The following is a 60,948-nucleotide window of genomic DNA, read 5'->3' as shown; positions in this document are numbered from 1 at the left end:
ATTGCACGTTCATGAATTGTGGTGATATTCACCGAGGAATGAGGAAATTCTTTTACAAGAGTTATGGACTTATGGCACCACCCACTTCAGACTCACAGGATAGCTTATATATATATAGAGAGAGAGAGAGAGAGAAAGAGAGAGAGAGTCATGTTGATTATACATGGGAAGATTGTTTCTTAGTTGTATGTGTTGCTTTTGTTGATAAAAGTTTCTTCTTCATGAGAAAAAAACAGGTGCATACTTCAGGGGGAGGGCTTGGTTTTTAGCATACTATCGATCGAGCTACCATGGCGACATCTTCTCATACATACGATGTTTTCCTGAGTTTTAGAGATAAAGATACTCGTAATAATTTTACAATTAAATGTTTGAAGAAAAGAGGTATTCACATTTTCATGGATGAGTCAAACCTTAAGAAGGGGATAGCAATTGCTCTGACACTTGCTAAAGCCATTGAAGAGTCAAAATTATCACTCGTTGTGTTCTCAAAAAATTATGCATTTTTTACTTGGTGTCTGAATGAACTTGAAAAGATTGTCGAGTGTATGAATTCAAGGGATCATATTATTAAACCCATTTTTTTGAATATGGATCCATCTGAAGTACGACACCAAAAGGAGAATTTCGGAAAAGCGTTGGCTAAGCATGAACAGAAATTCAACATAGAAAAGGTGCAGGGATGGAGAACAGCTCTAACACAAGTGTTATTCTTTTAAAATCGTCATGTAATAAATTAGAGGAACTTTTTAGCAAACAGATTCAAAGGAAAACTCTATCCATGTACTCTATTTCTACTTGATTTCGAGCTCCAATCTTTAATTAGCCATATCTTTATCATTTTAGGCCCATTTGATATATCATTTTAAGGCTTATGGATCCTTCTCCTAACCATGTAATTTTTAGTCACTAATGATGTGTTTGGTGGAGTGAATTTTAGGGAGGATGGGAAAAAATGAGAGAAAATGAGGAAGGACAACTTTTTGGAGAATGTTTGGTTGGGAGGGGAAGAAGGGATAATGATTGTGGGGCTCGGGTGTCTTCTCCCTAGGCCCACTAAAAAATTTTCACCTCAAAATGGGGAGAAAACTGGATGGGAAAATCTAATGGTTAAATGACAAAAATGCTCATGTGCACTTACACAAGGGTTTCTTCTAGTACGTTGCCCTTTTTTCTTTTTCTTTTTTTTTTAATTTCTTGGGGCCGTGGGCGTGACGATGCTTTGTTTGGTTTGGTTTTTTATTTATTTATTATTATTTTAATAAATTTGGATGATTGCCTTTTTTTTTTGGTTGTTTGTCACTTTTTTTTTTAATTGGACGTTATTTTTTAATAAGGGTATATGAGTAAATTTATGCAATCTCACTTTTTCTATTACTCCACTTTTTCACTTCCAACCAAACAAAAAAGAGATAACAATTTTAAGAAACAGTCATTTCATTAACAAAGAATAGAATACAAACAATTATTAATTTAAGAACCAATCATTTCATTAACAAAGAATAGAATACAAATAACAATACAGCACCTAGCAGCTAATTTCACTCAACCAAGTACAACACCCGCAGAAAACAGAGCCGTAGCACAGCAAATCCAAAATGTTATATGCAGCAAAACAAGACCCACCCTCAACGTATAGAGAATCAGCCGAGACTATCCAGATAATTTACAAAGCACAACTCAAGTCCCACCCTTCAACGCACTGAAGCATTCATCCCCTATTTATAGCATAGCATACGATTCAGAATTGAATACTTGAACATCCTTTTACCATCAATTCTGCCTTTAGCATATCTCATTATGACTCTAATAAGGTGCTCTTCAGTAAATCTCTTAGCATGAAGAACTGCATTTCTTTGGTTCAACAGGTGTGTTGTAGATGCCCACCAAACTAATTTACGAAGTATAGCTCTCAAGCCCTTCCCTTTTAGGTGTATTACAGTCCAATCAACTAAATCCTACCTGCTAAATTTGGGATCAGAGAGTAAACATAAGCTCATGACAGATTCACATACCCTTTTAGTGAACGAGCACTGGAAAAAGAGATGATTTCAATCCTTAGTGCAGGGCATGCAGAAACCACATAAGATGTCTACATTAATTCCCTATTGAATGATTCTGGCTTTTGGTGGAATTCAGTTTAACATGACCATCCAGTCTATGGATGAGTGCCTGGGAATAGCCAAATTAAATCACAGTAGCTTTCACCAATCCACTTTAATCCTTTTTTCTCTAATCTCATTCGATGTTTCAGCACACACAAACTTAGGAGATGAGGACCATAAAGCTTTATCTTCTTACTTTAATTCAACCCGAAATAGTTTACTTTGTATGTCCACTAGATCTTGCAGGTTTTCAAATATAGACTTTATACCTTAGCACAGAAGCAAGCTTAGCTTCAACATGACTAGCAGCATCATAAATGACTATATGATGCTTTATAATTATTCCATTTCATTAATAATCATGGCATAACAATTTCACAGCTAAAACAAATCCTAGAGGCTCTGATACCAGTGTTTAAATTTTAAAATAATTAGTTTACTTAAGTCAAAATAATCGGGTTTTCAAAATAACAGGGTTCTTTTGTTGGGTCTTTTACGGTTAGTAAATATTTTAGAGAGAGAGTCTTAGTGTTTTTATTTTTAGATATGATAGAATTTCACTCTATGACATCTACTTCATGATAATTGTTTTTATCATCAGGCTAAGACACCAGTCGTTTTTTTATATAGGTGAGGTTTAAACCCTAAATCTCGTATTTAACAATAAAAGATTTTATTAATTAAGCTAATTAAATCCCACAAAGAGAATCTTAGTTTATTGTCTCCTTTATCTGTATTTAACGTTGAAGAATAAACTCTCTAAGCAATGGGAGGCCTAATTTTAGGATGTTTATTCCATTATTGCTCCCACTTATAATAACTTTTTCTTTTAAATTTATTTTTTATATTAGAATATATTTGAAATAACTCTTATTAGATATAATGTTTCATACTTTCATTTGAATTCAAGTACATGACGCATGTGGACAGTGGACACTTCATGGTCATGGATTGGGCATGGTCCTGCCCAATTTTTAACAGTACTAATGGTCCTGCCCAATTCTTATTATATATATTAGTTTTTTTTGTTTATTAAACATAATGGTAGTTATTACTAAAATGAAATATTTACAGTGGACTTCATCTATATGGCTTTTAATTCACAAATCTAAAATGATGAGTCGAGTTCACCTTCGTATACGTATGTAAGTTTAATGAGTGAATAACTTAATATTGGCAGGAGTCAATCCAAAGTGATCAAAGAAATTGTTAGAGACATTATGGTTGAAGTAAAGCCTGCATCGGACATAGAAAATCCTGATTGCGTGGTTGGAATTGATACTCACCTCAGCAAGATTGAATCGTTTTCGTTTTCTGATATCAACTCAGAAGAGGTTCAGATGATAGGGATCTATGGGGTTCAGGGAATCGGAAAGTCAGTCCTGGCCTCAGATTTTTATCACAAACATAAAGCTGATTTTGAATATAAAAGCTTAGCAGAGAGCATCAACGACAAGGCAAAAGAAAAATATCAAATAGTCGAAGTACAAAAAGCTATTCTTTCTGAAATCTTGGGAGAAACGGATGTCCCTGTGTACAACGTTGAGAAAGGAGCTAAAATGATGGAGGATGTGCTTTCCTGTAAAAGGGCTCTTTAAGTTCTTGATAATGTCGAAAATGAGCTGCAGTCAGAAAAACTAGCAAGGGGATGTAATTGGTTTGGTCCCGGAAGCAGAATCATTATCACAAGAAGGAAAGAAAGTTTGCTACGTAAACATGAAGTACATTTTACCTATGAGATGAAGGCGATGGATCCAACTGAAGCTCTTCAACTCTTCAGTTTGCATGCTTTTAAAAGAAATGAGCCTCATCAATATAGTAGGGAACTTACAAACGCTATAGTAAGTTACACTAAAGGAATTCCATCAGCTTTGGTGAAATTGGGTAGTGTTTTGTCTTCTAAATATGTGAGTTATCAGCATTGTGAAGTAGATGGAGAAAATAAACAGGTAGGAGAAATGCGCACCCTAGTTCAGAAAAAGCTAAATAAAATGTTCAAGTGCGGACAGTGGGGTGCTGATTCAACTGGAAGACTAGACAAACATTGGAACAAATTTTGAGAAAAGCTATGGACGACATGAGTATACAAGAAATGTGCTCTGAAGTAGAGAGGGAAGATGATGACTCGTTAGAGAAGGAAGAGGAGAGCGAGAACTCATCAGAGTCCGAAGAGGAGAGTGAAGAGGAAAGTAGTGAAGACCAAGCGAAGAGTATGACCAATAAGCCAAGTTCAGATTCTAGGATTGTGGCATCCTCATCCCAAGTCTCTAATGGTTATAACTACGAGCATGGAAAGGAACTTATTCAGCAAAATCCATATGCAACGAATTTTTATGGATTTGGTACCTCAAGCGAATACCACCACAACTACCCAATGACGATTCCTGGATATTATGCTCCCCCCATTCCCACGTATATTCCCCCCATTCCTCCCATCCCTGGCTACTACCCAATGATGACACCTATGAGGCTGGGAACCTCAAATGAATACAACTTCTGCCCAACAGGGGAATCCGGATGCCATTGTCAAGATTGTGCAATGAAATTTTCTCCAGAATTTAGACCTTATTAGAGCCAGAGAACCATTGATTTGATGTAACCAGGTACAATCTATTATACATTCTCTCTCTCTCTCTCTCTCTCTCTCTCTCTCTCTTTATGTGTGGAATGGACAAAACTTAGGTACAGTATTTTATGTGTTGTTCCTTAAATTCTTCTCTTAAAATTTAGCCATGTGATTTTTTTCTCATGTGATGAAAGTGTATTTTTAGTTAAGTACTACTACATGATTGAATTTTAAGAGAGAAATTTAAAAAACAACATCTAAGTACTATACCATTTTGGAATTATAGAAGTGTATTTTTTGTTAAGTACTACCACATGGCTGAATTTTAAGATGAGATTCTAAAGAACAACACCCAAGTATTGTACTTAAATTTTGCCATTTTGAAATTATATATATATGTGTGTGTGTGTGTGTGTGTTTGATGTGATTTATATATTTATTTTTGTTAAGGATCATGAGTTTATTGTGTATTATATAGATAGTGATTCAAGAGGTCCAATTCAAGAACTCATGATCACCGGATGCCCTTGACACCAGGAAGTCAACTAGTTTCTGTGAGACCATATCGTTATCCTTATTTTCAAAAAGCTGAAATTGAAATATTAATTTCAGAGATGTTGGAATCGGGAGTAATTCGGCTAAGCCAGAGTCCTTACTCCTCTCCTGTCATTCTTGTGAAGAAACATGATGGGTCTTGGAGGCTTTGCATTGATTATAGGGCCTTGAATCAAATCACGGTTAAGGATAAATTTCCCATACCAGTGTTTGACGAGTTGCTTGACGAGTTGCATGGAGATTGCTGCTTCTCCAAACTAGACTTGAGATCCGGATACCATCAAATCAGAATGCACCCAGAGGATATCCCAAAAACCGCATTTCATACTCATCAAGGCCACTACGAGTTTCTAGTAATGCCATTCGGTCTCACCAGTGCCCTATCCACATTCCAGTCCCTTATGAATGAAATTTTCAAGAAGTACTTACGAAAGTTCATCTTAGTATTTTTCGATGATATTCTAATTTACAGCAAAAATTAGGATGAGCACTAGATTCATGTCGAGAAGGTACTGTCCATTTTAAGAGATCATAAGTTGTTTGTCAAGAAGGAAAAATGTCAGTTTGGCCAAGAATGTATTCATTACCTTGGTCATGTGATTTCAAGGGAAGGAGTAGCGGTAGACCCAGAGAAGGTGTAGGCCATGTTGAAATGGCCAAAGCCAAAGACACTTAAGGCTCTTAGAGGATTTATGGGGTTAACTGGATACTATAGGAAATTTATTCAAGGCTATGGGAAGATTGCTAGTCCTCTCACATCCATGTTAAAAAAGGATTCATTTGCCTGGAACATGGAGGCGGAGAAGGCTTTCGAACACATCAAACATGCTATGACTCAAGCACCCGTGCTAGCTCTTCCAGATTTCACTCAACCATTCATAGTTGAATGTGATGCATCAGGCACGAGTATTGGAGCGGTACTCATGCAAAATAAGAAACCAACTGCATTTCTAAGTCAGGCTCTACATGGAAAGAATTTGGCATTATCAACTTATGACAAAGAAATGTTGGCCTTGGTGTTAGCAGTGAAGAAGTGGCGACTGTATCTCACGGGGCATTGGTTCATAGTAAGGACAGATCAAAAAAGCTTGAAATATCTTTGGGAGTAAAAAATCAACACAGCAGCACAGCAAAAATGGCTCACAAAATTGATGGGCTATGACTTTGTCATTGCGTGTAAGCATGGAAGTGAAAACGTTGTTGCTAATGCCTTGTCACGTTGTGCAGAAAATGGAGAACTCATAGCATTGTCTTAACCTAAGCCATCATGGTTGGAACCCATTAAGCAGGAGGTCCAATCACAACCACAGTTACAACGGTTAGTCAAGCTATGTGAAGAGGATGAGGTAGTGGGTCCATGGTTATTTCAAGAAGGAATTCTTTTCTTCAAGAACAAGATCTATTTATGGGAGCAATCCCCATTAATAACATCCATAATTGAAGAAATTCATTCCAGCACTCATGAAGGTTATTTGAAAACGTTACAGCGGGTCCGATCGATTTTCTATTGGAAGGGGATGAAGAAACATGTAAAAAAGTTTATTCAGCAGGTTGAAAATCTCTCTCCAGCTGGCCTACATCAATCGTTACCAATTCCCACTCAAGTTTGGTCAGATATTTCCATGGACTTCATTGATGGTCTTCCTATTTCACAAGGTAAGACTACTATTTTTGTGGTTGTGGATAGACTATTAAAGTATGCACATTTTGTACCTATCTATCACCCTTACACTGCAGTTGGTGTGGCATAAGTATTTTTTGAACAAATTTTTAGATTGCATGGCATGCCACAATCTATTGTTTGTGATAGAGATGTAGCTTTTACCGGTGCCTTCTGGAATGAATTATTTTGATTGCAGGGAACTCATTTTAATTTTAGCTCTTCTTATCATCCACAAACTGATGGACAAATTGAGGTTGTCAATCGAACCTTGAAGATGTATCTGCGTTGTTTTACAGGTACAAGACCCAAAGAATGGGTATGATGGATCCCATGGGCTGAGTTTTGCTATAACTCAAGTGTTCATTCGTCAACAAAAATGACCCCGTTCGAAGTAGTCTATGGAAGGAAGCCACCTACCCTGCTGTCATATGTTCTTGGTACAGCAAAGATTGAAGCTGTGGACAAGGAATTGCAAACTCGGGATGAAGTTTTGCAGGAGCTCCGTCAAAATATCAAGGCTGCCCAAGCACGGATGAAGCAGAATGTAGACAAACATCATAGGGAAATGGAGTTCAAGGTTGGTGATTGGGTGTATTTAAGGCTCCAACCTTACAAGCAAAACTCAGTAGCTTTTCGTAAGAATCTCACGCTGTCACCCTGCTATTATGGTCCTTTCAACATCATTGAATGGGTAGGAGCTGTATCTTATAAACTTAAGGTACCTGAAGGTTCAAAAATTCATCCGGTGTTTCATGTTTCAAACCTCAAGGAGAAGTTAGGTGAACAAGATAAAATGAATCCTGAGTTGCCTAACTTGGATGTCACTGACAGTATCAATCCCACTCCACAAGCAATTTTGGATAGGCAAAGGAAAGAAGAGGTTCTGGTACATTGACAAGGGTTATCACCAGTAGATGCCACATAGGAAGAAGTTAAAGGTTTACGCAGCCGATTTTCCAATCTGTCCCTTAAGGACAAGGGAATTCTTTAAGGGGAAGGGACTGTTACGAGCCAGCTTGTTGAAGTGGATTTGGACAACAGCTCAGATCAAATTATGCAGCACAATTGTTACTATCTCTTGGCTACTCTGGATGAGTGTTATTTGCTGCACAAGATTGGTTCTATCTTGTTGAAGTTATCTGATTATTTAGGATTTGTTTAGGAGTTAATAATGGTTATCTTATTTATGTTTATAGGGTTGCTTTTCAAATAATGACTCTGCTTGGGTGTGTCCAACAGAGATAGGAGTTGGAAATAGGATAGGACTTGATGTTATTTTATATTTATCATTAGGAATGCATTGTATGCTCAGTTGGAGGCTCTTTATAGCCTACGTTAATTAATAAGAGATCATTCTGAATATTCCACTAAAACAATCAAGCTTTTGCTTATTAAGGAGGTCTCAGTTATCCCTCGAAGCATAACCAAAAATTTATCCTTCTTCTTTTCTGTTAATTTCCAGAATTTCCTCAATTTAACCATAGTCCCACACGGGAAAAGAGGTGCAACATGCGGCCGAGGCAAGGGTCGTATCATAGGGTTAACCCTAATCTTTATAGCTTGTAAATATATATACACAATAATTTATTAGAGTAAAGATGAATCCTGTAAACATAGGTTATTAGATCAAACTGCATGTTAGTGAGACCAGGGCATATAAAATTTTCTTGTTAACTAGAGCCATCTCTTTGATTCATGTACCCCAAGCAAACATGTTGACCAAGGGGGGATAACAAGTCGGCCAATAAAAGAAAAAAAAAATCACTCCCCTACTTCCCCACATACAATAAATTTTGAATTGTCTATGGGCTTGAGGTGAGACCAGGGCATATAAAATTTTCTTGTTAACTAGAGCCATCTCTTTGATTCATGTACCCCAAGCAAACATGTTGACCAAGGGGGGATAACAAGTCAGCCAATAAAAGAAAAAAAAAAAAAAAAATCACTCCCTTACTTCCCCACATACAATAAATTTTGAATTGTCTATGGGCTTGAACCATGAGTTAGAAATGATTAAATGTTAATTTAGTGAGCCTGGTGCCTTCGTTTGTGCATTACCCATGTTGTCCATTATTGAATATGTTCGTTTGGCCACCTAGAACTTTGAGGTTTTTTTTTTTTTTGATTGAGAGGATAAAAAAAGAAAATTGGGAGTATAAAAAGGTTAGGAAATGGAAATGATTTAAGACTTCCATTACGTGTTTGGTTGGGAGAATAGAATGGTGAAAGGTTGGAAGTAGCAAACAAGAAGAAATAGATAAGAACTGAAAAAAGAAAAAGAAAAAGAGGGCCCTCTTCTTCCTCTTCATTTTCTCTCTGCTTTGGGGAGCTTGGATTTAGGAGGACCTGGGTTAAAAACATGGGACTACCTATTTTCGTCTCCATTGTCTATTGTGTACCAGTATAATGGAAAATGACTCCTTTTTTTTTTTTTTTTTTTTTTTCATTTTCCAACTATGTTTTTTATAAGATTGAATGCAAATGACTTTATCTTGTTTCAATATTCATTTGCTTTTCCCACGTTAAAACTTTATTGGCTTACTGAGCTATGTCTTAGTACTGAGTTTCGTTGTGGTTAATTTCAGGCTTTCAGCTGGATTGGGAGCTTCTGAGGGCATGTTTGGTAACAGATTTTGAGTATTGTTGTTCAATATGATGTGAAAATTGTGATTTAAAACGTGGTATGAAAACATATATTTAAAGTATTCATAATACAAAAAATGTGTTTGACAACATATTTTAAAATGTAAAAAAATATGTTGTTCTCTTAGTATGTGTATGTATTTTTTTTTTATTTTTTTTAAAGTGGTAACTTTTTGACATTACAATTATTTTATTAATATTTATTAGAGGAGAGAGAAGATTCTTGGTTAGCGTGAGAGAGGGAGAGAAAGTTGTAGTTGATGTTAGGTCTACTTAAGTGAGTCCCACATTTTTCCAAATTTTTACAAAAATATCATTTAACAATGTTACTATTGAGGGAGAGTACTATAGGCGTGTAGAAGGAGTGATATCCCAATATTGAGAGGTAACTTCAGTGAGTAGACTTTAGGAAAGTAGATTGAAATTTTTTGCAATTATATAAGACACTGACACACCACCTAGAACTAGAATTAGCGTTTCTTTGCCATTTCATGCAGTTACCAGCGTTGGTCATGACATCACTTTGGAGCTTCTGAAATTTCAAGTGAAACGCCAAGATGCAACATTGTCCAGAGGATACAATATTTTTGACTTTTCGTTGTAAGATTTGTCACAAAGGCATACAATAAACTGATAAAGTAATCATTGTCTAGTACATTTACTCAGGAAACATAAAGGGTGTCTGGTAACATTATTTGTTTTTTTTTGAAAATATGAATTTGTAAAAAAGTATGCGAAAATATTTGTAATGTTATTTAAATACTGAAAACTGTGATTTTTTAATTTAATAGAAAGAGCAATCCAACAATTATCATTAGTGATTTTCATGTTTGTCAAACAAATAGCTAACTGCATGCGCTTGTCTTGCCATTGTCAAGCATTTGCAAACAGAAATGTGTCAGTCTCGGTATTTCAATCCGGCCGCCGGCTTAACCAATTTTGGGGTTAAGGGAAAAACTTTAAATGGGGTCTATTCTCGTCTTATATTTGAAATATTAATTTTAAAAATATTTTTCTTGCTTTTTTTCTTGTATTTTTTTAATACTAGTAACAAATTTATTTTTGAGATTCAATTTCTTTTTTTAAATTTTCTCTCTTTTTTGTAGTTTTTTAATATCTACATGAATATTTTATAGTGGATTTTAATTAGCTCAATTGGTAAGGTCTTTTGTCGTTGAATAAGATATCTAAGTTTCAATTATCACCTATATTTAGAGTTGATTAAAATATTTATTATTAAAAAAAAAGTAGAATAACATATAAAAACATATATAAAAAATACAAAAATAAACTACTTAAAATAAAAGAATCGGATCTATATTAGCATTAAAAAATCTTGGGTGAATGAAAAAAGAGGGAAACAAGAAGAAGGGAAAAGTGATATAGCAAATAAATAAATAAAAAGTCAAACTAATTAAAAAAAAATATAGCAAAGTAACAAAAGTGGGTTAATGTGATATCACGTCAACCCACGATTTATCTAAAGAGCTAGAGTGTTCACACCCGAACTTGCAAATACCATATGTTGGCATATTTAGAATCAAAGCCTCAAAAACTTCCCATTACCCAGACTTGTAAACCCAAAAAAATTTACAAGTCCGCTACAATATTGTCTCAAATATACAAGCGTACTATAGCACAATCTCAAATCCCAAATATTATTTTTATTCCAAATCTTTGCTCTTTCTCTCTCTTCAGTGTCTCCTCTCAGTCTTCTACTCTCCCTCTCCCCACAACAATCCAATCCAAACTCCTCTCTCTCATCACATCTCTCTTTAGCTCACGATTGTCGGTATTTTCTAGCATGGGCTCCGACGTGGGTCATGGGTATGGTGGCCTGAGCTGGGTCGTGGGTTTGGTGGCATGGAGGTGGGTCGCGGCGAGCTGGGTCACGGACTCACCACGTGGATTCTGACGAGGTGGGTCATGGACTCATGGCAGAGATGAGTGAGTTTTGATTTTGGGTGGGTTCCAATGGGGTTTGGGGTGGATTCCAACTCTGATGGGGTTTGGATTTTTATTTTTTGCTATGGATTTTTTTTTTTTGGACTTTGGATTCCGATAGGGTTTGGGTTTAGCACGGATTGGTTGGTTTGGTTTGGTTTGGCATGGTGGTGGTGTGGTGGTGGCGTGGTGGTTGATATAAAATGATTCTTGGTGGTGGGTGGTGTGAATGTTGCTCAACGGAGGTGGGTGGTGATTGGGAAGCTAGACGGTAGTGGGTGGTTAAGAGAGAGTAAGAGAAACACAGAATAGAGAGAGAAGTGAGAAATATTTTTATATTATTTTAATGTGTGGTATGGTAAAATAAAAGTTGAGATGTTAGGTATGTTGTAAAAATTGTATGGTATAAATGATAAAGTAGCTTTTGAGATAGTAAAATAGAATTTTTTGTAAATACCGGGTGTGAATGCTCTAATAGATGCAGTGCTATTCCACGGTAGTGTGTAACCACATGGATATACATGGGTATAATTAAAAACAATCACAATTACATGGTTTAAATTATACATTTATTTTTTGGAAAGAAATTAAAATAATACATGATGTTAGTTTACACATTTTTAAAAGCATAGATTTCTAAAATATGTAATGGTTTCTATATATATATATATATATATATATATATATATATATACACACACACACACACACACACACACGATTTAGAATTTAATTGGATTTAAACTTTTTGCTTTTTACACACAATAATTTACTTGTCACAAAATTTTTTTTTAAAAAAAATTAGATAGATATGTGGCACATAATTTGGCTCTAATTGAAATCTAATTTAGAATCTAATTGGATTTGAACTCTTTCATTTTTACACTCAATATATAATTCACTTAGCACAAATATTAAAAAATAGATGAAACACATGACAAAAAATTATACTCTAATTGAAATTATTTTTTTATTTGATAAACACACACACACACACACACACACACACATATATAGGAAGGGGAATGAGATAAGGGAATACACTTACACACCAACACCAAAACTACATGTGGCTGTTAGTGTCATGGAGCAAGTGATAAACCCCTTCTCTAATTGAAATTAAATTTGGATTCTAATATATATATATATATATATATATTTATATATATTCACGTTTAACCTCATCCTGGAACATTTTAGCAATCTTAGATGTTGTACCATATTTATAATTGTTAATCATTCTACAACATAGTCTACTCTTTATATCAATAGTAGTTTAAGTCTTAATATATGTGATCAATCTTAGCTAGTTGTAAAACGCTATATAGACCAACTTAAATATATGTACAAGTGTGTATTTCTGCCTTGGAATATTGAATAAGAAGATAAAGTGTCAGTTTGGAATTGCCATACCGTAACAGTCTAACAGAGCTCATTTCATAGGTCCTCCTGTTGCAAAATATGGATTTTCATCTTAGAATGCCTGTATGATGCATTGGAGCCAATTTCGGCCAAATTTTCTAAAATTTTATTATGTAAATGCATATGTTGGACGATGTTTTGAAAACATATATGGATGGAATTGGAAATAATAAATATGAGTTAAATTTTCTTTTTAATAGTTTTATAAGTGATTTTGGTTCCATGTCTGTTCTGAAGCCAATTTTGTGTTTCTTTTATCAAATTTTTATCGTTTAAAGAGATTGGCATGCCAAGCTCTTGGTAATTCTTGTTCATACGTTTTGTTGTTGCAAGCTGTTGACTTAGCAAATTGGTTTCTAATTTAATTTTGAACTTCATGATTTTCTGAACACGTTTATTATGTGTTAGGTTCTAAGACATTATGAACTAATGTATTAGAACTTCAATTTGTAAAATGTTGGCCAACCATGATCAAAACATAGAGTTTAGATTTAGACTTGCTCAAAGTGTGTTTAATTGTAAAATTGGAATCAAGTGATTGCAGGATTTATTGAACAAAATCTGCAAGGCTCGATCGATCGAAAATTAGACTCGATTAATCGAAACTTGTACAGATTTATTTTTCCGCAGAAATTTCAATTCAACCCAAGTTCGTTTGACATGTAGGGTTTTGTGTTTTACTCCAAGTATAAAAGGAAAAAACAATAACCACATTTTAGAAGTCATTTTGAGTGTTATGTTTTGAATCTTCTGTGAGATATAGAGGTGTTTACCTTTATACACACACATAGAGTTGTCAAGATCAAGATTCGCATCAAGAACTTGATGATCTCTTTAGTTGCTGCATAAAGAACTTCAAAGAAGATCTGAAACCTTTGAGTGGAGTCTCAAAGTCACAAGTAAGAAAACTTGTGGTTGCAATAGATTAAAGAAAGAAGTAATTTATAGACTCGGAGTTGTCACGTGGTCATGGTAGTAAGTTTTCTACTTGAGGTAGCAATAGGATGTTAGTGGTCTAAGTTCTATTATATAAATTTCAATTCTTTCATAGTGGATCTGTTTTACCTTAAGGATAGCTAGGTTAAATTTTCCCCAGGTTTTCCTGGGTTATCATATCGTCGTGTTTTTATTTTTTCGCATTATTTACATGATATGATTCTATTGTGTTAACTTAGAACTGAATAATTTATCTAAGTAATCACTTTGCTAAATAACTAGGTTAAACAACTTATGTTAAGGGTTCTAAAAACGTACAAGTGGTATCAGAGCGGGTTAATTCTTGTACTCTAGATCTTTTGATCTAAGAGTTGATCATTGACTCCTGTTGTCATGGAACATGGTCACTCTCTTGTGATCCCACCCCACTTTGATGGGAACAACTATGCCTACTAAAAAGTAAGGATGAAAACATTTATGAAATCTATTGATGAGAGAGTTTGAAATTCCATTGAACACGGATGGGAGAGACAGACTAATCTTGTAAGCGAGTGGTCAACTTTTCAAAAAGCGGTAGTCGCTTTTAATAACAAAGCCATGAATGTTATTTTTAATGCTGTTTCTATGGAGGAATTCAAGAGAATCTTAACTGTTGAGGTTGCTCATACTGCTTGGAATATTATTCAAACTGTGCATGAAGGTACAAAGACAGTTAAGATTAATAAGTTGCAGTAGATAACTGCTAGATTTGAAAGTATTAGAATGTCTAATGTTGAGTGTTTTGATGAATCATATTCTAAAACTTAATGATATTGTTAATTTTGCTTATAATTTGGATAAAATTTATGATCAACCTAAGATTATTAGAAAGATTCTTAGATCTTTAACAAAGGACTTTAGACCCAAAGTGACTGTCATTACTGAAAGCCAAGATGTAGACTCTATCCCTGTTGATGAGCTTGTAGGATCTCTCCAGTCCTATGAGCTATACCTACCTAAGACAAAAAAATCCAAATAAATGGCTCTTAAGTCAGTTGATGATGTTGATGGGAATGGATTTGATGATGAACTTTCTTCTACAGAAATTGCCTATCTTGCCAAGAACTTTAGAAACTTTCTTAGGAACAACAACAGAATGACAAAAGGTAAAAACAATGTTGAACTTAGGAATTTTAAGAGGAACGAACCAACTAAAGTGAACAATACCGATAAATCTAAAGAGAAAGTTGGTCAAACCTCTAGTAATTCTCTAGGTCAACAATGTTTTGGTTGTCAAGGGTATGTTCATGTGAAATTTGAATGTCCTACATTCTTGAGGTCAAATGGTAAAACTATGGTTGTAACCCTTAGTGATGATGAAGTTTTTGATCATGAGTTTGGTAGTGATAAGGATGGAAATTTCAATGCTTTCACAGCTATTGCTGTAATTGATGGAAGTGTTGTGGTTGAAGAGAACTCTTCTGATGAGGAACTCTCTGAGTGTGTTGATTTGCAAGAAGCTTTTAATAAGTTATGCAAGGTTGCAACAAAGGATGCAATGAGTGTTGACTTAGGTTTAAACAAGATTGCCTCTCTAGAACTTGATAAGAAAAACTTGTTGCTAAAGTTGCTTGATGCTAATAATTTGATTGATAAGGTGAAGACTGAAAACATGATGTTGCTTGATAAGATTAAGAATTTAGAACTAAAATTATCTATTATTAGAGAACAAACAAATAGGTCTGCTAGTTCTAAACTTGATCATATGTTGAGTGTTTAGAAGTCTTCTTTAGAAAAAAAAACTGGTTTAGGTTTTGTAGATAGCATCTTGGTGTCTAAAACTCATTCCACAAACTTTGTTTCTTCTTTTGAGCCCCCCAAGTGTGAGAGTGTCAAACCAGTAGAAGTTACACCAGCTCCTAAGAGGATTAAGGTTGATCTTAAAGAGTCTAAGCCTAAGAATCCTAACCCCCATAAGGATAAGAAGCATGATAGACCTCTGTGGGTTTGTCATTTTTTGTGGAAAGGTTGGGCATACTCGCCCAAATTGTTACAAGCTGCAAAGCGAGCAAATAATTCAAGAATACCTGTGCCTCAAGCACAAGATCCTATGGTACTTATTGGTGAATCGGTAAAGGGTTTAAACCTTTATACCAATTCTGGAGTTGCATATCATTCTAATATGAATAATAACTCCAATGCCAGAGTTGCATCTAAAAGGTTTTGGACGCAAAAGGCTCAATTTAATTGAGTCTTTCGAACATGGTCCTTATGCTTCATCTCAATACTCTTTGTGACCATTCTTCTTTTGATGTTCTATTTTCTTTTTGCTTTTAGGATTTGCATTGCATTACATTCATGCATTTCGTGATAGGTTGTTTTTTTTAAAAAAAAAGAAGGAAAGAGGTGTCACGACCCAAACCTGTACTTCAGAATTTAGAGCATGACCGGCATGTTAATATCAAGTTTACCTCAATACTAACACGAACCAACCTAAACAGAAGGTGCTTAACAAGAATTGTTTCCTGTACACCTGCTTATTTTCTTTCATAAAAGCCATAAAATACAAAAATGTGAAAATCTTGAAAATTCATATCATTTGAACTTTGCAAGATTGCCACTTGGCTGAAATTTCAGGTATTCGTGCAAATATTACATAGCTAAACGTTTAGCGAAAACTCTTATTTACAAACCTAACCCCAAAGACATACCACTGGGGTTCAAACCAAACTAAAGTTCAAAATTACATCTGCGCTCAAAGAATCAAGTACATCTTGATTCCTCTTATACAACAAAAGAGCTAAACTACTATACAACAAAAAAAAACTATACAATCTAAACAAAAGAGAATCACAGAATCTTGCCACCTCTAATACTCTCGCTGCTTCTAGGAAGAACCTGTGCACTGAAATATAATAGGGTGAGCTGCGAAACCCAGTAAGGTTTTTAAGCTCCATGGGCCTTTGATAAGAATGCATGTAAATCAAATACTTTATGGATATGCCAGCTTTGATAAAATAGCCTTCATACTATTCATATTGTTCTTAAATTAACTTATGAACTTTCAAATGAAAATACTTCATTTTCCTTTCATATAATAATAAAAGAACATGATAAGGAACTTAAACATAATTCAACATACTTTTCTTATAACTTTCAAATAGCTTAATAGCTCTTTTATAATACACATTAGTTAGTCCAATTGTAAGTCTGTCACAACTTTGGGAGGCTTCCAGCACTTAGTGCCAGGCATCCAGCATTCCCCACAATGCTAGGTAATTCCGGAATCATATCATAATACATACTTTCAACCATAGGGGTAGGTTGACATCCTCCACAAGTTGGTGGTTACCAACAAGGGCGGGTACAGCAGAGCCAGTCCCACTTTTAAATGGCCAAACAGAATCTCCATGGAAATACCAGTACTATAACCCCTACTGGCTGAGTTCAGATCATGACAATGGAATAACTAAAAACTATACTTTTCAGATACTATACTTTTACATAACTATTTAATAACAGTAGCATATCCAATTCTTTCTTTAAACATTATGTTCGTGATATGAGTAATAGCATCAATATGCTAAAATTATCATATATATATATATATATTGGATTTAATAAGTCACGAACATCAATCTTTACTCGAATCATGCTTATATGTAATACCCCTAGTTAAAAGGTTTTAATGCATTATAGTTTTCTAAATAGTCGTTATACTTATCAAACGCACATGTCACAAATCTCTTACCTGAAAACAGATGACGCGAGAGATTTGTACCAGAGGAGCTCAAGTGTCCGTGTTCTCGTCCTTGGCACCTAAATGAAAGACCAAAACTTATTACTAACAACTCTTCCTAAAAAAATAAACCTCTACCTCGAACACAACCTAACTCTCAACTTAGAAAAAAAAACTTAATTCCCAACACAAAGAGTTCCCCTAAAACAAGGTATAATCACCAAACTCATAACATACCAAAACACAGAGAAAACAAGCCATAAAAATTCATATATGATCTAAACATACCAAAAGATAAGCACATTAAATTATAGCTCAAAACCTTTACCCTAACTTCAAAATTAAATCTTCAAAATCATAGTTATCCTTCACTGTTTACTGATCATTCCAGTAGCAAATTCCCCATTTGTAAAATACGAATGGGCTGTCAAAACACATCTAATTATCATGAAAGTTTACAAAACTACTCCCCTGTATGTCTAATATATACCTCATTAATTTCAAAGTCAAATCATAAAACCATAATTTATTAAAAATCGTACAAGGCAACGTGCTCAAATCTGTCCTGACAGAAATTTATACAACTTAGAAATTGAACCATTATTTTTGTATTTGTCCAAATGCAGTGAGACCACTTTCAAAACAACCATATGTGTCTTAGGATTCATAAAAACTACTCCTAGCATCCTAATTCACAGCAAATGATTTAATACAGAATTTTATTGTAGTGAACATCAAATCTGTCACAGTGACAGCTTCAGTGCATATTGATACAAAAATTCATCACTAAATTCAAATGATCTTCAATTCATTTGGGTATTTTTATACCAATACAATAAACATTAAAATGACTTATTAAGCATCCAATAGACCATAACACCATCAAACTTTCAACTTACAAAAACAGAATCACAAGTTTAGCCCCTAAAATCAGATTTGAGAACAAATAAGGGAAAACAATTAAACTATCAGGATACTCTAAAATCAAATAAGTTTTTAATTACTTACCCACAAATTGAAGCTGAAGCTTTAATTTTAGGCTCTTAAATCCTTCTTTAGAGTGAGATTTATTGTTTTGGTGAGAGAGGGAGAGAGAGAGGTCTTGCCATGTGAAAGCAAAGAGAGAAAGAAAAGAAAAAGCAAGAGAAATGAAGCAAGAAGCTTCTGGTACAGCAAAAGAAAAGATGAGGAATTGACTTTGAGGGCTTGTACGTGTATAGCATAGGAGAAAAATCAAAGACCACTTTCCCACTCTTTTCCACTTTTGGCATTTATACTTTTCACCCCATATAAACTTATATTTCAAGAAAGGCCCAATAACAATATAACTTTGCATATAAGTATGTATGTGTGTGTGTGTATATATATATATATATATATATCCTTATCTTTATAAAATTTCTTTTCTACAACATTAAAAGAGCATATGTCTTCTATAATATTACAGTAGCAAAGTTTTAATGCACTTAAAATAATTAAGATAATAACAAACATGTAAACTCATGAATTTAGTTATGCAATTAGGATGGGGTGTTACAAGAGGGATGTGTTTTGTATTATAGATCTTGGATTTGTAATCAAGGTTGGCCTATTATCTTTACATAACATGCTTGTGTTCCTTGTTTAGCTTGGATGAGCTTATTTTTTCTGCATTTTGCTAGTTTTAGCTATGTAGTGCATGTTGTGTGGGAGTTGTTTATAGTTTTTAATCACATGATTTTGATTTTAAAGTCACATGCTTTTGATTGTCAGGACTAGAATCTAAAAAGAAAAGCATAAATAACTATCTCACCACTGTTTACTAACCAATCATGAACACCTTAATACATATTATATGATTTTGTGCTTGAGAAAGTGTAGCACATGCACAAAAAGAACATAAGGTGTAGCCTTGGATTAATAATTAAATTGGTGTTTACATTATTAAGCTATAATAAAGATGACATAAAGAAATAAAATTGGTGTGCACATTATTTGGCTTAAATAACAATTTCACAATGAAATAAAAATGGTGTGTACATTATGAGGCAACAAATAAACATGATTGCAAGCTTGTTTTCTAAGAGATGTAAGAATTATATGATGTAACTCTTTAGGTGATAATCACTTTCACATTTATGTGATGAATATTGTAGAAATTGTGATTGATTACTATTTACATATCACCTTACATGTATCTTATACTGTTACTAGTTGCACACACTACACAAGTTATTATTTGCTAAACTTAGTACATGAAAATGTGTGTGAAGTTGATTTGGCCATCCAAAATTGTATGTTCCTTCATTTTGATACAAAATATGTTTATTGTTTGAATTTTGGGGACCAAAAAAAAGTGTGAAAATCTTTTTTTTGGAAGATTTGGGTTGAATTTAATTGTTTTTTGAAAAAAAATTTAAACTTATACTCATGCATTTCATTCATGAAATATGTTGGTTTGAGTGGTTTCTACATAAAACTTTCTCTGTTTTTCAAAAATTTCAAAATTCCAGATTTTCGATCAATCGAATGTGTTTCTCGACCTATCAAAATTGCGTTAAAAATTTTGGTTTAAATTTGCTTGACTCGATTGACGTTCGATTGGTTCTCGATTAATCGAATCTATTTTTCGATTGATCAAAGTCCAATTTCAATCGATCAAAATATGAAAGTTGAGTTAAAAAAAAAAAAAAAAAAGGTTCTCCTCACGTGTTCTTCACTATTTCAAAGCTTTTCAAAACCTTTTCTCACTTTCTCTCTTCGACCAATCCAATCTAAGGATTTTTTGTCGTTTTCTTCCACAAATTTCTCCAAGGTTTTTGTCCTCAAGCATTGGTAAGTCTTTTATACCCTTTCTTTTTCAAATTAATTACATGTTTCATGCATTTTTCTTGAAAGGTTCGAACATAAGAATTTAGGGATTTTTGTTCATTTTAATTGTTTTTAATCATTTTTGTTCAATGGGTTTTTGTTCTTAGCTACTATTAACATAATTCCCATGCATTAATTTGATTAATTTGTTGGTTTAAGAACAATTGAAAATTCTAGGATTGGAATTTTGTGAAATTGGGGATTTTGGTCAATTGAGATTAATTTGATGAAATTGACTTGTGATATTGATAAATTAAGGCATTATATGATGTTTACTTACTAGTATAATGGTTAATTGATCAATTTGGTTTATTTTTTGAAATTGGGATTTTCAAAATTTGGGGTTTTGGACTAAAACTCTATGTTCAAGTCAATTGTTGGTTTATAAAGTGAAATTGAACAAATTTCAATGCATTAGAGCATGTATCATATGTGCATTCATTTCATGCATCATATAAATTGTTATTTATTGATATTTTTTGTGCTCTAACCCTCTCTTATGCAATCTACCCCTGGTATTTTCTTTGTTCTTTTTTTCTTTTTCTTTAAACCCTTAGCATCATGGTTAGAAAGACTAGAGCCAAGAAAACCACCACCTCTTCTACTCTTGAGTTCCAGAGTGATATGTTTAGAACCATGAAAACCAAGAAACCTATGAGAAGCTTAATATTTTTAGATCGGTTTAGGCTGAGCGTAAGGTCATTTTAGATGAGCTTGATCCTGAGATACGAAGGAATTTTGAGCGTAGGGGTTGGTTACCACTCTTAGAGGTAGAGCATCCTTCTCCGGCTGCATTGATTAGTGAGTTCCATTTGAACCTCTCTGTCCACTCCAATGATTCCAACATTCAATTTGTGAAGAGTTGGATAAAGGGTAAAGAGTATGTCATTACTCCTACTGTAGTGGCCTTTGCTTTTGGTATACCTTTGGTATGGCAACTCGTGTACCCTTACACTGAGACCCCTCACCTTGATGACATTATATCACTCATCACTGGTACTTCCATTAGTTGGGGTACTAATCCTCGTGTCACTTCTTTTGAGCTTACTGAGCTCAATTATTGTTTTTCGGGATTTATTGTCATTGCATTTGGCCTATATCTCATCTTCATACTATTCCTATTGAGAGATGTGCATTCTTGTACGCTCTCATCACTGATGCTTCTATGAGTTTTCCCACTCTTTTCATTTACTCACTTGTTAAGGTTCATAAGAGTAGTGCCAAATCCCATGGTTTATTCTTTTCGGTCTTTATTCATAAGATTCTTTTAGACTTAGGTTTAGAAGACTTTCCCTCATCCGAGCTCATACATATCATGGCTCCTATAGGTGCCATATTTCTTAGGCAAAGAGCGGCTCAATTGAAAGCTAGCTCTAAGCACCTTAGAGTTGAGTCTTCTACAGGTGATGCATCTAGGCCTCCTTCATCTAGTGACCCTTCTACTGAGACATATGTAGATCCAACAATTGTTGTGGATCCTCCACCATCTACATCGAGTGGCTCTTTCTTGCGAAGCACCTTGGATACTGTTATGACTGTTCAGATGGCGCATGGACAACTTCTGTTGGATGTGCTCACTGAGTTTCAGGCTTTACGAGCAGATTTGACGGATGCTAGAGGTTCTACTCCACAGGCTCCACCTTTTGATGAGTCTTGATTGCCCTTTGGCAATTCGTCACAAAAAGGGGGAGTACATACATACATACACATGGAGATAGGGGGAGACATTTATCTGTTTTGATGTACTTTGTTTATTTTGGCTTTAATGTATTTCTTTTTATATGGGTTGTATATGTTAGGGGGAGACATTATGTATATGTTTTTTTTTATGTTTCTTATGTTTCTTGTTTCACATATGGTACATTGCTTATTGATTTATATTATAAGGTTATTCATGGTATATGTATTTTATTTTATGTTTTAAGAAATCAAGAATTTTAATTTTTTTTACTTTTATTTTCCACACATGCATTTATGTGTTTGTTGAGTATTTCAAGAATTTACAGGTTAATTCAGTCGTGCATGTTGTCTACTTTAGCAACTGATAGATAGTGGTTTAGGTTGAATTGTAATTAGGGCTTTTTAATTGAATGGGCTATTTTACTTTGAGCATTTAAATTTTTGTGATGAGTTTTGTCACGGATTGCTAAAGGGGGAGTTTGTTAGGTTCTAAGACTTCAGGAACTAATGTATTAGAACTTCAATTTGTAATATGTTGGCAAACTATGATCAAAACATAGAGTCTAGGTTTAGATTTGCTCAAAGTGTCTATAATTGTAAAATTGAAATCAACTGATTGCAGGATTTATTGGACAAAATCTACAAGACTCGATCAATTGAAAATTAGACTTGATCGATCGAAACTTATGCAGATTTATTTTTTAGCAGAAATTCCAATTCAACCCAAGCCCGTTTGAAGTGTAGGGTAGGGTTTTGTGTTTTACTCCAAGTATAAAAGGAAAAACCCTAAGTACGTTTTAGAAGTCCTTTTGAGTGTTGTGTGTTGAATTTTCTGTGAGATCTAGAGGTGTTTACCTTCATACACACACATAGAGTTGTCAAGATTGAGATTCGCATCAAGAACTTGATGATCTCTTCAGTTGCTGCATAAAAAACTTTAAAGAAGATCTGAAACCTTTGAGTGGAGTTTCAAAGTTATAAGTAGGAGAACTTGTGGTTGCAGTAAATCAAAGAAGGAAGTAGTCCATGTACTCGGAGCTGTCACATGGTCATGGTAGTAAGTTTTCTACTCAAGGTAGCAATAAGATGTTATTGGTCTAAGTTCTATTGTACAAACTTCAATTCTTTTATAGTGGATCTGTTTTACCTTGAGGATAGCTAGGTTAAATCCTCCCCAGGTTTTTTACCAGTTAGGTTTTCCTGGGTTATTATATCGTCGTGTTCTTATTTTTCCGCATTATTTACATGATATGATTCTATTGTGTTAACTTAGAATTGAATAATTTATCTAAGTAATCAATTGGTTAAATAACTAGGTTAAACAACTTGTGTTAAGGGGTCTAAAAACGTACATTATGCAACTGGTAATTTTTCTATCTGCATATACAACACTGAATAAACAATTTTTATACAACAAATACTATCTCAAGTATTTTATCATGAATGCAAATTAGAAAGAATGAAAATAAATATATGCAAATATAGGAACAATCTCACAGTGCTATAGAATCACGTAAAAAAGTCATCCTTTAAGGTAAATTCATGCCATCCAGAATATATATTGGTATAAAATACTCTATTTCAATAGACATATAAAAAACGGTATTCAAAACATCCAATCATTTGTTGGAAAGATAGTACAACTAATTAATATGGATGCTTCAATCTAGATCGGGTGTACCTAGTGCAAGTACCCTCTTCTCACTCGCAAAAACTTTTTATCACTTTCACTTTTATTATTTAATGGTTGAGATTGAAAGTTACTTTTTTCAATTTTCAATTTCAACTATTGAGAGCTATTGTATTATTTGCAATGCACTTGACATTGTGCATTTCCCATTAAAAAAAGAAAAGAAAAAAGAAAGACATTGTGCATCAATTTAAAATAATAAAAATTTAGAAACACATATTTAGTAGAATATTTTGGTAAATGTGTATTGGTTAGCATTAGTAACACTGTTTGAGAAAAATAATTGTGTACTCTCGGAGTACCATAAATTTATGGTAGAACCCATCATTCATGTGAGAGAAGAAAATATGCATTTATAGTACTCTGGGAGTACCTAATCATTTTCCCACCATTTGGGGGTTTACTAGAGTTATTCAATATTCACTAATTAATACGCGTTTCTAGATTTTTATTCTTATTCTTTTTGAATTTATGCACTGGAATGCACAATGTTAGGGATGAAACTATAAGAATATAAGGAACTTTCTTAATCAACAGTTACGACTTACGAGTTATGGAATATAGAGAGTATCATATTCGTAATACATGGGAAGGCTATTCCTTTGTTTTATCTGTTGTTTTTTTTTTTTTTTTGAGAAATAATTACAACATGCTGCTAACCCTACAACTCGAACCCTTTCTTCCCTAAACCCCGAAACACTTTGTACATGGAGATGTGTCAATTCAGCTACAAGGCCTTTGACATCTGTTGCTTTTCTTAATAAATAATAAAAGTTTCTTCTAAGAAAATGGGCACATGAGCTACCATGACGGTAACTTCTCACACATACGATGTCTTTCTGAGTTTTAGAGGTGAAAATACCCGTAATAATTTTAGTGGATATTTATATGACAATTTAAAGAAAAGGGGTATTCAACACTTAAATGGATGAGCTGAATTTTAAGAAAGGGGAAGAAATTTCTCCAAAAATTGCTAAAGCCATTGAAGGCTCAAAATTTTCACTCATTGTGCTCTAAAAAAATTATGCATCTTCTACATGGTTCCTAAATAATTCTTGAGATGAAGTGTTGTGGGGTGGGGAAGCTCTGGAGGCAAGCAATCTAATTAAAGGATAATACACTAAACATCTTCCTCAGTGTGATAGAATTAAAGTTTGGACTTAACACTGATACTATGTTATAATTTGTCATTTGTGTTGGGATTAAGAGTGAAAGAGAGAAGAGAGAATGAGAAGTGGAAGCATAGATTTGCGTCTAGATTGGATAGCTCTTAGCAGCTATATAATCACTATCTTGGATTGTGTATTATAATGAACGCATTTGGTGGTATATTATATATATAATAATAACTATACTATTATTTAAGAGGCTTCTCCTGTTTGGATTCTTCATTTTTTTTAGTTCAAAAATGCTTCTACACTCCTATGTTTAAGTAAAGATAAAACTAAAGGATAATCCTGTAAAACTACAACTTTAACTCCCACTAAAACTTGGCCTACAAAATAGGATCATTCTCCTATTAATTTTCAAATTATTATATTTACTTATAAATTAGATTCTCAACATAAAAATTATATATATAAAATAAAAACACAGAGTTTTTTTTTTTTTTGCTTAAAAAAAGTCTCATTGCACCTGCGAAGCGCGTGCAATGATGCTAGTTACTATTTAAGGTACTTCTCCTGTTTGGATTCCTCATTTTTGTTCAAAAATATCCATACACCCCTATGTTTAAGTAGAGACAAAACTAAAGGATAATTCGGTAAAAATATAACTTTACCTCTCACTAAAATATTGCCTAAAACATTTCTTAAAAAATACAACTTTAGTGGTCCTATTTTGTAGCCAAAAAAAAAAAAAAAACTTGTGTTTTTATTATATATATATATATATATATATATATATATATTTATATAGTTAGTTTTTATTTTGAGAAATTAATTTATAAGTGGATAAAACAATTTAAAAATAAATAGAAGAGTGACTCTATTTTTTAGGCCATGTATTAGTAAAAGTTAAAGTTGTATTTTTACCAGATTGTCATTTAGTTTTGTTTCTACTTAAATATAGGATTGTAGGGGTCTTTTTGAACCAAAAAAAAAAGTATTTCAAACAGCTAAAGCCTATTAAATAATAGCATAGATAAATTAGATTCTCAAAATAAAAATTATATATATATATATATATAAAAAATAAAAACTCAGTTCTTTTTTTAAATTAAAAAAAAAAAGCTTTATCGCACATGCTACTGTTGGTTTTCAAATTACTTTATCCACTTATAAATTATATTTTCAAAATAAAAAATTATATATATAAAATAAAAACACAATTTTTTTTAAATTAAAAAAAAAGCATCATCAAACACATGAATTACGTGTAATTAAGCTAGTAAAGATAAATAAGGAAGGAGTAATAGTGTTCACACTTCATATCTTTATAATAAAAGCGGCAATGCTGCTACAGTGCTTTCACACTGTGCATCTAGTGTAAAACATTGTGCATCACTGTAGCGGTAATAATGTTTTGGTTTAGTGAGTTTTTTTTTTTTTTTTTTTTTTCTTCAAGTAATCGGTTTGTGTAATGCGCGCATAGTGCCTCGGCACTGTGCATCCAGTGCAAAACACTGTGTAGTACTGTAGCTGCAATAGTGTTTTGGTTTTTTTTTTTTTTTAAGTAATCATTTGTGTGTTTTTTTAAAAAAATATTGATGTAAGCTAACATTTATATTGTTATACTGAAATAAAAAATTTCACAATATTTTCACAATTACTGACGTGTCAATTTCTTACAAGTTGAAATAAAATAATAAAATAAAATATGAGATTGGTTTTTTTTTTTTAGTAATCGGTTTGTGTTTTTTTTTTCTTTTAAATATTGATGTAAGCTAACATTTATATTGTTATACTAACACAAAAATTTCACAAAATTTTCATAATTATTGACGTGTCAATTTCTTATAAGTCGAAATAATATAATAAAATATGATACTATAGCCAACCAAAATCTGAAAATAAACATTTTAAAAAAAATGTTACAACACTTATTGTTATCACAATACACTGTAGCACTGTAGCTACAACAATGTTTTGGTTTAGTTAGTCTTTTTTTTTTTTTAGTAATCGGTTTTTTTTTTCTTTTAAATATTGATGTAAGTTGATATTTATATAGTTATACTGACACAACAAATTTCACAATATTTTCACATTTATTGACGTGTCAATTTCTTAAAAGTCAAAATAAAATAATAAAATATGAGACTGTAGCCAACCACAATTGAAAATAAATGTTTTTAAAAAATGTTACAACACTTATTGTTATCACAATATTTTTACAATTGTTGAGATCTCAGTTTTTTATAGATTAAATAAAAAAAATGCTAAGTCCACAACATTTTAACATTAATTTCTATAGTGCCTAAAGTTTTTTTTTTTTTTTCCAGTAATCGGTTTGTGTTTTTTTTTTCTTTTAAATATTTATATAAACTGGCATATATATTTTCATATTGACACAACAAATTTCACAATATTTTCACAATTATTGAGGTACTAATTTCTTACAAGTCGAAATAAAAATAAAATAAAATATGAGACTGTGACCACAATTGAAAATAAATATTTTGAGAAAATGTTACAACACTTATTGTTATTACAATATTTTCACAATTGTTGAGATCTCAGTTTCTTATATATCAAATAAAAAAAATGCTAAATCCACAACATTTTAATATTAATTTTACAACAAATCATAGGTAAGATATTATTAATGGATAGCACTGTAGCTACAATGCCTAAAGTTTTTTTTTTCATTGTGTTTTTTTTTCTTTGAAATATTTATGTACGCTGGCATATATTGTTATACTGACATAACAAATTTCACAATTATTAACGTGTCAATTTCTTATAAGTCAAAATAAAATAATAAAATATGAGACTGTGACTAACCATAACTAAAAATAAATGTTTTGAGAAAATTTTATAACACTTATTATTATCACAATATTTTTCACAATTGTTGAGATTCCAGTTTCTTATAGATCAAATAAAAAAAATGCTAAGTTCACAATATTTTAATATTAATTTCTATCGTGCCTAAAGTTTTTTTTTCCCCACTAATCAATTTGTGTTTTTTTTTCTTTTAAATATTTATGTAAGCTGGCATATATATTGTTATACCGACACAATAAATTTCACAATATTTTTACAAATATTGAAGTATCAATTTCTTACAAGTCGAAATAAAATGATAAAATATGAGACTGTAACCAACCACAACTAAAAATAAATGTTTTGAGAATAATAATAACAATGTTATCAGTTTAAAACCAATAATAACTTGTCATTTAGAATTTTTTCTAAAAATGTTATGAATATAGAATTTCTCTCAAATAAAAAAAAAATCTATTTAGATCCTAAAAATGAAGATATTGTAAAAATATTGTGATATTTTATTGTATCCTTAGACTTTTTTTTTTAATATAGTCAAATTAGGTGAGCAAAAATTCACAATTTCACACACAAAATCTGTATTAATTTTCTCCCCACTAGGTAATACGTGTCTTGCACGTACAGTTAACACTAATATATAATATAAAAGTGAGTTTGAAATAATACTACACAAATCTTATTTTGTAATTGCTTGGAATGGAAAAAGAAGTTCAAAAAGTGAGTTTGGAAAACGTGTTTTGTGCATTTAATTTTATTTTGAAATTGCTTGGAACGGAAAAAGAAGTTTAGTAAGTGAGTTTGGAAAGCGTGTTTTGTACGTTTAATCTTATTTTGTAATTGATTGGAATGGAAAAAGAAGTTCAGTAAGTCAGTTTGGGAAGCACATTTTGTGCGTTTCTCAGTGGTTACATTTTTTTTAGTAGGTCCATGGCACTGTTTATGAGACCTGCAACTTAGAAAAAGTACAGATTTAAAACTGACTTTTACGATACTATTTATATATTTAAAAATTATTTTGTTATAGTGTTTTTTGTCTTCTGTTTTTTAACAATAAATAGACAAAAAAAAAAAGGGTTCAGTAGGCGTTCTAGCAGGGACGGAGCTAGACTTTACACTTAGGGGGGGGGGGGGCAAAAAATACGTTAAAAAAAATTTCTTGACTTCTAACTAAATGAGACTATCTTATAAAAATTAATGTTTCCATTAGTTCATTTCGTTATTTATTTAATTAATTTTCAAATAAGAGTGAGCAAGAGTAGTCTAAGTACAAATCTTTTTTCTTTCTCAAATAAACATTCTAAACAGAGTAGAATGCGTGACTTTCCAGATATTACAGTGTCTAGTAAATTTCTTTGAGTTGCCTCCTCATTCCTCAAGAAAAATGCAGAACGGGATGCCAAAGATGTTTTTATTTATTTATTTTAATTTTTATATCTCACAGTTCAAGGATTTATTACTTGTTTTTAGGGATATTGTTTGTTTGTCAATGGAGAGGCCATCACTTTTTTTTTTTTTTTTTTTGGCTGGGTTCTAAGGGTCAATTTGTAAATAGTTGGGAAGAGGGGGGCCAAAAGTAATTATCTTGAACCTAAATGTTAAAAAAAATTAAGAATGTATATATTATAAACTTTTTTAAAAAATCTAGGGGGGGCCACTGCCCCCCTAGTCAATGAACAGCTCCGTCCTTGCGTTCTACCTCCAACACATTATTGCTCCGTCGGTGTTTGCGGAAAACAACCCACTGCTGCCTGTAATAGTCTGGATTGCTTTTGCATTAAAGAAAAATTAGCCCAATAATTGTTCTTAAAAAAAAAAAAAAATCTATCGTGGAGTAGTGACAAGTTGAGTCAGTCAATGGACGGCTCAAGACGCGGTACAACAAGTCAAACAGGGTTGGTGTAATAAATATCATATAGCAACTTTCCTCCCGGCTTCTGAGCATATTACCAAAGTTCCTATCTATATATGGCTCACTTCACAGTTCATACTTAAGAGGGCTTGGTTTTTGGCAAACGTATTACAAGCTACCCACTTACCTTTTGCTCAAAAAAAGACAAAAAAAGAAGAATAAGAAGAAGAAGAAGAAGTTACAAGCTACCATGGCGATGTCTTCTCATACATATGATGTCTTTTTGAGCTTTAGAGGGGAAGATACCCGTAATACTTTTACAAGTCATTTATATAACAGTTTGAAGAAAATGAAGATTCGCATCTTCATGGATGAGAGGGAGCTTAAGAAGGGGGAGGAAATTCCTCCAACACTTGCTAAAGCCATTGAAGAGTCAAGACTCTCAATTGTCATCATCTCAAAAAATTATGCATTTTCTGCATGGTGCTTGAATGAACTTAACAAAATTGTTCAGTGTAAGAATACAAAGAATCATATTATTAAGCCCATATTTTTTGAGGTGACTCCGTCTGAAGTACGAGACCAAAAGGCGACCATTGGAAAAGCATTGGCTAAACACAAACAAAATTTCAGCATGGAAAAGGTGCAAGAATGGAGGAAAGCTCTCCACGAAGTTGCCAATTTGGCAGGATGGACTACAACGGATAGGTAACTACTCTTCTGCCAATGTGAACGCAAAACATGTTTAATAATTATTCTATCTCATCAGTAATCATTGCATAACAATTTTATGGCTAAAGCAAACATTAAAAAGGATTGAGATATGATGTAATTAACAATTGCATCGCGCAATTCACCCTCACCCTCACCCTCACCCTCACCCTGTCACAATTTTATTTTTATTTTTATTTTATTTTATTTATTTATATACTTTAACTCATTTTTTATATTCAATGATTGCGATATTTATATACATATTCAATGATTGTAATATTCTAGAAGGCTCTAGTTTTAGTGTTTAAATTTTAGATAATTAGTGTACTTCAAAAGAACTGGGCTCTCAAGTTGGTTATTCTACTACTTTCTCTTACTAGCATTTATATAACAAAATGGAAATGTAAACTTGACTGTTATATTTGTTTTATTTATGTATATATTTTATTCTGTGTATGACACTATTCTCAGTTATTGACTATTAAATAATGTTTCATTTAAATTTAAATACATGATGTATGTGGACACTAAGACAGCGTTATCCAAACGCCTGTGTCTTGCGGTCAGCTTTTTCAGCTCTTTTTTTTTTTTTTTTTTTTTTACTGAGAAGTTATTTCAGCTGTCAGTTTTTATTGTTTACGCACTATTCATGAGACCCATTATCATTTTATTTAGAAAAATATTAAAAATAGGTCTTACGACACTAATTATAAATTTAAAAATTATTTTTCTATAGTATTTTTAGTTTTCAGCAGGATTCAAATGGACCCTAAGGTGGTGTTTGGATCCAGCGTCCCTGCATCTACGTTTCCAGTTCACATTTCAGTTCTTTTTTCTGCGCAGCTTTTAAGGGACAAAGGCTACTGTTCATGTAGTGTGCATGAACAGTAGCCGTAAAAGTAGACTTTTCAGCCCTTTTTCTGTGTATAAGTGGGTCTCGTGCACTATTCACGAGACCCACAAACTTCACTTTTTAGTATTTTTTTATTAAAAATGGGTCTCACAGTACTATTTATACATTTAAAAATTATTTTGCTACAGTGTTTTCAATTTTCAATTTTCAGTTTTCAACAATAAGTTCTATCCAAACGGACCCTAAATAGTTGGTGGGTTGGACAATGCCTTGCAAGTTTTTAACACTACTAATTGCAGATTTTTACAAACATAATGATAGTTATTACTATAATAAAATATAGTTACTATACTTCAGCTTTAATTCACAAAGCTAAAATGATGAGTTATCAGTTAAGTTCACTTACCACAATGCACCATTGGCGTGATAGTTACTTTACAAGTACATAATTCTTGTGAGGTGGAAGGTAAGGGCTAGAATTAAAGAGAGAGAGTTTGACGCACATATATATTTAGATTAGGCTAGAATAGAATTCTATACTATATAAACAAAAATAGATAAATAAAAAGTCAAGTTCACTTTCGTATGGAATATCTGTGGCTAAGTCTAACGTAATACAAGTTTTCCATGTCTTTATATTGGCAGGAATCAATCTGATCTGATCGAAGAAATTGTTAAACATATTAACATTCAAGTAAAGCGTGTACCGGTCATATCAATTCCTGAACACCTGGTTGGAATTGATGCTCACCTCAGCAAGATTGAATCGCGTTTGGATATCAAAAATCCAAATGAGGTTCGCATGTTAGGGATCTATGGACCTCAAGGAGTTGGGAAGTCAACGCTCGCCAAAGTTTTTTATTATAAGCATTTTTCTAATTTTGAATGTAGCAGCTTTGTAGAGTGCATCAGCGAAAGGATCAAAGGAAAATATGAAATAGTTGAAGTACAAAAAGCTCTTCTTTCTGAAATCTTGGGAGATTCGAGTTTGAATGCATGGTACAACCGGGAGGAAGGAGCTAAAATGATAGAGGATGTGCTTTCATCTAAAAGGGTTCTTTTAGTTCTTGATGATGTGGAAGATAAACAGCAGTTAGAAAAACTAGCAGGGGGATTTCATTGGTTTGGTCCTGGAAGCATAATCATTATAACAACACAGAAAGCGAAATTGCTAGAAAATTATAAAGAACATTTTACCTATGAGATGAAGGGGATGAATCCAGCTGAAGCTATTCAGCTCTTTAGCTGGCATGCTTTTAATAGAAATGAGCCTGATCAATGTTGGAGGGAACTTACAAACGCAATTGTACCTTACACTAGAGGAATTCCATCAGCTCTGGTAAAATTGGGAGCTGATTTGTTTTCTGAAAGAATGAGTTATCGACAAAGTGAAGTAGATGGGGAAAATAAACAGGAAGGACTAGAATGCACCCTAGCACGGAACATGCTAAAAGAAATGTTCAAGCAGGGACGGGAGTTTAATGTTGAAACAAGTAGACTGGGCACATCATTGGAACAAATTATGAGAGAATATATGGAACCTCAGGACATGATTGTACAAGAAGAGTGCTTTGAGGTAGAGAGGGAAGATGATGACTTTAAGCACAAGCAATTAGAGACCGAAGAGGTGTACGAGGAGGAAAGTGAAGACCTGATGACCTTTGCTGGAACTATGGCCTTGTTGTTTCAAGCCTCCGCTTTTATATTTAGTGTTTCATTGATTTTTTATTTTAGGCAAAATTAGTGTATTTAATTTTTCTACAATGTATTTTTGAATTGCATTGAAGTTGTGAACTTAATCTTTTTTTTATCTATTTGACTATTTCTCTCCCTTTTTCTTTTTGTCTCCATATATGATATATTAGGTACTTCTGCTGAATAAAGGTGATGAAATGAATAGAATTAGATAGTAGAAATGTAGAATGGTGGGAAAAAAAATGCGTGTAGCACTTTTATATGCAAAGGGACTTATGGAGCTTAACCCAATTTAGTTGGCATCATAAGAGTTAATTGAGCTTAACCCATTTTTACACATCTTATTTTAAAATAAATTTGTTTATTTAATTTATTTTATAGTAAAGTCGTCACATGCGCACCAAACAACTATTTTCTATTAGTGAAACTAAGATTGGGTCAATTATTTTTAAATCTCGGGAATCCATAATACACAATCACTAGCACATAGGTCAGTTTGAAATTGACCAAATATCGGTGGTTTGTCTTTTCTTTTCTTTTTTTTTTTTTCACATTTTGGCCCGGAAAGAAATTGTTCTCAAACTAAGCTTCTTTCATTTTGGATATTGGTATTACACTTAGATGGTTGGTACTTGGTTCCTTTAGAATGCATCCTGGACCTGGACTCTTCTGTTCATAATGTTTTCATTTTTTTGGGCTTTGTTCGTTTAGGTTGGGCTGGTTTTGTGACTTTTGTCTGGGTTCGGTTGGTTCATGTTTCCTTTGGTGTAGCGAGTCAATTTAGGAACCAGTTTTTTATGTACTGTTCCCTCTAATCTTTCTTTAGTGTCCGTTTGATTGGGTGGATTTTAGAAAGGATAGAAAAGAAAGGAGGGAAAATGAGAGAGAAAATAGTTTTTGTGGGTGTTTGGTTGGAGAAATGAGAGGAGATAACTGGTTGGGCTCAGGGTATTTTCCAACCGAGCCCATCAAAATTTGATCTCTCTGTAGCTTTTAGTTTACAAACTTTCTATTGCTACATTTGAGCCCTAAAGCTTGGATAAAATGAAATTGTTGAGGTTTTATCTTATGCGTACTAACAGATTTTGCAGTAATTACAATTTGCCTCTTTATGATTTAATCCCGTCACAATTTAATTCCGAAAACTTTCATTTGTTATATGTTTGTCTGTTAAATTATGAATTGAATTAAAATCACGTGGATATCACATGCCCCACGTGTAAAAAGATGTATATTTTGGACGGAAGCTTAAAAAATTTCATTTCAGTTCAAACTTTATGAGATTTATTGTAGTAATTGAAAGTTTGTTGACTAAATTGTGATCAAGCCAACCCACCGGGGGTACTTTCCTAGTTATTGATTGCGCTTGTCCTGATAAGCAAAAGGAACTATGCCGTTTGTGTGTTTTGCTCTAAGAAAGATTGGTTTTTGTGGATTTCTTGATCTTGATTTTTATTTTCTACAAACATAGTTTAGGTTCTATTGTTGAAAGTTTGCTGGACTTTCTTTATTTTACATGAATGCAACAATTTGCTTTGACTGTTTTGAAAAAAATTCAATGTGTAGGAGGGCATCAATGTGGTTTTTACCTTAAAAATATATTCATAATGCTTAAAGTTTCCATGTCAGCCAAAAATTAATGTCAATTTCAAATTTTATAATCAGTTTCAAAAACTCAGCTTTTGTAAATTTCAATTTTTCTGCTAGTTGCAGATTTTGATACCATGCCTTTTATAAAGATACTGAAACTTTTATTTGACTGTATATGTAATTTATTTTTTAAGATGAAAATTTTGCTCAGCTAGAATTTATTCCAAGAAATATTTATCATTTCTTGGTTGAATCCATATCTGCTACACTGTAGCCTTATTTTTCTTTGTTTCTACATTGAGCTTCCACATGTTTTTTTCACGTGTTGCTTTTTATTAGAAAAAATAGAGTTAGGACTAATCAATTTGACCAATTAGAGGCGTGCGCGCGTGCACACACACACACACACACATATATATATATATATGTGTGTGTGTGTGTGTGTGTCTATGAAGAACAGGTGCGGATTCGGGTTTAGGTGCGGGTGTGAAACTCAGTAATTTCTTAAAAAGTATAGTATAGGTGCGGCGGGATACGTTTACTAATAAATTATTAAATATATTTTTATTTACAAATTATTAAATATAATTTCATATAACGGTAAATATATACCAATTTAACAGCAATAATAACTACAAAGAATTCAGTAATTTCAATTTAAGTTGTTTAACCTACAAATAATTTGACAAATATATAATAAGTTAATAATTAAATAAGAAATCAACTCAAGTTTTTATTTTATTTTATTTTATTAACATGTATTTGGGCCAATTTCTCGGCCAATTTAGGCAAATTTTGGCTGGAATCGGAGCCGAATCGGCGTGAATTGGGAAACGAAAAAAAAAAAAAAAAACGCAAATCAACACGCCGAGTGCAAATTGGCGCATCACCGAGTGTCCGGTGCAGGCGCAGTGGCCCTAGAGCCGCACCCGTGCTTTGCAAGTGTGTGTCAACAATTTGACCATACAAAGGAAATTGACCAACCCAATTTTGAGTAGACGTTTGTTCTTCAGTAGAAAATCTTGCACGCTAAAAAATTTGTTACAAATTCTTTTCTTCTTTTTTTTCCCGAATTTGTTTGTATTGGAGATTGGCCAACTATTCAGCTATTAAGCATTGAGAGTCTGGACTTAGGCCATAGAAGTTGGAGTGTACCGAAAGGCTAGAGCTAGATTGCCAAATGCAGATTGCACATTGTTGATGATCTAGTTTTTTTTACCGTTTGATGGTCAATGTTAATATTCATTAAACGATATGAAATTAACGAAGAAGATATATAGGGTGTGCATAGAGACAACAAAGACAAAGTCATGTTGGTCGTATTTTTGCTATTTCAGAGTCAGGATCGTCCTCCACCACCAAATTTCTGAAAGCGATGTGCAATACACCTTGTCTTGCTTTCAGATGATCAATCATCCTTATCTCCACCCCCATTTCTAAGTCATAGATTATGACTTACACTTCTTCATTGAAATTTTCAGCAAGCTCTAACTGGAGTACATGATCAAATTGGCATCTAGTGGGAGAAATTGTCACCACTCTCTCAATCTCCTCTCAAGAGTTACATTAAATTTATAGCAAGTTTGTGATGTGATGCATATTACGATGATGTGACATTAAATTTTTTTTGGCTTATTTTATTTTTTCTAACGTTATAATAATTTGAAATTACAAAATATATCGTATCATCTTAATTTTATCACATTCTTAAAGAATGTAATGTTTTATTCTTATATTAAGATTACATTAATGTAAGATTACAATAACGTAATATTGCGGCGTATTGTAATATCACGGCGAATCAAACTCCCCCAAACATCAGGGAAATGAGAAATTTTGGCACTCTCTTAAGTGGGACAATTTATATTTGAATTGCATTGAACTAGTGAATTTTATCATTTTCTACCTATTTCTCTCCATATATTGGGTAGTTCTGCAGGACAAAGGTGATCAAATGCATATAATTAGATAGAATAGAATGGTGGCAAAAGATGCATATGGCATATTCCAGCTTAATTCAAAGGGACTTATGGAGCTAAATCCAATTTAGTTGGCATTAACTTATAAGAGTTGATCAAATAAAGTGGAGTTATAATTGTTAAGTGTTTGTGCTACTTTATAGGGTGACTGCTACATGTGATTGAGCTATCTCAAATCTGCAGATCATCACTTTAAGAGCCAACAGTATTAGATTATTGTTGGATTAGAAGTTAAGATTGGCATTATTGATGCATTTACACAATTTGATGGTACATGTGATCTCTAGGATAATTGCATCTTGTCACGTACATGCACACACAAGTGCTACCCTTTTAGAGTTAGGCCTCAATCAAATTGAACACAACATTTATATTTCATGTGGGTGTGGCCATGCTTGTGCTCACCTGCAATCTGCTTTACAGTTAATTTCAAAAAAGGCATAATTAAGTGAGATTGAACATCTTTTTTATTTACATGAAAAGGTTTTCATTTAAGTGACTCCCTAGTTGAAATGACTACATTGTTGAACTCAGGTTGTAGTCCCAACTCATTCCCTTCTGGCTTCTACATCAAAGACTCCAAAATACAACTTCCACTTGCCTCACGCTGCTCAACTCTCAGGCCTAGGAATTAGTAGTAGTACTTAATAAAACACAAGCTCTTGGGGTTTGACGTAGAAGTAGCATGAATAATTGAAAGAATGGCAAAATGCGAAAAAACCTCTTGGGGTTTGGGTCAACTGCAATTGAAAGAAAATAGTAATCTGCTGCAAATATTATTTTAAAAATAGGTTTTGTATGGTCAAGTCGTCACATGCAGGTTATGTAACAATTTTTTTTTTAGTTACAGGTAAACAAAAATTAAGATGTAATGGTCAATTTGGAAAATTCTTAAAATTCAAAGGTCAATAATATGAAACTGATAGCACCGAGGGGTGGTTTGTGACTAACCCAAATCCCAGGGGTTTGTTTCTATTTTGGTCTTGAAAGAAATTGTTCTGAAACTGAGCTTCATCTGGCATGTTAGATATTGGTATAATGGTATTACATTTACATGGTTTTTTTTTTTTTTTTTTAGGAACACATGGTTGGTTCCTTTCGAGTGCATCCTAGACCTGGATTCCTCTCTTCATAATGTATTCGTTTCTATTTTGGGCTTGTCTGTTAAGGTTGGGCTGGTTTTGTCTGGGTTCGGTGGTTCATGTTTCCTTTGGTTTGGCAAGTCCACATAGGAAGTTCCTCAAGGTGGGCGGAAACAAAAGGTAGGTTAGGAACTAGTTTTGTATGAGCTGTTCCCCCCAACCAACCTTTAGTTTCCGCCCCACTTTGAGCCCCAATGGTTCCACACCCAATCAAAAAAAAGAAGAAATATATATATATATATATATATATATATATATATATATATATATATATCTAAAAGTTGAAATATAACATTTATTGTTACTACGCTCTAGTTGAGCAATATCAGCATCCACGTCATTATCATTTTTCTTTCCAATTTTTCTATAATTTTTTTAATATTAATTTTTTTTTATTTACACTTTCTCCAAATTTTCTTCATCTCTTACCTTTTCATCTCCCCATTACCCTCTACTTTAATACCACTTTTCACTTTCCTTTCTTTTGTCCCCACTTATTCACACCCTCTTACTATAAATTTATCATTCTCTCTTCCATTCTATTCATAGTTTTCCCTCACAAAAAAAAAAAAGAAGTTATTTCTCTCTCTCTCTCTCTCTCTCTCTCTCTCTCTCTCTCTCTCTCTCTCTCTCTCTCTCTCAATTTTTTGGTGATTTTTTTTAAAATTTTTCTTACATCTCTACTTTAGGTTAATAAATTTTTGTATTTTTGGAACTCTACTTTGGGTTGATACAATTTAGTTCTGTGTTTTGAGGTTTTTTTTTTTTTTTTTTTTGGTTATCTTTCATTGTTAAATATTACCTCATTGCATTATAAGGAATTAAAGATAGTCTATATTAATATAATATTATTCTATTACATAGCATATTTAGTTAATTTAGTGTTTATTGTTGTATCTTTTATTTTTACTTATTTTTCGTCTTATCTTATTATATTCAACATTTTAATTTAGTCACATCCTCCATATCATTAAATTATTTACATATTTTCTCATATTTTATTTTAAAAATTAAACATATAACATTTTACTTAAATTCAAATAAATAAAATAGTTCTCATAAATTGTGTACGTGCAAGTTAGATTATCAAAACTATGTGAGAAAGTGAGAATGTCTCTCATTCTTTGAGCTCTCTATTATGTGAAAAATAAAGCCTTTGTATAATGGTGATGTTCTTCCCAAAGAAAGCCTTTTTCTTTACCTCAATTTCCTACACAAATTTTCTGATCTTTCTCTCGTTTTCTCTAGGTTCTTGCCCTAATTGTTCAGCAACATATTCCTCTTATAGTACGAGGAATGTTGTTAGGTACATTAAGATAGGTGTCAAAACTTTATTCACCCATTTCAAATTCTAATACAACTATTGTACAATACTATGGTTGGAGGATGGAGAAAACACACCAATTTCAGGGTAGTGGAACGGAGAGTGGCTTTTCTACTACGTTGGGAGCAAAACATAGACAAGGAAAAGGACATCAAGGAGGCCATGAGTGATGCACATGTCTTCAACAGTGGTCCAGCACAAAATCAGCCAATAAGGAGTGTTCTATAACATCTGACCATAGGGGGTTACTATCTCCCTTTTATGCAAGTGCTAGGTGTCCATGTCAGATGTAAATCTCACTCTTTTCCAAGGTGGTCACACCATTGGCACTAGCCAAAGATCCCCCTCTTCAACCAACATTTCCTTTCCTTTGCTCACGGCTATTCCACGTGTAGGGTCTGAATCCAACCACATCAGCATTCTCACGTGCCTTGGCTGGTGTAATGTACAAATTGTACTCATTTTTTTTAACATTTATACTTTCTTCATCCTTTCTCATTCTCTTTACCTTTTCATCTTCCCACTACACTCTATCTTAATATCACTCTTCCTATTTTCCTTAATCTTCCTTTATTTTCTTTCTTCTTATTCTCATCCTCTTAGTATGAAGTATAAAAAGGTTTTCTCTCTCTCTCTCTCTCTCTCTCTCTCTCTCTCTCTCAATATTTTGATGTAATTTTTTTTTCTTGCATCTCTACTTTAGGTTGATAAATTTTTGTGTTCTTTAGAAATCTACTTTGTGTTGATATGATTTAGTTTTGTGTTTTGATTTTTTTTTTTTTTTTTTGGTTCTCCTTCATTGTTAAATATTACCTCATTGCATTATAAAGAATTAAAAATAGTATATAAGAATATAATATTATTTTATTACATAGCATGATGTGGTTAATTTGGTGTTTGTTGGTGCAAACACAATAATAATGGAGATAACAAGAAGAGAAAATGAATAATACTTCTGGATTTTTTATTAATTTAAAGAAAGAGATTACACAACACTATTTGGACTGAGGCGCGGCACTCGCTCTCTTTAAGGAGATTCAAGCCCTTGGTTGGCTAAACTTTGTAACCGGTGCAGACCGTCTCTGACTTGTCTCACCCAGGATATAACAGCCCAACAAGTGTCGTATGGCTAGAACAACCTCTGCACAAAGTGTTCAAGCCCAAAGCTCCACCAGAAAGAACACCCTTCCTTGCCAAGAATCTCTCTATTTTTTAGTGTATATTGCAGTCATTTGGATTGTGTCTAAATGGGTCTATTTATAGGCTCAATGGGCCTCACGAAATTACTGCCCAAATTAATCTGATTAATTAGGTCCATTATTATGATATAGTGGGTGTTACAAGATTAATTGTTGGATATTATTCTGATGGGCTAGAGTTACACAATTTAATGGTGAGATAAGGAGTTTTCTGAATAATGAAAAGGCCCAAACGGATAGTCCATTAAGTGGGTTAATGGCTCATTATTTTCCATAATAAAAATGGAATATTAATTCGGGTCATTTACTCACCAACGAGTATGGTAATTACTCTGAATGGGCTATCAAGTAGGAGGATCCAAGGTGCTGATTCATTTCCAAATTTGACACCTCCACCCTTCACCTCCCCCTTGCGCACATATCTGACCCAATATTTGAGACAATTCATATTAGCCTATTAATCACCACAATAAAAAAGAACAAAATAGTCTCTCTCCTTTTCAATGTAGGATTAAACATTTTCACTAATTCCTCATCTTCCATATTCACTCCCACATCTTTACATTTATGTTATAAAATTTATTCATTTTAATTATTTAATATTAAAATGTTCCAACAGTGTTTATTGTTATATCTTTTATTTTTACTTATCTTTCGTCTCATCTTTTTTTATTCAACATTTAAATTTAGTTACATCTTCCATATCATTAAATTATTTATATTTTATCTCATTTTTTTTTAAATTAAATATATAATATTTTACTTAAATTCAAACAAATAAATAGTTCTCATAAATTGTACTCATTTTTTTTAACATTTACACTTTCTTCATCCTTTCTCATTCACTTTACCTATTCATCTCCCCACTACCCTCTACTTTAATATCACTCTTCTTATTTCCCTTAATCTTCCTTTATTTTCTTTCTCCTTACTCTCATTCTCTTAGTATTAAGTATAAACTAACTTAGAACATGTGCAAATGCACGGGTACAATTAAACACACACACACAATATAATATTCATATATAGTTAGACAAACAAATGACATGGGAAAGTAAAATCATTTAAAATCTATCTTCTTATAATTATATTTTATTCAAAGAATTAGCTATATGGTTGGGTTCCTAATGGTTCATTTATATTGGGCTTTGGTTAAAAGTCCAAAATCATGTATAAAAAAATAAACTGTCACAATGACACAATTGCATACCACAACACTATCATCCAGATATTATTATTGTGAGCGACACTTATCATGAACAGTATACACATACACAACCGCATTTTGAAAACTAAATTATACCACTAGATAAGTATTGACAAAAACTATAAAAATGTAAAAAAGAGGAAAATGAGTTTGACCTTTTGGTTTTGATTGCGATTGATAGAATGAGAAGCAGGATGGCAGCCTCAAGTTCCAATTTAGAGATTGTAAAATAAGTTTAACAATAACAACAAAAACATTTTTTGTGCTTCACAAAAGTATAATTCTTGACGTGTGAACGGGTATTCATAAGACAATGAAACCTTAATCAAAATCAAATAACACCTCCCCCCCCCCCCCCAAAAACAAAATCCTATCCCAATTAATGAACGGTAAATAGGGACATCCGACTCTCTTAACATATTAGTGCCCGTTTGTTTCAGATTTTAAAAGCTGAAATGCGTTTTTTGAATCCAAATAAATAAAATGTGCGATTGGTAAGAACATTAATGTTGTTTTTTCTAAAAAAACCTACGTTTTTATTTGTGAAGGAAAAGTCCAATTTGTGAAAGCAGCCTTGAGTTTTAATGCAAAAAAATGCTGGTGTGTATCATGTTACTATTGCGCAAATATCTTAAAAACCCAATTTTATCCCTTTGTTTATAACACAATTTTACAAAGGAACCCAATAATGAAATCGGGGGAAAAAAAAAACCGATTGACCCATTTCTACTGCATGTCGTTGGCAGTGGGGAAGAGATCAAGCAGCAGTGGAGAGGAAGACAGGCGACGGTGAAGGTAGAGCAGATCAGCAAACGAAGAAGGCGTGTTGAAGAAGACAGGCGGTGGCGAATCGAAGTTCTCTTCCGGTCAACTGTCCACCCAATCAAGTGCAAAAAACACAATAGAATCATGAAGCAAAGATCAAGCACCGATCTGACCCATTCCTTCCTTGGCGATTACCCCCTCTATCTTCGTTTGATGAGAATCAAATAGTGTGGTGTGTGTGACCTTTAAGTTTGTGTGATTTGATGGGATAGAGGTAAAGAAACTTGCAGACGAAGTGAGAAAAGAAAAGAGAGAAAGGAAGAAGAAGAAATAAAAAGAAAGAGCTCTGCGGAATGAAACTGGAATGTTTTGGAGGAAGTGGTAGGGAAAAAATGGGAAAGAAGGACAAAAAAGAAAAGAGGGTATGTGTGTGGAGGGGGAAAAAAAAAGAAGGTTACGTTTGTGGAGAAAAAAGACGGGGAAAAAAAGGAAATATGGATAAAAAAAAAAGTAAAGAAATAAGGGAAAAATAAAATAAAGAATGATAAATTAAAATTGAGAAATTAGTAGCAGTGTGCTTTGTTAGCCCTTAAGTTATTACTTACCTTCTCTTTTCTCAATCCAAAGTTTCTATGGAGGATGAATTTGAGATTTTGTGTATGTGGGAAATGTAGAGATATTGATGATGTAGCGATTTGTTTATTCGGGTTGGACCCAATGGCTCGAGTCTTCGGTTAAGCAGGTCGAACCCGTTAAGTAATTTCGGGTCTAATGCACAAAGAGAACACAAAGAAATAAAAAAAAAAAAAAAAAAAAAAAAACTAGACCTAAAGAACACATAAGCTAAAACCCAAACCCAAGAGAATTTAACCCAAAGAACACTGAGAGAAATCTAAAACCCAAAGAACAAAAACCACAATACAAACCTATAGAAATCAAATAGCACAAATAAGTCCACAAACCCCATATCTAAGAGACTGATGTGGAAATTTGGAGCTAGACGTTGAGTGAAACCCATTCTTTTTCTTTTCAAATTTCTCACGAGTCGGGTAAGTTTCTACGGGTTAGTAAATGTGGAACCCAAACTTGAACCGAAAGTCGAATTTTTAACACTAACAAACCCACCCTCAACCCATCTGGGCATTCGGGTGAGTCGGGTATGACTGGTTGATAGACAACCCTACTTTATATATATATATCTCTCTCTCTCTCTCTCTTCTATTCTATGCATAATTTTACCTCACAAAAAAATGTCATTTCTCTCTCTCTTTCTCTCTCAATTTTTTGGTGGATTCGTTTTTTTTTTTTTTTTCTTACATCTCTGCTTTAGGTTAGTAAATTTTTGTGTTCTTTAGAACTCCACTTTGGGTTTATGCGATTTAATTTTGTGTTTTGAGTTTTTTTTTCCTCTTTGATTGTTATATGTTTTCCTATTGCATTATAAAGAATTAAACATAGTATATAAGAATATAATATTATTCTATAACATTGCATGATTTGAATAATTTAGTATTTATTGCTATATCTTTTATTTTAAAAAAATCAAATGTTAATTAGTAATCCTTAAGGGGGGTTGCTCTGCTACTGGCTGTATGTGATGACTTTAGCCTTTTACTCTACTGCTTAACCGTTAATTTTTTTTTTTGCATGTGCTCTGGATAACAAAAAAATTATATATATATATATATATATATATATATATATATATATATATATATATCAATACTTTAAAAAATCTAATAAATGATGCTACCTTTCATTTAACGTCTCTGTTATGCAAATTATCATCTAGTAAATATATGATAATAGTAAGAAACGTTACAAATGAGATCATGAAAAAATAATAATAAAACTAATTAGCCACTATCATCATGGAGTAGTAGTCTATGGTTTTATGCATCTAAATAAGTGGAATATATAGAGTTTACTAAAGGTATATGTAAAGATTCACATTTAAAAAAAAATAAGTATATGCAAATGTTAAAAAAAAAAAGTATATGTAAGGTTTTTATTAAGTTAAAAGATAACGAAAAAAATTGTTAATAACTAAAATAATAATAATAAATATTTAATTAATAAGACCACCCTAAAAAATTACCACCCGCAACGCGCAGGGCTGCGACTAATAATAATAAAAAACAAAAACAAAATCATTGATTTCCCACCCCCTTACCCTGACCAAAGGTTTGCCTATATTTACTCATGAGTCATATACAAAGGAGGTAAATTTTAGGTACAATTATTTTGCTGTAGTACATTAAATTTTGAATTAAATTGAATATATAATTGTATTGAATTTAATTATTCTTAAAAATAATAATATTATTTGTATTTTATCAATTAATGCAATCATGTGTTTGAATTTAATTTAAAATTCCAAAGTATAGTACCTAAAAAAACTACATTTAAGTTTTGCCTAGAGGAAGTTCAAGTAGATACTCCATTTGATTCTCAAAAAAAAAAAAAAAAAAAAAAAAAAATTCATTTGGACCCTTTCAAAACCTTTTAATAAATGCACATCAAATCTATTAATCATAACCCAAAATGATAACATAAACTAACCAAAAATACTCTCCAAACCCAAACATATGCCACCTAAATCTCCTTTTATGAATTGGTTGGAGTTCGGATTAATTTAGAAGTCCATTATTGCAGCCCAAATCATAACTTAGTTTTATTCAGCAAAAAAAAAAAAAAATAACTTAGTAGTAGCAACCATTTACTACATGCATGAGCACCCAAGACTACTAGCCTTGCTCTAGGCCTAGGTCACTTAAGCCTTAACCTAAGGTCCATTGCAAAAAGACCCCAAAATTGTAAGTTAATTAATAATCGGTACTTATAATAATAATAATAGTTAGGCTATGCACTCTCTTCTTTTTTCTTTTTTTTGAGAGGAAAAACAGATTCATCGACAAGGTTATGCACTCTCTCCCCTACTCCCAAGAAGGTCGGAAATTTGAGGGTCATTAAAAATTCAACACAATCAAACCTTAAGTTATTATTATTATTATTATTTTTAAAAGTTGTGAATGTGCTAAATCATTATTGATTATCAATTTCCTATAACAATTTATGGCCTTAATTCTTGTAATCCAATCTTGCACACAGTCACATACCAATCTCTCTCTCTCTCTCTCTCTCTCTCTCTCTCTCATGCTGTTAACATCCATCCCCAACGGTTTAATGAAAACAATTTGTCTCCCATCTCATACTGCTGACAGCCCAACCACTTTAATCATGCAGAAAATAACTTGGATAATTGCCCCCCTAGACTTGCTGCACAAATAAATGACTTTCTTTCGGACACGTACTATTGCTTACTGTTCCGTAGCCGTTCCACACAAACCAGAAAATCAACAAGGTTGTCTATATGTAACATGTAACTACTTGGCAATTGCTTTACTATTATGTTGTCTTTTTCAACACAAGCGTACTGTCTAGCTAACGCATATTCCAGGCTTTCCAGCCCAACACAGGCCGTGTAAATCAACCTAGCAACCCAAACAAATTGCCCAACACACTCAACCTTGAATACATGTCGTACACTACCGCTTCCCAAATTTATTTGGGTCACACAGCTAGTCCCATAGGCCATAGCATCATCATTACCCATATATATGCAACCCAACCATCCATGCACATTCTATCAAGTACGCCATATATAGTACCTGCTAGATCATGATCATGGTTCCAATACGATCACAAGTTCAGTGTCACATTGCTAATTAAGCCAACTCAAGTAAGAATTCATCATAAAAGGATATTATCCATATATTCCTTATGCAAACCATGACATGTCTCTCTCATACCCATGGGTTTATATATATGGATGATAAGAGTACAATGTGCCATTACATGAATAGCCACACTCCTCTCTGGAATCATTGATCTAACATATGGTGTGAGATGTACCACATGCGTTCCAATCATATGCACAATTATTGTTTTTAACATCTTTTCATTTTTAGTTTGGTACTATTATATGTTACGCACGCGCATGTCTGTGTCCCATAGGCTTGTTCATGTAAAAACAAAATCAAGCTAGACATTTAAGGAAAAAAGACACATTTCTCAGCCAAAAAAAAAAAAAGGAAAAAAGATACGTGGGATTGCTTGCTTGCTAGCTAGGTAAAAGTAAATATAATTCCTAATTGTTCAAGGACTTATAAGTGAGACAGATCCTCTAAAAGAAAAATAAAATGAAAATAAAAGAGAGAGAGAGAGAGAGATTGGTCATGGGGCCCAATATAAGAAGAGTACGAAGAAAGTTTAGGGAATTGCAGTGAAGGTTCCTAAATTTGTTGCTTTTGATTTTTAATATCTAAGTTTTATGAATTTCTTTATAGTGGCAAAAGCATATAGAGTCATGTTTGTTTGGCGGCAGCTTAATTATTTCTGGTAGCTTATTTACATAATTTTTATCAAAAAATATAGTTTTGATAATTTTTATACTAAATTTATGACAAAAAATTAGCTTATTTAAAAAAAAAGTTAAAAGTTTGATTATTTGGAAAAAAAATATTAAAATGAGATTAAAAAAAAAAAAAAAAACTCTTTTAGCAAATAAAAAAAAGTCAAACGCACTCTATCTCGCAACCTTAGCTATGTGTTCCCTTTTTTTTGGGTTAGTGCTCTTGAAGGCCTCGTGAGAGAGTCCTAAGGTTTAGGTTAAGGTTTAGCTAATATATAACTTGAGCCATTCCAACAAATATATTTTTTTTTTAATGTAATTATCTGATGTGTTTGAAATGGAAGGACTATGCTCACTGAGAGAATAGTTAGGTATTGGATTGAAGAGTTCTAGACACTCATCTTAAGAAAAAGTACATCTCTTCCGCTCATGCCATATTGTTCCCAATTTGCAAATTTATTTATTCTACCATTAGTATTCAGTACTAATTTACTTTTTGTAGTGCGATTTTGTTAATAGATTACAGAATGACGCCAAGCCCATGAATTCCCATATCCCCAAGCCCAACACAAATTACTCAAATTTGGTCTAAAAATTTTCGTGTAAAAAGAAAGTATATAATGACCAAATTTGGGCTCTAATTAAGATGTTTTAAATATCAAGAAAAAAAAATCCATATGATTTAAATATTTAACAATTTGTCGAAAGTCTTATAACTTAATTAGCATATTTTAGTATTTTCAACAAAAAAAATTCCTGATTTAAATCTATCATTCCTCGTTATTGTAATTATTGAATTATTTATTAAAAAAATAACTTACTTAAAAATGAAGCAATGATCACAATATCTTGTACACAAAGCTTGCCACTAATGTTGCTTAAAGGATAGCAGGATGTAGTTGTGTGTGTATATATTGCCAAAAGGGGAAAAACAATAATCATCATTTTGGAGCTAGTAAACAAGAAAAGGAAAAAACTTAGAAGAAACATTGGGCTCCGTAACGTGAAATTGAAACAGATCGACAAGGCTAGAGAAGTTACGGAAATGTGGTTATATCTTATGTGTTCAAATTATTCTGTTATTATTTTATTTATTGGGATAAATTATATTTTGAAATATCTGGGTAATGTCTTAAAATTTTAAAATTAAACCCAAAAATTCTAAAATTCTTGTAAATTAAATCTTATAGTTTCATTTGTTTCTAACCAATCTCCGAATTTTTGAACCCTAGAGTTTTCGGGTTTTAATTGGAGTTTAAATTGATATACAACTTTATAAGTTTCCAAATTTGAAACTAATAAATTTATGGAGATACCATATGTATCAATCTTAAAATGCAGGGTTTAATTTAAAATTTTTAAAACTATAAAGTTTAATTTGAAATCAATCATAAAGTATAAGATTTAAATATGATTTTTCCTACAGTATTTTTTTAATGGCTCAAAGTTCTTAAGATTTAAATATGATTTGTCATACAGTATTTTTTTAATGGCTCAAAGATACTTACTAAAATAGGAAAGAATCCCACATACTAATTTGCTTTTTCTTGATTTTATAAGCTATATGGCCTATGTAAATCTTTTTGGCGTCCCCATATATTAGTCATGCAAAACTTTAGGTTTGAAATTACAAATGCAGGAAGTCTGTTTCTTACTATAATTGGAAAAATATAGACATGCCCTTTTTAATTGTGTCTATTCTTTAATCTAGGTGGAAGGATAATACTCTTTTTCCTTTTTGTTTAATCTTTTGAAACATATGCACAGAAGAAACAAAAGGAAAGGAGGAAGCATATTATAGATGGAGCATTTTTGTTCCCTAACATGAAACAGATAAGGCCATAGGGAAATTAAAATTATAGAACTGTGATTATATTTGTTAATTCTTCTGTATTTTGTATTCTTTCTACTCTTGGATAGTGCTGTTACTTTAAATGGAAAATATATTTCTTGGCTCTATCAGCTATGGCCATTATAGTTGTCAGGTTTAAGGAGTCTTTTAGGTATTCAGTCAATGCTCATACAAATGCAGGAAGTCTGTTCCTTACTCAAAGTGGAAGGTTATGGACATTCCTTTTATAGTTGTGCATGTTCTTAATTTAGTGGTAGGATAATTGGTCTTCTTCTTTTTTAGTGCTCCTTGTGGGCTTACCAATTTATTGTCTCTGCCCTGCCCCCTTTAGAAATGTTAAAATGGGGTGAACTTAGGTCTTTAATCATTATTCTAATTTTCTCCTAATGTAGAATTTTTTTCTAATTTTTTTGGGTTAAGTACATCGAGTACATAGACCTTTTTTTTTTTTTTGAAAAAATTAAAAACGAAATAATATTATTGATAAGAAAACAATAGACGAATATATAGCCAAAAACAACAAAGTGATCAACACAAGGAGGTGTTTCCTCCATCCAGTATACACTGACCTGAGTATGAATTGTAAAAAAGCAAAGGCTGTTAACTCAAGCCAAACACATTAGTACAGGGGAGGGAGTGAATATTAACATTCCTAATCAACTGATTATGATATTGTTTTTGCATACTTACTAGCTTTTTGTTAGTAACAAATGCAGGGGAAAAATGTGCCTGGCCACTACTGACTTCATTCCTTTGATACCAAATCATCCATATAGTATAGTATAGAGATTGCCAATATTCTCAGGCTCATTCAAGTCTTGGGCCATTCTATCAATGACATCTATCATAGCTAAATTAGAAAGCTAGCTAAGAGTGAACTTCCTTCAAACAACTAGCATGCCAGACTTCTACCGCATATGGGCAAAGTCCAAAGAACACGAGTTATTGATTCATGCTCTTCCCCACAAAATGCACAAGTCTTTTTTTTTTTTTTGCTGAATACAAAATTCAAAATTCACAAGTTGAGCTTGAAATCTTCCTCTTAAATAGGTTACACTTAATTTAGTCGTTATCATAGCCAAAGTATCAACCTCTTTTAAGATTTCATGAATAACACTCCCTAGTTATTAAGGTTTATATAAATGCAACAGATAGTCTATACCTATATTTTTATTATATTTTTTTCTAAATGGCCCAAATTATAGATGAAATGACATTCTCTTAATGTTTGTATGCATGAAACTCCACCCTTAGAGGTTTGAATAAATGTATAGGAATCTTTTCTTTTTTTTTTAAATAGAATGTTTTTACTAGAGAAATAACACTATAGGAGGGCATTGGTTTCTCCTCTGCATTTATAAAAGCCTCTAGGAGAGGAGAAACTATTAGATCTACTAGGAGGGCTATGAAGTAGTCCTCTTAAACAATAAAATAATGCCACCAAAGCAAATGTATGAGTCAGCTTCATATAATCAACACAAGAAATAAAAAATAAAAAAAATAAAAAATCAGAAAGTGATGTCACATTTGCATGAATAGTAACATTTTATTAGTTGAGAGAATTACGAAGGACCACCTCAACGGCCTTTCGGTGGACCTAATAATTTCTCCTAAAAAAGTATAATTTATAAAAACTTTTGGTGTGATTTTCTCAATACTAAACATGGAGATAGAATAAACTATGGGTAAAAATGGAAATTTAATTCAAATTAATGGCAGGAAAAATGGAGATAGAATTCAAACTAAAAACCATATACTCTAATATTGTAATAAATTATCACTTGTCACAAAAGCAAGAAATTGTCAATTCAATTATGTAAGTACCTTATTGGTTTTAAATGATAGATTTGAATCCGTGTATATGCAGCATATTTTACTCTAATTTTTTAAGTGTTTGTGACAAAGAAATTTAATTTTTTTATAAGGTATTTCACTTCTCCTTTTTAAGGGGATTTTATATTCAACCTAATATGAATATGAAAGTAATAGGATATATGAGAACTTTTTTTTTTCATATAAAAAGAAAAGAAAAAGAAGAAGAATTAAACATTTAGCTCATGGCAATTTACAGAGGGAAAGACTTTGAGATTGAGATAAGTGAATTACTTGTTTAATTCTTTCTCTAGAAAAAGAATAGTGTGTTGAATGAGATTTCTTTCTAAGAATTCTTTCTTATGGCAAAAAAAAAAAAAAAAAAGAATTCTTTCTCCTGAGGGAAAGAGAAGCCTTCGGTTAGAAACACCACAAAGTAAAGATAATCATGGATTGATAAAAGTCAGATTTGTGGAGAAAGCAACTGATATAGTTGTGAAGCCAAGTTCAACTTAGAAGTTCAAGCATTGACTGAACTCAATAAAGAATTTGCTTGTTGAGGACAAGGTTAAGCCCCCTTACTTTACTTACAAAAACCCTAATTCATCCACAGGTGCCCTTATACTAACTTGCTGAACAAGGCTAAATGTATGTCTGGCTCCAACTTAAAAAGTAAGATTATTTTACTATTCAGTTTATTTTTGCTACTATTTATGGGCCCTATTGCACTTTTCAATACTATTCATAGATCTTATTGTACTATTTCAGCTAAACTTTACCTTTATCTATAGTGCTTTTAGCAAAAAAAATTTTGTTTCAACAAAATAAGCAGATCCAAACAGACCCTAAGTCTTTAACTCTATCTCAAGAAAAACCTATTCTTATAACTCTCTCACACACAAAACAAGCCTACAACGCCACTTTATGTATAGAGAATGACATATCTCCTTACTTCTTTTCTTTTTAATGTGGCAATACCACTTCTAATAAAATTAGAGCACATCCTTATTCTTTTAGCGAATGCAGAATTTCAAAACAAATAAGAAATTCTCTATAATTCTCTTATCATGGGCTAGACTTAACAGATCTCCACCTCTAGCCCATGTGTTTGAGAGTTCTTACGAGAGTTTGTGTATGTAATTCCTATTATTAATGGTGAATTTTAATTGGTGTTTCTTGTGAATGTAGGTATGGAATTAACCGAACTACATTAAATTTGTGTTATATACTAACTATTTTATTTTTTTGTGTGTATTTTTCAACTAGTATGGTTATGGGTTTATAGGAAACTTGACCCGTGAATAGCCCCACCCATAACATTAGATATTCGTTATAAAATTAACCAAAAATACAGCTCGATTATAAAATCAAACCGAATAAATCCAAAAGTTCAATATACCCATGGTTGAAACAAAAATTTCATGGTTAGCTAGCATGCATATTTGTATGATGATCTCTCTTACACATGAAAGGTCCATCACCTGGACAATTAGCAATAAATTGCACCATCTCCATTCGTCCAGATTCCTTCTACCAATTGCTAGATTGCAACAAATTTTTGCTAATTGCCATCGATTGTTCTCCTATTTCACCACCTTATTAGATGCTAGGACAGAATTTATTAGAATACTCGAACTTTTGAAGGAAATTTAAGTGCAAGCATTCCCCCCCGGCTCCCAATGACTATCATTAAAGATTAATACATGCAATGTCTTTCCTCCAAAGCATCCAAAACTGCTGTAGGAAGATGATGCATATTACAACAAAAGGAAGACCTATAACTAAGAAGCACATACACTTTATTTGAATTGTCATATTCATGTCTTACCTATTGTGTAATGTTATGACTTTTCAAACATGGCTTATCACTATGTCATACTTGTACTTGTATCTGAGTCTATGCTTCTTAGCCTATGAGCAACGTCTCACAAATTTAGCTCAGCAATAAGTTACAGAATTAAGCTCTCTCGTAAGCCAACAAAAATTATAAATTGAAAGTTCGGATTTGTGTCAATACACAAGAGCTTGTTTAGACCCCCAAATTAAAATTATGGCTAGATAGTTTTTACTCTAACTTATACTAAGTGCGGAACAAGAGTAATAAAGCGCAAACAACCATTAACACTACCCTAAGTCATATTCATGCATTATCAGCAATAAAAGAAAAGCTTAAAGAGTAGGGAAGAGAGATGCAAACACAAGATAATACCGAGATGTGTTATTGAAGAGGAAACCGAAGAACTCGGCAAAAAACCTATCTGCGACCCTCCAAGTCAAAATCGATCCACTAAAGAATAAAGTTGGAGGACATGAATAACAAAAGATCTTCCAAGTCTAGTCTACCCCATTTTCTTGAGCCCTCCAAGTTCTTGCTACCAATTGGTTTCTCGAAACCTTGTCTTCTCTAATTTTTCGGATCCCGCAATTCAGCCCAATTGCATTCACCAATGAATGGTTCCTTCCAATGCTTCTCAACTACACCAAAATCTCACTTAACACTCAGAATGAGTGTGGTAAGCATTTGGGCTATTAACCCCTCAAGGATATAGAGATGGAGAAATAAGAGTTGAGGAAAAACCACAAGGAAATGTGTATATAATTGTGGGTATAACAATCTCTAACTCTTAAGTGTATTTTTTAGGATTTTCTCTCGGAAAAACACTCTTAATAATATATGGGTAATGAGGGTATATATAGTGTGGGTAAAAACTTGATAAAGCAAAATCTCATTTTTTGCGAAACTGAATATTTCGTGAGTACTTCGCGGGAAGGCCTTACCCACGAGATACTTGTGAAAATCTCCAGGCTAGCATGAATCTTTACCTTCCAATCATGTACTTTACATATGGTTCTTTCACGGGTAATCTTCTCACAAGACATTCGCAAAATCCACTTGTTCATCCTTTTAAGGTTGAGTCTTCACATTTTCACACACTCATCCCTTACAATTAAAAATCCACATACATACAGAAAAAAATGATTGAAGAAATTACAATCAAATTTGACACAAAATTAAAGCTAACATAAAATAATTGTAAGTTATAACTTTACACAAATATTAAAAGATTTGTTATGGTCTAAAGCATTACCGATTAAAGTTTGGATAGGCCAAGTAGCATAGGAGCAATTCTCTTTAATAGCAACAAAACAATTTTTAGTATCACCTTCCAGTTTAATTCTCTTCAGATTATCGGCTTTTGCAAGTTATATTGCTCAGATAATTGCAGCTGCTGCAGCCTGCACCGGTTGACATATTCATACACATTACCCCACACATTAACCGCAAGTTCCAATTAAATTGCGAGCTTTCAGTTTACCATGATTTTGTTTGTATGGTCATTTTCAGTATTTTGAAATCACAAACAGCCATAGTTAATCAAGTGCAGTGACTAATCCTGCAAACAACCACCAAGCTCTCATCAATTTTAACTGTTATCAAACTGATCAGTAAGATTGTTTTTTCATGCGAAATTTCTTAACAAGGAAATAGTGCAGTTGGTTAACTAAATTAAAGGTCCTGTCCTTTTTTTCACCTAAAGTGATAGCCAATTGTCCCTAAAAAGAAGAGTACCAAAGTGTAAAGTTCTCGTTCCGTACGTGAAATATAAAAACACAGTTAACTTATCTAATCTAATTAATAGAGTCATTATGTGAAAATTATAGGTGTGATGTATAAACTAATTTATATTGATAGTTAACATCATACCCCAATAGGGACCCTATATACGCAACTATGCCTAAATATAATTAATGGAGAATTACCTAACACATTGAGGAAGACTGTGATATTCCCATTTCAACCGAGTACATGTTATACACTTTGTTTAACATTTCGCAGTACCATGAGTCCATTGATATCTCACCTAAGATAAAGCTTGAGACATGGTACACCATTTTGGATGAGAGTATAGAGGTAGTTGCTTTGAAGGTTCCTCCAAATGTTGCTATCAAAAAAAAAAAAAATTCACTCCTCCACGAATCCAAAATCCCAAATTCCCAATTCCCATTAATTCTCCAATTTAAACAGGAAAGTACTCTCAAAGTAGTAAAGGACATTAGAGACATGAAAAAAAAAAAAAATTATAAATGTTAAGGAAGTGTATGCACGCGCCTAAGAAGTGTGTGATGACAATAATATGTCTGTCTTTCTTTGGTCACCATCATCTTTCTATTCACTGCCAAAGTTGTCCTATTATAACAAAACACTCTCATGTTATCTTTACTTCCTTATTTCAACCTCAAGCTCTTTACACAGACTGAACCCTCTTGACCCTCTAGACCACTTGATTCTCTCTCTATCTCTCTCTCTCTCTCTCTGAGACCAGTATTAAACTCTCAGTTGCTTTCCCTTTTCCTGGAAAGAAAATCTAATGAGCTGCAGCCATTCTTAAAACGCTTTTCTCCTCAATAACTGCAGTCCTTAAAGATTTCTTGCTGACTCTTCGCTTAAACAAAAGAAGCCCAAAGACAAACATTTAAAGAGAAAGAATCTCTTATTCTCTTCCCATTTTACCATTATTTTCCACAAACACCCCCTTTTTTTTTCCTCTCTATCTCTGTCTCTCTCTCTCTCTCTTTGTTGCCATGCAAAATCTTACCATTTTTCCTCTTTTGGATACTGTAATCTTCCATTTCCCATCTAATCATTCACAGCTGTAAGAATCATACTCTTTTTCTCTCTCTGAAAGCTGTTTTCAGTCTAAACTTGCAGAGGAAAACCCTAAAATAATAGTAGAAGAAGACCAACCACAAAATCTCAACTTTTCAAGATCCAAGCAAAATTCCTACGAAAGCAACTAAACCCAGAAGCAAATACCTTTTCTTTCACCATGGATTTAGTTTCGCAAGCAAGCAATCCCACCTACGAAAACCACCTCATACCCAACATAGCTACTAGCCCAACTACGCCCACCACTCCCACAACTCCATCCACTGCCACATCCTCATCACCATCGTCTACTTCTACTACTACTCCAAGCCGCTATGAGAACCAAAAGCGCCGAGACTGGAACACCTTTTGCCAGTACTTGAGGAACCACAGGCCTCCACTCTCACTCCCCATGTGCAGTGGTGCACATGTCCTTGAATTCCTTCGCTACTTAGACCAATTTGGCAAGACCAAAGTCCACAACCAGACTTGCCCTTTCTTTGGTCTCCCTAACCCTCCTGCTCCTTGTCCTTGCCCTCTACGACAAGCTTGGGGAAGCCTTGATGCTCTTATTGGCCGTCTCCGTGCCGCGTATGAAGAACATGGTGGAAGACCAGAAGCAAACCCCTTTGGTGCAAGAGCTGTGAGGCTGTATTTGCGTGAGGTTCGTGATTTTCAGGCTAAAGCCAGAGGGGTCAGCTATGAGAAGAAGAGGAAAAGGCCTAAGCCAAAGATGAATACTTCAAATACTCCTCCTCCTCATCCTCCTAATGCAACTTCATAGAGAAAGAAAGAAAAAGAAAAATGAGTTATTGGGTATATCTTTCTTCTCCTACTTCAATTCTCTCTTAGATGGTTGTTTCTTTGTTTTTTTCTTGGTGGTTATTATGTGTCTGATCAGAACATGTTTTGGGAATATTTGTGGGTATACCCTTTGAAATTTCTCTAATATATGAGTGGGTGAATAAGTAGCAAGTAGTGGATTTTAGGAGGAGCAATTATGATGGTTGTGCTAGCTTGAAAAAATTGTTCTAGTAGTGGATTTTGTATAAATATATGTTGTTAATGATTACTCCTCTATGTAATTTTAATTGGAAATGGGATATCGGCCATTTATTGAAGGGAAAGATGATTGCAGTTTGGAATGATGATATGTGGATATGTCTTCCATTATCTAAGCAATTCGTCTAGTGGGTCATTTTAAATTTAGACAGTTTGCATTATCATATAGTATGAAGATAAGGTATATGTTGCTGGTACTAGACAATGTGATCTCGATCCCGTCCATATTTTTTTTATAGAGACACTTTTTAGAGACACCGATCTCGTCCATATTGGTTAATAGACGTGGAACTTGTTAGACAGTTATTCTCTCGCTCTCTCTCTCTCTCTCTCTCTCTCTCTCTCTCTCTCTGTGTCATGCAGAGAGAAAGAGGGGGAATTCGACTTTAATGACACATCTGCTGTGTATAGTATTTACCCAAATAAAAAGGAAAAGTGTCCTAACGAAGGACAAAAGTATTGGAGAAGTGGAAAACTCACGAGCCTATAAACAGTGAGATCCGGTTAGGTAGTAGGTTAAAGATAGTCTAATTAGATCTATAATCAAGCAAACAGACAAAAGCTAGATTATCTTTTCTATTAATAGATGCCAGCTAAAAATTCACACTCGTGTTGGATATGATAGATAATAAAATAGATTTTGAGCCCATGGAAGAATGGAATATTGAGAATTCGAGAGGCTAGTTCCTCATCCACCTGACCTGGACAACAAACCCTTCAAACATGATTAAAGTTGTTTTCTATGGTAGGCTGATGTTGATTGTCCTTTTGGGTATCTCATTCCATGTCACCTTTGAAGGATGCATTATTATATTTCCATTTTTAAAGCTTGATGAGGGAAGCACTCAAATCAATCTGACATGATTGAGTTAGGGAGGTAGATGGTTTATAACTTGTGGATACAAGTGATCATGCTATTAAACCTTTTTTTGTCTCAAGTGATAATTGTGTATACATAAATATAAATGCTACTCCAAAAACAAATGGTTTAGAGTTCACTTGTAACCATCTCGATTGGTTTACTTAGGTTCATTAGATGTTTATTCAGAATTTGATCAAGAAACAAAAAATAGAAGGATGAGAAAAATTGAATGCATTTTTGTAATTTTCTTGTATCATCAAATTATCATATGATCATACAAATGTGGGTTCTTTTCCCTTTTTAGTTTTTGCAAGAGACTATTTCTTATTGGAATCTGAAAAATATAAAGATTGACACATGTTTTATGTGGTGATTTTGGGACATTCCTTGATATCTTGATTCATAACTGCCAGATAACGATATCTCTCTCTCTCTCTCTTTGAAAGTTTGAGTTTGAGGTGAATGTTCAAAGATCATAGGGATTGCAGTTTTGTATTTGAATCTAGTATATATGTTCTATTAATCCTTAAATTGTTTTGAGTGGTCACTGGTCAATGTGATATGATCGTTGTTTTTCTTTTCCTCCTAGTTTCTTCTTTTTCCTCTTTTTTTATATATATAAAATATAGGAATGGACTCAACTAAGTCTAAATGCTAATTATGTTGAGTTGAATAGATGAATCATGTGACATCATTCATATTTTTTTTTTGATGACTTTGGAGAATTTTTAAAATATTGTGATTGGAAATTGAAGTGTAACATATTGCAATGATGTGTAATGTTGACCAGTTCGAGGGGATGCACGGTAAATTTTTTTTTTCTCTGCCAAATTGGTGCATATTTTGGAAGTAAAAGTGCTTTTGAAAGAAGAAATATGCTACCCAAGAGTTTGCTTATTGTAGTAGTAGAGTTATCCTTGAATATATTTTCAATTTACAAAATTATTTTCGTTCCTTTTCGCCTCTGCTTTTGGCAAACATCAAAGTCTATTTATAAATGATTCTCCTACAGTAGTGCTTTAAAAAGGAAGATTAAGTTATCAATGAATTACTTCATGTCTTTTCTTAGGAAGTAACTGGATGTGAATCATATGATGGCATTGTGACCAACTTCTCTTCGGCCTTTGGTGATGATCATGATCCTGCTTTGACTTATACCAAGCGCTATGGTATATGCCTTTTCTTGTAATCACACTATTAGAAATTTGTGCATATATATGATAGAACTCAACTCTAAAACTGCATAGCATTACAAAGGACCTGATCACCAGAGCTTATTTCTCCAGTCTGCTTTGTAAGGAGAGTATGTCTTGTTCTATCATTTTCCAACATCTATATCAAGCTTATCTATTTAATTTTTAATTATCAGTATAATCTTTCTTCTTAATGGTTGCTTCAATAATCATGACTGCAAGGATGCTACAGAATTCTTTTTTGATAATCAACTACAGAAAATTTTTCTATAAGCACACATGCACTTCAACTAGAATAATTTGATTTAAACCCTAATAAAAGTGTTGGCGGGAAGACAAAGGGAGGAGATGGTTGCCATATGTGTGTGTGTTTTATAATAAAACCAAAATTTGTGTGTATGCATGTGTTATATATATATATATATATATATATATATATATATATATATATATATATATATTATAAAACCATAATAATAGTGGGTTCTGCCATCAGTAAATTCATATATAATGAAATATTTTTATAACGTAACTTTCTTACATAATTTATTTTTCACACCATTAAAAGACATGTAAATCAGAAAATAGTTGGGGGGGAAAAAAAAAAGAAATTGCCACTGTTCTCTATTTTCATAAAAATTTAAAGTTAACACATAGGGAAGTAATACTATAAGAATTAAGCCCTATTATGAATATAAGGAAAACCCTATCTGATATTAGAGAGGCAATGCATGTAGAATTTATAAAGTCTATAAATAAATACATGTTAAATAAGGTCTAACTAAAAAAGAAAAAGAAACCAGCTGAAAGTAAGTTCAAATCAAAACAGTTTAGAACCATATTGGATTAGGATCTTCTCTATTTTTTCATGATGAAGATTTAATTTTTCATGCATATAAAGATGGACATGGTGTTACCTCATTAAATTTTGTACAACCAAATAAGACTATAACTAATTTTAACTAATATGATATTAGTTAAACATGGGTTGGAGGCGTAAAACATAAGTTTTACACTATGTCCTTACGGAATTTAATCTCTAAAATAAAACACAAAAAGTGGAACATGAAATTTGTATTTATGACAAGTGGTTGTAATAGCTATTTTGTATGGATGGCAATGGAATAGGGTGGAGCTAGAGGATGGGTGCTTTACCCTCATTCCAAATGGTTGTTGTCTTGTCCCGTCTCCACTTCAAATTTGTTGAAAATATTTAAAAATGGAGACATACATAACTAAAAATTTATTAATATGCTATTTGTATAATTTTATAAATGATAAAGTAATTTTCTTTGATTCTTTTTAATTAATAAATTGCTTGCTTACTTAGTGTCTTAAAAATAAAACTTTGATGATTATTTACAATGAAATAAGATATCTCATTCCAACAATGTTTTGAAGAAAAGGATCACACAATAATTATATAGTAGGAAGCAAGCTTTGTTATCAAATTCTGAAAACAAACCCTATTACTAATATTTAAACATTCTAAAAGAAATTTGTTGTATTATATTTTATTTAAATGGAAGAATAGATAGTTCCATATACTAATATAATCATGTTAAAATGTCTAGTAATAATTACAATAAATTTTATAATTTATATTGAGACAAAAAAAAAAGTAAAAAAAAAAATATTTTGTTAAACTTTCACGTGCATTGCAAGTAAGGTTGTCAAAATCGGGATTCTACGTAGGATCCTGGAAGGTAGGTGAGATCGTGGATCGTAGGATCGGATCGTGGATCATAAGATCGGATCGTGGATCATAAGATCCTATATTATTTGGGAAAAAAAATACACATTGGCATGTTAAATAATCACATAAATTATACATTCATTGATATAATTACTATACATCACTATATTCATTTGTAAGTATCATTTAAAGAGGCTAGAAATCTCAAAATGTGACACTTTATTGAAAATATTTTTTATTTGGATCCAACTGACATTCTCTCTACATTAGAGTGGAAAAACTTGGTCTTTTGAGATTTTATTTTTCATTTGAGTCCAACTAAATCTTCTGTCAAGTTAAAGAAGATTACAAGAAACCAAGATCGTTTGGGATCATCAGAATTGTACGATCTTACCGGTCTTAAACGATTGCAAAGATCCTTGAAAGATCCAGATCATTTTGGACAAGTAAAATCGTAGAATCGTAGGATCCAAATCGAGATTTTGACAACTATGATTGCAAGAGTTAACCCCTAGTTATATGTATTAAAACTAACCGCTTAAACGTTTAAGTTTCCATCAAGTATCATGACATTAATAAGTATCACATTATATTATATATCACATCTAATATACTAAAAATTTATTCATAATTGAAATGATCTCTTCAAATAACTTGGGTAAATGGTACATGTTCCTTTACTGCCACACACTATTTATGGGTTCCCCTCCCCCCCCCCCCCCCATATTTTAGTAAAGTTCATCAATTAATTTTGTTTAAAACATACTGCTTTAAAACATGAAATTATATTATTTAAATTATCAATAAACATTAAAGAAAATTGTAGGAGGCAAAATTTTAAGTCAATTATAAAATGCCACATCAAAATTTAATGGCAAATTTTGAATTAATGTCATTAAATTAATTAAATCAAATGATGACATGTGTCATCCAAATTAATATTATATTGGCATTTCAAAATTTGCCACGTATCATTTGGCCTACAAGATAAAGATAAATTTCCTATTCAAAATTTATGGATAGTTATCTTTTTATTAAAATAAAGATAAATTTTCTATTAAAAAATTGATAGATAATTATTTTTATTAAAATAAATTAAATAGAGATAATTATTTGTCTTTGTTGATTATTATCTTTATCAAAATATGATCTTTATCAAAATAAATAAATAGAGATAATTATCTCTAAGAAGAATTTGAGCCAATCAAAAGTCTACTACATACTTTCAAGCATATCAATTCAAAGTAGAGCTTATCCTCTGACATCACTATAAATAGAGGACATCCCCTCTCATTTTGAGGACCAAGTTTTCAAGAGGTCCAAACTCTGGAAAAATTCTGTCTCAAGAATCTTTGAAGAACTTGAAAAACTTGAAG

The 60,948-nt window shown here is 32.6% G+C and overlaps 3 protein-coding genes and 1 long non-coding RNA gene across 5 annotated transcripts; 3 read left to right on the top strand and 1 right to left on the bottom strand.

Annotated features, from left to right (window-relative positions):
* The first annotated feature begins 290 nt into the window (after nucleotides 1-290).
* On the top strand, nucleotides 291-4,165 carry LOC142628634 (disease resistance protein Roq1-like). Its single transcript, XM_075802685.1, has 3 exons — nucleotides 291-484; nucleotides 3,286-3,676; nucleotides 3,734-4,165. The coding sequence occupies exons 1-3, from the start codon at nucleotides 291-293 to the stop codon at nucleotides 4,163-4,165; spliced, it is 1,017 nt and encodes a 338-aa protein (XP_075658800.1).
* Nucleotides 4,166-16,245: 12,080 nt separating this feature from the next.
* Nucleotides 16,246-18,748, bottom strand: LOC142627538 (uncharacterized). Its single transcript, XR_012842868.1, has 3 exons — nucleotides 18,561-18,748; nucleotides 17,565-17,632; nucleotides 16,246-16,718 (listed from the first exon to the last, which is right to left on the bottom strand). It is a non-coding gene; the product is annotated as an uncharacterized LOC142627538 (long non-coding RNA).
* Nucleotides 18,749-29,723: 10,975 nt separating this feature from the next.
* On the top strand, nucleotides 29,724-32,963 carry LOC142629491 (disease resistance protein RPV1-like). Its single transcript, XM_075803489.1, has 2 exons — nucleotides 29,724-30,273; nucleotides 31,778-32,963. Exons 1-2 carry the CDS (start codon nucleotides 29,816-29,818, stop codon nucleotides 32,874-32,876), a joined length of 1,557 nt encoding a protein of 518 aa, XP_075659604.1. The 5' UTR covers nucleotides 29,724-29,815; the 3' UTR covers nucleotides 32,877-32,963.
* Nucleotides 32,964-54,354: 21,391 nt separating this feature from the next.
* Nucleotides 54,355-58,051, top strand: LOC142629757 (protein LIGHT-DEPENDENT SHORT HYPOCOTYLS 1-like). 2 transcript variants are annotated; one of them, XM_075803794.1, is made up of 2 exons: nucleotides 54,355-55,575; nucleotides 57,757-58,051. In XM_075803794.1, the coding sequence occupies exon 1, from the start codon at nucleotides 54,941-54,943 to the stop codon at nucleotides 55,541-55,543; it is 603 nt and encodes a 200-aa protein (XP_075659909.1). In that variant the 5' UTR covers nucleotides 54,355-54,940; the 3' UTR covers nucleotides 55,544-55,575; nucleotides 57,757-58,051. The 2 variants fall into 2 exon arrangements, with proteins under 2 accessions (XP_075659909.1, XP_075659908.1); XM_075803793.1 differs by having other exon boundaries at nucleotides 57,753-58,051.
* The last annotated feature ends 2,897 nt before the right edge of the window (nucleotides 58,052-60,948 follow it).

The sequence above is a fragment of the Castanea sativa genome, chromosome 3 (genome assembly GCF_040712315.1).
Source record: "Castanea sativa cultivar Marrone di Chiusa Pesio chromosome 3, ASM4071231v1".
NCBI classification, from domain to species: Eukaryota; Viridiplantae; Streptophyta; class Magnoliopsida; order Fagales; family Fagaceae; genus Castanea; species Castanea sativa.
The sequence above is the reverse complement of the archived record's forward strand: the minus strand, read 5'-3'. Positions and strand labels throughout refer to the sequence as shown.

Excerpts from the sequence above, each read along its gene's own strand:
- LOC142628634 (XM_075802685.1), top strand. The coding sequence starts at position 291 with ATGGCGACATCTTCTCATACATACGATGTTTTCCTGAGTTTTAGAGAT. Across the intron at positions 485-3,285 it reads TCAAAATTATCACTCGTTGT|GAGTCAATCCAAAGTGATCA; the intron begins GTTCTCAAAAAA and ends TAATATTGGCAG. Across the intron at positions 3,677-3,733 it reads GAGCTAAAATGATGGAGGAT|TCAGAAAAACTAGCAAGGGG; the intron begins GTGCTTTCCTGT and ends AATGAGCTGCAG.
- LOC142629757 (XM_075803794.1), top strand. The coding sequence starts at position 54,941 with ATGGATTTAGTTTCGCAAGCAAGCAATCCCACCTACGAAAACCACCTC.
- LOC142629491 (XM_075803489.1), top strand. The coding sequence starts at position 29,816 with ATGGCGATGTCTTCTCATACATATGATGTCTTTTTGAGCTTTAGAGGG. Across the intron at positions 30,274-31,777 it reads GGATGGACTACAACGGATAG|GAATCAATCTGATCTGATCG; the intron begins GTAACTACTCTT and ends TTATATTGGCAG.